General features: G+C 38.9%; 1 protein-coding gene and 1 long non-coding RNA gene across 2 annotated transcripts; both read right to left on the bottom strand.

Annotated features, from left to right (window-relative positions):
* Nucleotides 1-12,859: 12,859 nt before the first annotated feature.
* Nucleotides 12,860-18,242, bottom strand: LOC108709097. The gene is made up of 2 exons (XR_001934562.2): nucleotides 18,013-18,242; nucleotides 12,860-13,347 (listed from the first exon to the last, which is right to left on the bottom strand). It is a non-coding gene; the product is annotated as an uncharacterized LOC108709097 (long non-coding RNA).
* A 4,446-nt stretch (nucleotides 18,243-22,688) lies between these two features.
* On the bottom strand, nucleotides 22,689-29,153 carry LOC121400508. Its single transcript, XM_041583718.1, has 3 exons — nucleotides 28,920-29,153; nucleotides 22,915-28,740; nucleotides 22,689-22,735 (listed from the first exon to the last, which is right to left on the bottom strand). The coding sequence occupies exon 2, from the start codon at nucleotides 28,458-28,460 to the stop codon at nucleotides 25,038-25,040; it is 3,423 nt and encodes a 1,140-aa protein (XP_041439652.1). The 5' UTR covers nucleotides 28,461-28,740; nucleotides 28,920-29,153; the 3' UTR covers nucleotides 22,689-22,735; nucleotides 22,915-25,037.
* Between the last annotated feature and the right edge of the window lie 37,913 nt (nucleotides 29,154-67,066).

Genomic DNA, 67,066 nt, shown 5'->3' with positions numbered 1-67,066 from the left:
AGATCTTTACCTCAGGGTTTGCTGCAGTCACTTCCTATTCCCGAGAAACCTTGGACTCATATATCCATGGATTTCATTGTGGAATTACCTCCATCTAAGGGTCATACGGTCATCTGGGTAGTAGTGGATCGTTTTAGTAAAATGTCCCATTTTATCCCTCTCCCTACCCTTCCATCTGCCAAGACCCTTGCTGAACTTTTCATTGTCCATATTTTCAAGTTTCACGGGGCTCCTCTTAATATTGTGTCTGATAGGGGGGTTCAATTTGTGTCCAAATTCTGGCGGGCCTTTTGTTCATTAATGGGTACTGATTTGTCTTTCTCTTCCGCATACCATCCTCAGACTAACGGTCAGACTGAGAGGACAAATCAGACCCTGGAACAGTATCTGAGATGTTACGTCTCCTGCAATCAGTCACTTTGGGTTAATTTTCTTCCGTGGGCCGAATTTGCCTATAATAATGCCATTCACTCCTCCACTGGCAGGTCTCCTTTTTTCACTGTTTTTGGTCTCCATCCCAGGGTTTTTTCGTTTTCTGATTCTTGTGACCTTCCTGCCGTCAATTCTATTACTCAGGACTTTTCTAAGGTTTGGCAGGAGGTTCAGAAGTCTTTATCTTCTGCAGTAGCTGCTCAGAAGAGGGCTTCTGATAAACAGCGAAGAGAGTCTCCCGAATATCAGGTTGGTGATCAAGTTTGGCTGTCCTCTAAGAATATTTCTTTGAAAGTCCCTTCGGCCAAACTGGGTCCCAAATTTGTTGGTCCATTTTCTGTATCTAAGATTATTAACCCTTGTACCTTCAGGTTAAATCTTCCTCCCGAACTCAAGATTTTTAATTCCTTTCATGTCTCCCTTTTAAAACCTGCTAGAGTGGTACGTCAGACTTCTCCTCCTCCTCCTGTTTCTGTTGAGGGGCAATCTGAATATTTAGTTCACAAGTTGGTTGATTCTCGTATCTCTAGAGGTAAACTTCAATATCTGGTTCACTGGAAGGGTTATGGTCCCGAGGAAAGGTCTTGGGTTCCTGCCTCGGATGTAAGGGCTGATCGCTTGGTGAGGCAGTTCCACTCTAGGTTTCCCAACAAGTCTAGGGGTCCAGTGGCCCCCTCTGGAGGGGGGGGTAATGTAACAAACTTACCTGTGGGACGGCAGGGACGCCTGCCGCCCCCACGGCGGGGACGCCCGTCACGCCGAGCGGCAGCCGCCGCTTCTAGGCCTCAGGCGCCGGCTCCTTAGGGAGTGCGCGGCGCGCATGCGCCGGTCTTAAAGGCGCAGGCGCGTTCGCGCAGGCGCGCTGACGTCATGGCGCAGACGCGCTGGCGTCATTGCGACGCATGCAATGGCGCCAAAATTTAAAATAAAAAGGCAATGCACAGTGTCTGCATTGCCCAACGTAGGTTCTAGTTTTTCAGTTCCTGGGTGCGATTCTGTTTGATTTCTCCTGACCTTCCGGATAGTCCTGACTCCTGTAATTGATCTCTGCCTGCCCTGACCCTTTGGCTTTCCTCTGACTACGCTTTCTGGATCCCGATTTTGTACTTCGCCCAAGACTGTTACTGACCCGGCCTGTGACCTCGACTACTCTACTTCTTACCGATTCCGTACCTTGTTTCCGATTGGTTTTGACTTGGCCTGTTTCTGGACTTTGATATACATTTACGTAAGGTTCCCTTGCTCGCTCAGAGTTGTAGTCCTCTTAGTCCCCTCACTTTAAGACCTGGCGGCATCCGAGTAGCGGAGGGCTCATCCCGAAGTGAAAGGCGGCGGTTTGAGGCTGAAGCGTGAGCCGAGCCCGGGACATTGGGGTTAACTCTGGGTTGTGGGATACCGAACGTGACAGATGGACTTTGTCTTTTTTCAACCTGATTTAACTATGTAACTATGTAAAAGGCCATTCTAAAAAACTACTCATTTGAATGTATTCCATGCCTGCTATAACCAAGTAACTACATAGCTTTGCATTCCCCCAGCTGTTTGCTTGTGTATTGTGAATGACGCAAAATCTAGAGGCATGCCTAGAATGCCCATGTGAAACCAGTGTCCCACTTCTCCTGTTTCCAGTGGCTTCATAGAGGGATAGGTGCAACTCTTTTGATAGTGGTCAAAGTGCTGATCTTCAGGGTTCAAATCAATGAACTATAGAAAAGGTATGGTGCAACCTTGATGAAAACATGGGCTCAGCTTCTACAGTTATAACTAGGGATGTAGCGAACCGCCGATAATGTGTTCGCGAACGCCGTTCGCGAACACCGGCAAAAAATGCGAACAGTTCGCGAACAGTTTGCGAACTTCGAACATCCGAAAATCGTTCGATTCGAACGATCGGAGGATTTTAGCGTTCGATTTTAGCGATCGAATGATCGAATGGTCGAACGATTTTGACGCGAACGCCTATTGGCGAACGTCGCGCGACGTTCGCGAACTTGCGGCAGACGCGAACAGCCGATGTTCGCGCGAACAAGTTCGCCGCCGAACAGTCCGCGACATCCCTAGTTATAACTTTTGCTGTTTTGTAAATGAGCCCTGCTGTATTTTTAAACACTGAAATAAAATGTTTCTGTTTAAACAAGAAGGATAGGGGATGCACTTTTTGATTACAAAATTGCAGGGCATTGATAAAAAACAAAACTTTTTCATTTCAGCCTAACACATTGCCTTAAAAACTATAAATAACACATTTGCAGATAACTGCATTGACATTTGTAAAAAAAAACAAAACATATGTTTCTTTAGTTTTTGCAGGTAATAGCTATGACTACGAAGACTTCACATGGCAGGTAATGTGATGTTGTACAGGCTGAATATTATTCAATTTTCAGGGATTGCTAATTGTCCTTTGTTCCCTGTATTGTCCTTTATAAGTGTTAACCACTGAAGCTTTCCCACGTCGCAGACCTTTGTTTATATTTATCTCTTCCACTGTACTAAATAAATCAGTAGATTGCCTTATCTTACTGCACAGTTATAAATAATTAAATGGCTGGGCCTTCCCAAAAGCGATCCTCTGACATGACAGGGAGTATGGCAGATCTTTATGCTACCAATGGGAACTTATTGTAACTTTTTTTTAACAAGACAAAGCACATTGCATTCATTGTTTTTTTTAGTTGTTTTTTCAAATCTTCTGTTTTAGGCTTGCACAATAAAATATAGCTTCCTCTTGTAGACTAGAATGTACAGGTATGGGATACCTTATCTGAAAACCCCAGCTCAAAAACATTCTGGATAAAAGGTACCATAGCCAGGGCTGAATTTCAGCACATGGCGCCCAGAAGATGGCGTCCTCTGTCACCCCTTCCTCTCGGATTACAGGTCCCATACCTGTATGTATATTTATTAACAGGGGCCTGTTTTAAAAAACAGCGACAAAATTCACTGCATCGCTACATAAAAAACGCCATACTCATCAAGTATTGTACTAACTAGCGGCAGGACCGTTTTTGTGGCAGGCGCAGCATAATGCAATGCTGCCCCCCTTGCCCACTTGTCTGTCCTATGCTGGGCCCGGGCCGGGATGAGGCCTCAATACTAGTGCGGAGAGTGCAATTGTGCTCTCTCGCACTAGTAAATCCAAATTTGTCTCTGAAAGGTACCAGTATCTGCTTTTTGTTGCCCTGGGTAACCTATCTGCTGCCTGAAGCAAGTTTTCTCATTGGTGCAGCGCCCCTAATTTGCGGTGACCATGTACCTCCACATATAAATCTGGTGTAACTGTAAGCAGCCGCTTGAAAATAAATGCTATGGTAAATACAGCAATCATCCGTCATAGCTTTTTACATGTTTTTCTGTTGAGCGACTTCTGACTTTATATGCCACTTGAATTTTCCCTATTGAAGTGGAGTAGAATAATGGCATCAAATCCGGTGTTCGGATGGCATATAAGCGTTGATACATTCACTGTTTATTTTACACAACATTTTACATCATTTTTTCAGTGAGATTCCTTTTACACAGCAAAATAAATAATCCCCTTGGTCAGTGACATCAAGAGTTCACTGTCATCACACAAACCTACCCGATAATCTTATATTTTATATGTCTTATATCCTAATGGCAGGCAAAGAAGTGAATGTTGCAAGGTACATGATTTTCAATCACACTAGAAGACTGCAATAAATTAGCCCTGGTTGATTCTGCTTCACATACTAAATATATCTCACCTAGATTTGTCTGCTTTAGGTGACAAGATACTTTGTACGGAATTTGGAAAAGGTCCAGAATGAAAACAAACACCAGAAAACTCTGTTTAACCACAACCTGGGTGACATTTTATTGGTAAATTAAATTAAAATACACAGAACACAAAAACAAGGAAACAATCTCAGTACCATGGAAACTTGAGTGCAGTGTTTTACTTTTTCCATAAACCAGTTAGATTAGTTCTTTGAAAACTTAAAAGTTATACATAATAAAAAATGAAAAAATATAAATATATAAAATGGAAAGCGGCTTTGAATTAAATTTTGTTTGCACAGTAATATCTACGCCCCCTTCATTCTGGTAATGGCCGGTAAAATCTGGCAACCCTACCAAATAAATATTATCAATATAACAATAACAAATAATAAATAAAGCATAACTGATTACAAATGTATTTACAGGTTGCAGTACATATAAAAGATCTGTTATCGGGAAACCCATTAGGAAGTAAGCTCTCAACTATGGGAAGCCCATATACCATAGAGTCCATTTTAAAGTTCAAAATGATTTACCTTTTTCTCTGTAATAATAAAACAGTACCTTATAATTGATCCAAACTAAAATATAATTAATCCATGTTAGAGGCAGCATAATCTCATTGGGTTTCATTAAAGTTTTAATGATTTTTTTTGTAGATGTAAGGTGGGGTGATCCAACAGACCCCTTATCTGGAAAACCCCAGGCCCCAAGCATTTTGGATAACAGGTTCTGTACCTGTACTAACATTGATATACTAAATTATATTTGTCAAGAAGTTCATAAATACAATCTCTATTATTTAATAGTTTAAATAGTTTAATAGTATAAAAATTTACTACCTGGAGGAGAGAAGCACATTTCACTCAGTTGTAAGAAGATTTTAATGTGAGCAGGAATGTGCTCTCTCTTTAGAACAGATCTGGGTAAGATAGTTTCTCTCTTCAATACCAGATCTCTCTTCAGCTCCCTCTGGTGGCAGTTCCACTATAGCACTCGATCTGTATCATCATTCACATATTACATGAGCTCCCATGCCGCCCTATTTTAACAATTTCGGCAGTGTCATACTGTGGCTACTAAAGCAAATAAAGTTGTGTTGCATAAAAAAGGACATTAACTCAAGGGATGAAAACATAATTATGCCTCTTTATAGGTCCCTGGTAAGGCCTCATCTGGAGTATGCAGTGCAGTTTTGGACTCCAGTCCTTAAGAGGGATATAAATGAGCTGGAGAGAGTTCAGAGACTTGCAACTAAATTGGTTAGAGGGATGGAAGACTTAAATTATGAGGGTAGACTGTCATGGTTGGGGTTGTTTTCTCTGGAAAAAAGGCGCTTGCAAGGGGACATAATTACACTTTACAAGTACATTAGAGGACATTATAGACAAATAGCAGGGGACCTTTTTACTCATAAAGTGGATCACCGTACCAGAGGCCACCCCTTTAGACTAGAAGAAAAGAACTTTCATTTGAAGCAACGTAGGGGGTTCTTCACAGTCAGGACAGTGAGGTTGTGGAATGCACCGCCGGATGATGTTGTGATGGCTGATTCTGTTAATGCCTTTAAGAATGGCTTGGATGATTTTTTGGACAGACATAATATCAAAGGCTATTGTGATACAAAGCTCTATAGTTAGTATAGATATGGGTATATAGAATCTAATTAAAAGTAGAGAGGGGTGTGTGTATGGATGCTGGGTTTTCATATGGAGGGGATGAACTTGATGGACTTTGTCTTTTTTCAACCAATTTTACTATGTAACTATGTAACTATTAACTTGTGTACATTCACTCCGTTTGGTTCCACACTTCCGTTTCAGTGGTCTGACACTGGAGCATGCCCAGAATACTAATACCGGTATGTTTGAAATTCTACTGTGGATGCGCTGGTTCCAAGGAACACACCATAATCCGGACCTTTCACAATGTGGTCTGTTGTTAGTTACCCGTGTGTGCCTAAAGACTACACACTGCAACAGGATGCCGGCAAAACTAACAACAGACCGCATTGTGAAAGGTCTGGATTATGGCACTATATATTTTATTATTAAAGAGGATTTTACACTATTCTTAGTGCATTTATACAGAGCTTTTGGAGCATTGGAGAGAAAAGAGCAGGCTGTCTGTGATGGTAAGAACCCTAAAGGTGAAGGAGCACTCCCCTCATAGAGTGTGTGACCACCCAAAGTTGCATAGTTGTTAGCTAAAAATACTACACTATATTAGTCAATTTGTCCCTTTTTGTCTACCCTCAAGCTGTTTTTGAGCGCTGGCCCATTTAGATTTATATTGCCTGACTGTTACATCCAAAGGAGAATGGATATTGGGTACTGGCAGAGGAAGTGGACCACAAGATCAACTTCATTTTTTTTTTTTAAACCAAGGAGAATGTTAGATGAACCACTGCTGGTGGGATAACATAAAGCTATAGGGAAAGTCAAAATATTAAACTATATTCCACAGGTCCTACTTCAGACCAGAGGAAAAGAAGCATTTATACCTCTGCATTTATTCATTTCTTCAATAATATAAACCAACGATGACACAAAGCTGGAAGAAGGGATGTGTAATCAATACACATGATCAAGTTACTACGTGAGTGTGTGTGGTCTTTTAAATGCCTGTTGCTCCATGAATTTGCTTTCATGTTCACTTTAGTGTCTGACCTGTTCTTCCTAAAAGGACAAGTAGGGAAATAAGAGATGAGGAACCTGGAAATGGATCCCAAAAAACAGATAGGGCTCCCTGCATATTTTAAACATGCATGCCACAGTAGACATAGGTATTCCCTCACAAACTAAGGTCATCTATTTAACAAATGGAATACAACATATCAGCACAGACTAATTAGTAAGGCATTTTAACTAGATATTTAAGGGTTTGATAAAACAGCAATAGAGCATAGAACAATGGGAAGCAAATGTTGTAAAAAGTGTTGCATATTCATTCACTTTCCATCTTACATGTATTCTAATAATGAATTTTTCTTCAGTCTACTAAGACTAAGAACAAAACACAGTTTAACAGTGCCTTGCCAGATTCTGCCCATATTATAAACCTATAATATACAAGAGCCATGAATATCTTTAGGGATGCACCAAATCCACTATTTTGGATTCGGCCGAACCTCCGAATCGTTCACAAAAGATTCGACTGAATACCGAACCGAATCTGGATCCTAATTTGCATATGCAAATTTTTTTGCTGCTGGCAAAACGGGCGAATTCACGCCTGCCGAAAAAATTCGCCCATTACTAGTTACAAAGTAACAACTTCACAGTTTACAGACAGCATGCCGGAACTTCATAACCCACAATGCATTGCACTGTGATGTTCCTTTCCTTATTGAAATCATGTGTGCAGGGAATTGTGGGGTTTGGAGGATGCAGGCTGAGGACAGCTGGCTGTTGATACAAAGTAACAGTAATCAGTCAGCTCAGCAAAGTAGTCAGAGAGATCAGCAGGAGAGCAGGGGGCTAGGCTTAGGGAACTGTCAGAAACTGTCATTAAAAATCATGAAAAGTCTGCATATTTTTTAATTGATGTATATTGCAAAGTTACTTGAAATTATATTTACTTTTCAAAAAGCTTAAGTTATGTTTTTGTGGAGTTCCTCTTTAAAGACAAACTGTTAGCTGGCAATTTTTCTCTTTCTCATTGTTATATCTAACCTGAGCAGGGATGGACAACTAATATTGGGTATAATAATAGATTAATTTTAAATTTTCTGATTCACATAAGTCATGTGTCATTCTTGGAAGATGCGTTCAGACATTTACATGGTAACATACCTGCATTACTCATTTCAAGCACAGAATGAATTATTACCATTGTTTGTGTTTTATTTTAAAAACCCAAGGTGGAAGTGACAATGGTTTCGTTAGTTATATTTTGCACATTTAACTTTAAAATAAAGCATCTTAGAGAAGGAATTTGTCCAAAGAAAACTGAAAGAGCAAGATACAATAATTCACCTTATAATACCTTCCAGTTATATGACTTTGTGAAGAAATTGAACCTTTTTAAACAGAAATATCCTTACAAATTAAAATGAACATTATAATAAAATGTTTGCATATCAATGTTGCATACAAAAGTCACATATGGCACATTCCATCCGAGTTTTTCAAACAATGATGTCAGACTCATCTTCGAAAGATCTTATAACACAATGTAGTCATTATCCATGGACGTACTGTGCTGCCCTGTTCACTACTAGATATAGCCTGTTACAAGCTGGAATTTCACACCCTGTTAGATAAATAGTGAATCTAGCTATACATTTGTAAGCCAACCCAAGTTAAAGCTTTAAGCCTTGCTCTGAAGAAATAAAATTGAAGTAATCAGGCAGATGTCAAACCACAGTCTTGAATTCAATAATGAACAAGGTGGAATAACCCATAGATAACTCCTAGGGAATAGATTACTTTAAGTGGACAGATGGCAGTTTACTGCCAGGTAGGGTCCAGACTTCACTTTATATCCAAAATAATAACAGGTGAGGATTAGGGTTTCAGGTTATTATCCAGTAATGTAAATGTTCCATCCGTAATCAATAGTCAATATTAGCAATTTATTCTTGTGAAATCAGAACAAAATCAAAATCTAACCAACACTAATAAAGTTTAATAGTAACAAGGCTGGTAAAAAAAGTAAGTATCTAAACTTGCCCCATGTGCCATTGGTCTCATTTGTTTAAACACAGATTAAAGAGAATAAGCAGCAGGTCAGGGACAATATGTTAAACACAGTCCATAATCTGCAAAATGCAGACTGAATAACCGATCCATTTGTCTGATTTCATACCTCTATACATTATTCTTTAATATAATATAGTTCAAATATAACAGTTAAAAAAAAAAAATATATATATATATATATATATATTTTATTGAGGAGATTGGAGGTAGGTTGGCTTTATCAATATTTAAAAAAAATAAATAAATAAATATATATATATATATATATATATATATATATATATATATATATATATATATATATATATGCTAATATTTTATTGAGGAGATTGGAGGTAGGTTGGCTTTATCAATATTTTAAAATAATATTGTACATTTTCTCATTTTTCTTTTATTTGTTGTGTGAGGTTGTAGGAAGTTACCTGAATTTACCTATAATTTTCCATCCTGACTATAATTTTCTGTATGATCCCCACACATCAACTTAGTAACCAATAAATTTGCGTGCCTCTTACTAAATGTAATTTAATTCAAAAGCACATTGTATTTGTGATATTTTTCCTACTTGTGCAGATGGTTTGATAAAGGTGCTCTGCTTGCTGATTAATGGGCTTTTGGTTCTAGAAACACAGGAATATATGCAATGATATATTGGGTGATGTGTCTTTTTTATTTTTTCTGTATTTTTGCCTGTTTGTGCACTGTTATTGCTTTAGTAGGAGTGCTGCAACATACAGAATATACTGTATAGCTGTTACAACTGGTGTTTGTAATTGAACTCTTGTATCTCTAAATGGGGCTCGTCTAGTGATCTGGTTTAATGATTAGGGCTGAACATACTTTTTACCTGTGCACACACTGTATAGTATATAATACAATCCAGCTATAGTCAGGTGATCCCACTGGTGTCAAATAAAAGGGCAACCATGTTTGGGAGCTTTAACCTTAAAAGCAGCAAGTAAGTTGCAGGTAAAACTTAGTCCCTGTGTAAAATGTATAATGAGTGTAGGACTGGCCATACCAGGGTACCAGGGATGACTTTGACGTAGTTGGTCAGCTTAAATATATTGCAATGTTAAATATCTATGGTATTTGCTATTTCTTGTACTAAACAGGGAATAAAATGAAATTTAAAGTAGAGTAACATTCTACATCCTGTTTTTTATGAGCAAAGTAAAAATAAATTACCAGTCCATTGAGAGGCCCTCTGTATAAACAATTCCCTCCATTCCCCCAGATACAGCTTTTGTTAGGCTTTGAAATAAGTAGTCTATTATACAGATGGCTGGGATGCTTACTTATGGCATGTGCCTATTTTATCTGACTCTAGGTGCAGGTGCAACCAGACTCAGGACACAAGATCTTTATAAAAGAGCACTAAGGGTATGCTTTTGCACTGTGTATTGGATAGGAATTGCATTTCAAGAAGCTGTATCATGTGTAAGAGCTGAAATATGAAGATGAGAGCAGGAATGAAGATATTTAAACATAAAAATGGGAGAGGCTACTGTACCTTAGGAACAAAGTCATTGGGGCATTTTTCTAGTTCATTATTGCAAGTTACTACTGTATAGCAGGCAGCTTCTGATTGTGAGAGCTGTATATATTCAAAGTTGTGAATTGGTCAATTTGTTCCTATAGCATGCAGGTAAGAACTAGGGTCTCTCCAGGGACTTCTCTAGGTCACTTCTAAATAACTTTGCCACTGCCAATGCTCCCACCCCATCGAATTATCTCCCCTAACTATATCTAAATATATAGCCTTAAAGAATGCAGGACAAATTGATAAATTATCACTTTTAGCCAAGAAAACATGAAATGCAGGCTGCAGGGTCACAACACAGAAATAAATAAAATAAATAATACATTTACCTGGAAATAAAGAGCAAAGAGATATTAGTTGATAATTCATTGTTAAACTCCACTACATGAGCAAATCACTTATGAACAAATATCTCCACACTCTCATCGTAAAAATAGACCTCTGCTAAAATATTTAAGTATAGGAAACTCTGCTGAACAGACCTCATTGTAACATCTTGTACATCAGTCAGCCTTAGATATGATCTACTGTTTACCAAGGAAAGTACAGTCAAGACTCCCTGTTCCTAGCTGACCTGCCAAAGAGTCAAGGGGTGCTGGAGGAATTGCTCCTGCCCACCCCCTTAAAGGAGAACTAACCCACTCTATAAAATTTTACCCCCCCCCGGGGCCCCTTTCTTTCTTCTTCCCAATCACATCAGTGCCTGTTCCTAAAGGTACACTGGCTTCTTATACCCAGTACTATGAGTGTAGACTATGAGTGTAGACCAAAATGAACATGTGGTCCAGGTGTACATGCCCAGATAAACAGCTTGAGAATTGACTATTGGTTGACACAAGCTGGAGATCATGTCAGTCGAAAAAAAAGTTTTATTTATGGCAAAGACTCCCCCAATATATGTTTTGATATATTTTGGATGTCCTTGCCCTGAATAAAACTTTTTTACTTCACTTTTTTGACTGGTATGGTCCAAAGTCTGCCAGCTAAGAGTTGTATTTTTATGAAGTTCCCTGTCTGCAACCCCCACTAATAGCATGAGCAGGAGGTGCAAGAACACAATCCACTTTCATTGCATGTGATTAGAAACATACAGAAGGGTTTTTTTCTGCATTAAAAGGCTGAACCATTAATGGTTGCTGATCATTGCAGAGTTTTCATCTGAATAGTTGATATGTACAGTAAGTTACCATCTTTCATTGGCAAACACCCTTTGATTGAACACATTTAGCATCAATCAAGGAAACATTTTGTCTAAAAATTATTGTCTAAAAATATTGTATTAAAATCCAGACAGTTTTGAACTATACTCCAATGCGATAAAAAAAACAGACTGTCCTGTTTAAAACCAGTCAGGAAGCAACCATAGTTGTTATAATACATATTCATTAAAGAGGGGGGGTTGATTATGTCGAAAACAGAACAAATAGGAGAATACATTTATATGTGTAAGTTGTTGAATAAGGGTCTAGTTCTGGTGTGGCCTAACACCTTACATTTGGTTGTACATAGAATAGAGGTGAAATAGATGTAAAATAAATGATCTGTCTAAAGAAAACTTAAAAAACATTGTTGGGGTTAAGTCAAAAAATGAAAAGTACACACAGTCCTTCCCTGAGGACTTTTGTAATTTACATTCAGTTTTTGGGGCAGGGGGGGGGGGTTGTGGTTTCTGAGCTATTATCCACAGTAAGAGTGTCAGCTACCCTAGAATGACCCTAAAGGTTGTACAGTGAGGTAGGGTTGCCTACATTCTCACTTTGAAATAGTGGCAGTCTAAATAGTCTGTAGATTCTGGCATTTGTCAGAGGGCTGCTGTAAAATGGCAGAAAATAATTTATTGGGCTTGTAGGTGCTGCCACTGCCTAATTTGAATTCAGTCCAGACCTGAACTACTAATATCTCTGAAATCACTAAAAATAGAAAACAAATGCAGAAATTGCTAAAGTACTCAGTGGAGCAGTTTGAGAAAATTTCCATAAATTAGTTTTTTAGAATAAGATCCCCTTTAAAGGAGAAACAAACCCTTAATAAAAAAAAGCCCTACCCCCCAACACTACATAGACCCCCCTCCCTCCTCCCACACAGCCTAGCTGCCCCTCCGGGCAAATGCCCCTAACTCTTTACTTACCCCTCCGTGCAGATTCTGTCCAGCGGAGTTCACAGCAGCCATCTTCTTCTCTTCGGTAATCTTCGGAATGAGACAGGCAAAGAGGCGCAGTTGGAGCAATTTTCAGCTTTGCGACAACTGCGCATGGTGGTCTCATTGCGAAGATTACCGAAGTGGCTGAAGATGGCTGCTGTGAACTCTGCTGGACAGAATCTGCATGGAGGGGTAAGTAAAGAGTTTGGGGCATTTGCCCGGGGGGGGGGCAACTAGCCTGGGGGTAGGAGGGAGGGGGGTCTATGTAGGGTACGGGGGCAGGGTTTTTTTTTTATTAAGGGTTTGTTTCTCCTTTAATCATTTGTTAAAATAATTTTGGACTGTCTGGTATCACGTTCAATTTAAAGCTTATTGTATACAGAATTTTGGTTCTTGCACCAGTCTGCAAACTACAATAGTTGAGGGGCTAAAGCTCAAAACTACGTGACATGTTTTGTGAATTAATATTTAGTCTTTGCGAGTTCATCATATCTTACAAACTGAGAGAACATTAAAAGTGACATCTAGTGGTGCACTGTAACAGCTGCCTAATGAATGGCAAAATCAGCAAGAATTAAATGGTTCCTGTCCCAAAATAGCTACAGTTTTATTACATACTGTTTGTTAATGAATTCTAATTAAATTTATACATAGGTTGAAAATGAACAGATGGGGTCACAGTGAGAAGCCAAGTGACTCTGCGCATGGCTCCATTCCTTTTGCCGAGTTTCTTTCTGTTCTATGCCTCCTCTGCTGTCATCCTCGTCAAATCAAATCGTTCTTTTCTGTGGCAAAAAAGAGAATTGTTTGTGACTGTGAGGCTCGAATATTTAAAAGTAAATTCACAGAGTGTAAGTCTGCAGATAGAAGGCATTATTTATCAATCCTATGGCACAAGTGCTGGGGTCCTAATTGGCCTAAGCATAAGCATCCAGCACAAGAGACAAACTTCAGGACTGTGAGCTTAATGCAGCCAGTACATAGTGTCGAACTGTGGCACCAAGAGCCCACCAAAAACCTCATAACAAAGGCCCACCTAGTATCATGGATCCCTAAAACCATTTCTTTTTGCTGAGTGAAACTAGTATCCCCATGTTTTAGAGATTCATTGTTCAAATGTAACTGATTAATATTAACAAGATGGCAGTGTTATTTGCCTTCTACATGCCAGTTTATATAGGTATATTGGAACCATCTTATTTATAGAGATATCACAGTAGTGTGGAAGTATCCAAAAACACAAATTCGAGGCTAATTCTGTGTGGGCAACTGTGCTCTCCTTTGTGTTCTGTGTGTTGCATTATTGCTAGCAGACAGTGGGGCTCATTTATTAACGCAGCGCAGCGCTAAAAAGAGCGCAGTGGCCAGACATTTGCCCAGCGCATGCGAGTATTTAATAATGTAGCGCACGATACCTTAACAGTTACGATTTGTGCGCTAATGTAGACACAAGACAGGTGCGACGTGTGAAACTGCGTATCAGCTGTCGCAGTGCTTATAATAAATTGTGCGCACAGGAAGATACCGCAAAGGTAAGGATTAGTTGTGCTCATGTATGAATGCGCTGCTTTAATTAGTTGCGTCACATATTGCGCATATTGCGTTCACTTAGACGCATCTGCATTTGTTTCTGTGCTAATATTTGTTTGGTTGCAAAGGTGTTTAGCCTACCTGATACCCTTAAAGGAACCTTGGTCAATATAAACATGTTGGGTGGAAGGCGTGGTTAATATGCACTTTACAAGGGTTGTTCATCTTGAATATACTAGCGCAGCTGGGCAGGAATGCGCATTTTGAAGAGCGTTACTATTACGCCACGAAGAGGCAGGCGTAAAAATTGTGGTGCTGTTGCCCGGGTGCAGTTTTGCACATATACAGACGCAAATCTGCGACGGCCGCAGTGCAAGCGCATTGTAGCCACGCCCACAGCCACGCCCCTAACAACCACGGCATCGTTTGCGACATAAATGCCCTATCTTTTGCGCAATGCGCATAAACAAAACCATCGCAAAAGCTCTGTGTTATGCGCAATATCACGCAAATATATTAGCGATCACGCTTGTGATGGCGCAGACAACCTTTTGCGTCCACTTATGCGCTGCGCTGCTTTAATAAATGAGCCCCAGTGTGCTGGTAAAATCTCTCTGCGATTGTGCTATTTGGTTGTTTTAGGGAATCTATTAGCTTGTGCTTAATTTCCCTGACCCCATCACAGACTCATAAACTCTTTCCTATTTTTTTCACTACTGGGAATAAAAAAAAAAACAAGCAGGAAAAGGTAGAAAAGAATTAATGCTCTGTGTTCAAGGAAGAGAATATGGTCCACTAAGGGTAAAATTGTTCACACAGAGCATTTCCATTCCATTGATTATTGTAATACACTCCCCTTAAGTGCAGGTCAGGGTGCAAAGTGCAAAAAATATATTGCACTTTGCATCCTACTACACTTTTCATGAATGAGGCCTAGTGTTCCTTGGCAGATTTTTCTATATTGCTATCTGCTGTCTATTCTTGTTTAAAATATGTACATGATAAAAACAACTTTCTTATAATATAAATAAAGTAGCTATAAGGATCGCAGAACACTAACAATAATCTTAATATATATCACGTGACATAATTTAATTCCAATGCATAATAGTAGTAAAAAGTGAACAGTACAATGTGGTTGGCTCCGGAGTGATAAACACAACTGAGAAAATCTGCCCCAGTTAAAATAACCCATTGCAACCAATTAAATCTTTGCTCTTAATGTTCTGCCTTTAGATGACAGAACATGCCATGTTTTCCTTCAAGATTGACATATGTCCAGTAGTGCTAAATGAGCCTGTAACTGTCATGGCCATGTAGTTTTGATACTTACACATAATTAAAACATTTACTGCTGTAGGCTACATTTAATGTATTTCAGCATTTGAAACATTTTATAAAATCCTTATATTTCTAAAAAAAAGTAGGTATAGGTTTCATGGGATTATTAAAGGAGCTAATAATAACTACTCATACTCAATTGTGGCATAGTTGGGCTTCATGCTGGGAGCCCTTAGCTCACAACTAGGTTAAAGACATATAGAAACTGCAAGATTATTATTTCACTGTTTATAACAGGTGCAGGGCCGCTCCTGCCATGAGGCAAGGTGAAAACCTTGCCTCAGGTGGCATAGACTGGCCAGTTACAAGGGGTGGCAAGAAGCCGCCTCTTGTAACTTTAAGAGCCGAATTTTCAGGTTTTAACCGGGAAACTTGGCTCCGCTCGGCTAGTGCACTAAATGCACTAGTGATGCTGCCCCCCTTTGACCCTCTCCGACGCTGATTTTTAAGCAAAAAGCATCAGAGGGGGGCGGCATCTGGGGTGCTGCCTCAGGAAGCAGCAGCCCCAAAATCGACCCTGAACAGATGACATTGTGCGAGGGCAGGCCTCATGTGGGGGCTGCTGAAAATCAAGAGGAAATTAAATGCTAAAGATTTGTGTAAAAGTGAATCAGTAAAAGCTGGTAGCCACAAGGATGGGTGTGTATGTAAATGATGAGTGATGAGTGGTTTGTAATTATAGTATACTGTAGCTAAAGGGTAATGCCATATCTTAGTCGCTAGATGGCAGCAACTCCTAAAGTTGGCGCTAGGCTAGGAATAACCTGAAACATTTCTAGCATAGAGGAGATCCTAGGTCCTGGAATTTCTATAATGGATTGATAACAAATAAAAAAACAAATACAAAAAGTATTGTAGAAGTAATACTGTTAGATTAGTATTCATGGGCAATAAATTAGAACGTTACAGATAGACAGAGATCAATTGTAGAGATAATACAATGAATTGACGCCCATTTGAAAGCTGCAAAGAGTCAGAAGAAAAAGGCAAATGACTATAAAACTATAAAAAAATCAATAATGAAAACCAATTGAAAAGTTGCTTAGAATTGGCCGTTCTATAAAATAATAAAAGTTACCATAAAGCTGAACCACCCCTTTAATGTATAGAGATAATACAGCGGTTTCATTTAAAGATAACAAATATTATATATACAGTAGATATAATATATATATATATATATAAATATATATGTAATGTATTTAATATGCTCAAATTTGCATCCATTTTAGCGCAATTGCAGCCTTTTTTTTTTTTGCTTGAACATTCAGGATTTGGAAACTCTTATTTGAGTGTGAGTTTTAGAGAAAAAAACTTGAATTGTGAAAACCTCTTAAAGGTGGTGTCAGTCTCCATTTCTGTGCTGTGCCGTGGCTATGGTCTTCAAAACCTAAAGGTCACAATAGATTTATATATATATACACAAAAGCTATGAATAACTCCTCGGTAACTTATAATATCCTTATATTTTACAAGAGGGGTATTTTATTCACTATATAATCTACAGTCTTGTCATTTCCCTATGGGACCAGACTGTAAATTATATCCTTATAAACGTCACATTCTGATGTCAGAATGCGCCGTTTATAACAGGGGTCCCAGGCTGCGCATCCGAATTTGATGCAGCGCGTCCGGAATTAGACGCCGTCTCCAGAATTTCGGCCTGCGGCCTCGTGCTCTTATATGGTCACATAACTCCTCGGTGACTTATAATGTCTTTATAAATTACAGTAGGGGGTACATTATCCACTATATATATGTTCTTTTGGTCTTTATTGATTATGGTATAAATATAATGTAGATATGAAATGCACAGTTAATGTATGCATTAATTGACTGATTTTTGGAAAGTTTAAGGCCCATTGCATTAGAATTTCCAGAGGTTCTCTCAGGGAGGCAGATTCTTACAGCAAGAAATAGAAATACAATGTCTATGGCAGGTACTGCTTCCAGTAGGTGGCGCTTCATTAGTAATTCCTTCAGAATATATCATTTTCAATATTTGTTTGATACTTAAGGTGCTGATTTATCAAGGGTCGAAGTGAATTAGAGGGAATTTTCGGAGTAAAAAAATTCGAAATTCAAAGTAATTTTTTTGAATACTTCGATTATCGAATAGGATACTACGACTTCGAATTTACTTTGTCTCTAAGTAAAAATCGTTCGAATATTGGACCATTCGATAATCGAAGTACTGTCTCTTTAAAAAAACTTCGACTTCAATACTTAGCCAAATTAAACCTGCCGAAGTGCTATGTTAGCCTATGAAGACCTTTAGAGGTCGAAGGAAAATTCGATTTTTTTGATCGATCGAAGGATTTTTATTCGACCACAGGATTGCCAAATTTTCGAATTCGATATTCGAAGTTTTTTAATTCGATGGTCGAATTTCGAAGTTTTTTGTACTTCGAAATTCGACCCTTGATAAATCTGCCCCTTATTGCTAAATATAGTATACAGAGTTGTTGAGATAATTTTTGAAGGATGTAAACACTGATGCAATAAAATACAACACAATGCACGGTTGACTACATTTTTATACTGATTGATGGATTTCATTTTGCTTAAAACATCCTTACACTTTATCTGATTCTGTAAGCCTGACAGTGATTCCTCTTTTGAACAGATTTCTGTGGGGTTTTCTTGCCTTCCCTCCTATGCTCATTTCTTCTGTTGAACTTACTGATCTGCCAAATTCCAACTCATCATTTTGTCATTCACCACCTGCCTCAGATATCATCTTAGTCCTGAAAAAGAAATAAATTAAGATAATGCTCCATGTGACAGCCCACACTTCTACGTGATACTGATTGTGTGTAGTCACAGAGAGATTGACAGAAAAGGTGGTGGGTAATCTACAAAATGTACAAAACTGGGTCATCATGATGCTTAGTGTGGGTCACCATGATTCCTTATTATATGGTAAAAGATCCCTATCACTTAGAAGAGACAGAAATCCCAAGACAATTAATGACAGGCCAACTTGCAATGTAAATAAGCCACACACATATGTTTTTTTTACTTGGGGTTTAAATGAATATTTCACAAGACATTAGAAGGCATTAGAATAAATGTGTTCAAGAAGGAACTACAAATTGTTAGAGCTTCTTAAACAGACTTGATAATAAGGTCATCTACCAATAACTGTGTGGTCCAAAAGGATTTAATCTTTTATACTAGACTGGTGGGTCCAAAGGACTTTCTTTCCAGTTCTAAGATTGAAGTAACAGTAACGCCAAAAATGAAAATGTTTTAAAGGATTTACAAAATAATATATTGTTGTTCTGCAATAGTAGAACTGGTGTGTTTGCTATAGAAACACTACTATAGATTATATAAACAAGCTCTCCCATGTCTGATTTGAGCTCATTTATTAATAAAAAACTTGATTTAATCAGATTGCGGTACAACTCGATAAAATCAGCGAAAACTCAAATTGCACAAATTTTTCGGCTTTTTTCCTTAATTGTTTTTGCCCGAAAACCTGAAAAAGTCAGATTTTCTGGTGAATTTTCACTTCAATTTGAGATAAGCGCCTCTCCCATTGACTTATACAGGACACTGACAGTTCTGAGATGGCAGAGTTTTCTAGTGAAAAAACTTGCATTTTGTCGAGTTTTTAATATTCATTAATATTCATTCAATATAGCCCCCTATATTTTCATTACTTTAAAATACTTAAATTTTTTGGTATTACTGTTCCTTTAAAACTGGTTTGTCTGAAGAATCACTTTAAAATCTTATTGAGTTTGTATTTATCTGTAACTCTAATGGTAATCATAGTAGGTAAGGTTGAAAAAATAATTATGTGGTTCTTGTCTAAGTTAAACCTACCTAACTGCTAGTTCATCTAGAGAAAGGCAAAAAAAACATGATGATTTCCATTTTTGCCTCAGTGGGAAAAAAATCTTTACTGTCAATCGGACCATTCCCTGGATCAACTTGTACTCACGAGTTAATTTCAGTATTTTCACTTCCAAAAAATGGTATCCAATACAGCATCGAATGTTTCTGCAAGTACAGTCACTTCAGGTTGAGAATTACAGAACTTCACAGCTCTTGGTGTAAAAAAATCCTTTTCACATTTTAATATGGAACCTCCTCTATTCTAATTTGAATGGATGACCTTGCTTCCATTGGAAAGATCTACTAGTGAAAAGACAAGAGAGAGTTTATTGTATGGTCCCTTTTATATTTATACATAGTTATGGAATCCCGCCTTAAGCTCCCTTCAAATAATTCAAAAAGCCAAAGCAGATTGCCATTCTATAACATACTAAAAGTTAGTTCAAACCCATTTGAAAGGGTTGTTCACTTTTGAGTTAACTTTTAGTATGACAGAGTGATATTCTGAGTCAACTTGCAATTGGATTTCATTTTTTATTATTTGAATTTTTTTAGTTATTTAGCTTTTTATTCATCGGCTCTCTGGTTTGCCGTTTCAGCAATCTGGTTATTAGGGTTCAAAATACTCTAGCAACTATGCACTGATATGAATAAGATATTGGAATATGAATAGGAGAGTAGTCATGGGCATTAAAGTCAATGAGCGCCTAGAATTGTCGGCGGCGTTGGAATTGTCGGCTGCGTCAAATATATTTTGAATTTAGCTGGCGAATTTGCGCCTGCCGAATAATTTCTCCCATCACTAGAGGCCAGAACACAAAATGAGTAATAAATATTATCAATGACATTACAATGTCGCCCGATGTTGCCTCACAGAACGAAGCACTCATAGTGCCATCCCGCTGACGATTTAGACTCTAGCTGGCGGTAAGGCAGTTTGGGGAGATTAGTCGCCCGAAGAAGAGGTGATTTGTCACCAGGCGACTAAATCGAACCTAATCTCCATGTGTGTCTCTGCCCGAAAGGCGAACCTCTGCTTTAATATCTTTTTAAGTCCCTCTCCAGAAGTAAGTCTATATCTATTTTAATATGACAATACAGGTATGGGATCCGTTATCCAGAAACCCATTATCCAGAAAGTTTCGAATTACAGAAAGGCTGTCTTCCATAGACTCCATTTTATCCAAATAATCCATATTTTTAAAAATTATTCCCTTTTTTCTCTGTAATAATAAAACAGTACCTTGTACTTGATCCCAACTAAGATATAATTAATCCTTAGTGGAAGCAAAACCAGCCTATTGGGTTTGTTTATTATTTACACCATTTTCTAGTGGACTTAAGGTATTAAGATCCAAATTACAGAAAAATCCTATCCGGACAGCCCCAGGTACCGAGCATTCTGGATAACAGGTCCCATACGTGTACTTTTCTGAAATTGAGTAAGAATTGACAGCGTTCATAAAAAAGGCTACTTGCAATTTAGTGTACCTAAGCCCAGCCTGCTTTGATGACTTTCTGCCAGACTAGGCATGGTGGTAGTTCCAGGGCTTCACTAATAGGTTTTGTCCATAACTGCTACTGCTATCTGAAAAAAAAATTGGATTTGGAAAAAGTTTGTCTTTAAGCAGTCCTTGTTAAATGATATCATATTTAAAATCAACCATATATATATATATATATATATATATATATATATATATATATATATATATATATATATATATATATATATATATATGTAGCACACCCTTGAGTGAGACTAATATATATGGGTAACTCCAGCACACTCAGTGACACCCCATTGAACGGACCACAATAATGATAAACAGTGATATCCCTTTTCTTTATTAAGCGTAACAAATAATCAGCAGGGATCCGACTATGATTTAAAATATTAAAGCAAGATATATATGTATAACAATACACCAACCAACAATGACACCATTTAAATTGCTAATACAAAGTATGCAGAAAATATATGTGCTAAATGTTGTAACTTAATTTCCCTGTCACAGTCCCAGATGATTTGTGCACGTTGAGGCCCTTATTGAGTTTAGCTTATTGGCCAATAGCACTGATCCTTTCCTCTGTCGGTTAGCAGTATAACTCTATAAACTTAGTGAAGAAACACTTTCCTCCCAGGTGAGAAATGACTTGGCAGAGTGTATAGTTCAGCAACAGATGGATTAGCTCCTATTGTTTGATAATACAAAGTTCCCCAATAGTGTGTGGTGTTGCAGGTTAATCACAGTCTGTGCTCCAAACTCTGTATCACCTTTAGTAACAGACCTCAGATGGGATGCAGGCAGCTCTGTTCTCTAGCAGCTGAAATCACCTGGGCCTCTTTGCAGCATGTCAGCCTAGGACTCTCCCACCAACCGCAGGCCGTTTCCCCCTGCTCCCTTTCTGGCTAGCACTGATAGCTCTTTTACAGGTGCTAGTCTAGGACTGGGATAGCAGGGTCAGCTTCTCCCAGTAGCAGCTTCCCCTGGGGCAGGATCCCTGCAGATGTCTCTCCCCTCTGGCAGCTCTCCCACGCAGAGCAGGTACAGCAGGTAGGCAGCAGTCAGCAGTTTTTCCCTCTCAGGCACACACTTCTCTCCCTTTTTTATAGTCCAGCAGTGTGGTCCTCAAAACATTTTGCGCCCTTTCTTATCATTGGTGGATTAAAGCCCCAGCCAGGTCCTCAGCTCTGAGGCATGCTGGGATATGTAGTCCTGTAGACTGTCTATGCAGCACTTGTTCATGTTTCTTGCTTTAGATAGGGGTGTTACACATATATAATATTAACCAGATCTATTTCATTCAAGAAGAGTCTTGTATGGTTTACCTAATTTGTAAAGACAGATAGGCACTTTTGACAGAGACAGCCCTTGTGAAAATCTAACTGTACACATCGAAAATGGACAGGGGACAACCCTACTTAGCACTCATAGGCACTGTTCCTTGCTCTCCAATTTGGCACAAGGTGCAGCTTACAGCTCAGCTTGTTTTTATTTCCATTCCATGTTTACAAATAACTAGAAAAAACAGCAACAGATCAGATTAGACTTTTATTAGGCTTTTTTATTAGGCTTTTATTGATGCATACCCAGATATAGCAATCAGGAGAGCTCTGGACCCCAAGAATGTCCAGTGTCCAGACTGGGGTATCCAGTCTCGGTTCCTCCAAATGCTGCCACCCTCCACCCCCTGCTGCTTACTACTTACCTTACTTTCCTCTTGCAGCACCAATCAGTTTGATACTCTGTAATAGTATTCCAAATGTGCTGGTGCCTTCAACCATTTGAATACTAATGTGCTGTATTGCATCAGCTATGCGTGATGTTGTCTACTGTTCTGTCCTGCTCACTGTCTGAAGTAAGATTGACAGGCAGATAACCCTTCTTCAAAGCACCACACTGTGTAAGTTGTTAACTTGTTTAATGGGTATTTAAAGATGAAAGGGTAAAACTGAAATACATACAAATAAAGAGGTATAAGTGGCTGGACTGGTGAAACAATATACATACAGTACACATGCATATACATTACACAGATGTAATAAATCTGCTACCAAACAGAAACAAACTTCTCTATCTAAGCTGAGTAAAAGCTGAGTATATTAAGCAAATAGAACTGTATACACTCACCAACAATGCTGCATAGGGCCTGTTTAGCATGGAGAAAGCTGAGAGCACATGAGATGAACTGCACAGGCTGGAAACACCTACTTCCTGTGACCTGGAGTTACGACATCAGAGGTCAATAACTAACTTTATTAAACAAATAACTAACACCAGGAAATAGCTACAAGTGTCCAGTAGATGGAGCTGAAGGACTGCTCATACCTGTAATCAAATGAAAAGACATATAACTGTCCTAACAGTACACTCCCCGCCTGGTGTCTGTAAGATCACCACAATAATTCTAGTCCAATCAGGGAGCAGGGTCTTCAGACTGAAGAAGAAGGATGAGCTCTGTCACTGGTCTGAAGAATAATGTAGAACTCCCATCTCTGGCAATCTTTATTTCCACTTTGCGAACTTTGCCATCTTTATCAGGGAAAGTCTTTGTTACACGACCCATAGGCCATTCATTCCTCTTGGTATGTTGATCTTTTAGAAGGACAAGATCTCCTGCGTTGATGTTAGGTCTATCTGATTGCCCTTTCCTTCTTACCTGCAGGGTAGATAGATACTGTTTGCGCCACCGGTCCCAGAAGACCTTGGCTAGGCTTTGAACCTGTCTCCATTGTCTTTTATAGAGATCTTTACCATCAAAGTTCCCAGAAGGTACAGGATGAGATGCAAACTTCTGAGTCAACAGTGTAGCTGGAGTGAGTATTTGTGGGTCCTCAGGATCTGATGAGACTGGGGTCAGAGGCCTTGAATTCACTATTGCAGTCACTTCTGCCATTAGAGTAATGAGAACCTCATGAGAGAGTTTTGAAGGTAACTGTAGAAGCATGGAGTCTAATATTCTTCTTGCAACTCCTATCATTCTTTCCCACACACCTCCCATGTGGGAGGCATGAGGAGGATTAAAGATCCAACACACCTCTTGTTTGGAAAGGAAACTTTCTATCTCTTCATAGTTAAGGTTGGAAGAGATTCCAAGTTCACGGTATGCTCCAACGAAGTTGGTACCACGATCAGATCTGATCGTTTTGACTTGACCACGTATAGCAAAAAGCCTTCTGAAAGAATTTATAAAGCTTGAAGTGTCCATGGATTCTATCACTTCAATATGAATGGCTCTGATATTTAGACAAGTAAAAAGAACTGCCCATCTTTTGCTGTCGGCAGAGCCTCCTCGTGTACGTCTTGAGCAGACTGTCCATGGCCCAAATACATCAAGGCCAATGTGAGTGAATGGTGGATCTGTTCTCAGTCTATCAGGTGGCAAATCTGCCATTTTTTGTGTTTCACAAGTATTTCTGAGTTTCTTGCATATGACACATTTAAAGATGAGACTACTCACACATCTCTTTCCTCCTGTTATCCAGTATCCTGCTGAGCGGACGGCTCCTTCTGTAATGTGGCGCCCTTGGTGTTGCGACTGGATGTGATAGTGACGAACAATGAGGGTAGCAATGTAGTGATGACCAGGCACAATAATTGGATTCTTTTCTTCTGGTCCTAGGTCTGCATTTCTCAAGCGACCACCTACTCTCAGTAGTCCATTTTCATCTATGAAAGGGTCCAATGCTCTGAGAGGACTATCATTTGGCATGCCTTCCTTTTCTAAAATGCTCTGTATTTCTTTTGCAAAAGTCTCTTTTTGAACATTCTGTATGATGACTGTTCTAGCTTTCTTAAAGTCATGCACCAAGTTTAGTTCTTTGCAAAGGTGCCAGCCCTTACAATGATCAAGTTGGCTGTCTCTTTTTTGTTTGAACAGATGCGCTACATGAATGAGGCGTGCTAATGCTCTCGTCAAAGTATTCCAGCTAGAGAACCTGCAAAAACGTTCAGACCCTAGTTCTTTACCTTTGGATGTTGTACTCAAGGTTGTAACTTGTGGACGAATCTCTGTATCTTGAGCCGGATCCACTAATGTAAAGGTTTCAGTCTCTAGTTTCAAGTGGTGAGAATGACTCAAGAAGGGTGGACCTGTGAACCACATAGTATCTTTCAGGTGTGCTGCTGATACAGATCTTGTGGCCAGATCAGCTGGATTGCTCTCTGTTGACACATAGTGCCATTGTTCAGGGAGAGAGGATCTTCTTATTCGCTGAACTCTGTTGCTAACAAAGACATAAAATCTTCTTTTCTCATTGCAAATGTAGCCTAAAACTATTCTGCTGTCTGTGAAGTAGCTGACAGTCTATATTGGTGTCAATTTCTTTTGTTATGAATGCAGCTATATCCACTGCGAGGACTGCTGCACAGAGTTCGAGTCGTGGGACTGTAAGTTCTGGACATGGGGCTAACTTAGCTTTTCCTAGCACAAAACCTATGTGGACCTGACTTTCAGAATCTATCACCTTTAAGTAGGCCACTGCTGCAATTGCTTGCGTGGAAGCATCTGAAAACACACAAAGTTCTTTGTATTTAGCATTAGAACAAGAAACAGATACATAGGGTCTAGTTACCTGTATGTGCTTCAACTGGTGAAGGGACTCTTTCCAATCTTCCCATGACAGTCTCTTACCTTCAGGCAGGGGTGCATCCCAATCTTGAGTCTCAGAGGTGAGATCACGAAGAAGTACTTTCCCTTGAATGGTTACTGGTGCAGCTATCTCTGCGTGGCCATTTTGGATTACCTTTCCCATAAATGCAAAGAAATGCTGTCTCATCTCAGGTTTTACTTTAAGAGACCTCTGTAGGGACCTGAAACGTTGCAAGACTTGTTCTTTGTTATTTGGTAGCTGCTTTCTTTCTGGTTTGAAGGGTAGAGGAGCTACCCAGCTACTGTCTTCTGCTCTGTAGAAACCCTCCTTCATCGTTTTCATAAAGGCAAGATCTTCCAGAGAAGGAGCAATCGTCTCATCTTCTGTAGTTCTCTGAAAGATACTGTGGCTTACATGATCCTCAAACTCTTTGCAAGAGGATTTGTACGTAGACACTGAGGATTGCATAGTTACACATACATTCATGTCATAGTTTTCCCTCACATTGTAGAAGTATGGACAAGGTGGAAAGAGGGATCTGCAGCTCTCTTCTGAGGTTCTGGTGTAAAGACAGTGTACTAAGTCTGGTCTATGGACTCCTTTCAGGCATACATTGCCCACTATGACCCATCCTGTGTCTAATCTGTGTGCATAGGGAGCGTTATGTGGTCCGTTGATCTGTTGCCTCACTTTATGGACCCTAATTATGTCTCTTCCTAACAGCATAAGAATAGATGCTGATGGATCAAGCTTCGGTATCTCACTAGCAAGTGACTTTAGATGTTTGTGATGAAGAGCCACCTCTGGGGTTGGGATCTCCGTCCTGTCATTTGGTATCTCATTACATTCAATGAGTGTGGGTAATGGGATTGTGACTTTGCCATCAAGAGACTGTAGTTCAAACCCTTGCGCTCTTCTTCCTGAAGTGTTAATCACCCCTGCACAGGTTCTGAGAGAATATGGAAACTGCTGGCCTTTTGAACCGAAGATTTCAAAGAACTCTGACCTGACCAGGGACCTATTACTTTGGTCATCTAGAATAGCATAAAGTTTGATTGCCCTGTCCTTTTGTCCGGTAGGATAGACACTGACTAAGCAGATTTTAGAGCATGATCTGTCTCGAAGATCTCCTCCACACACTTCAGTACATGTTGCAGTTACTGTAGCCTCTGCACTGTTGTCCTTTCCCTCCCCGCCATGATCACTCCTTTCTAGAGACCTGACTGACCATGGTGCAGGACCAGGATGAAGAGCGGACACATGTCTGTCACTGTTGCACTCTGTACAGCTAACTGATTTGTCACAGTCTTTCGCAAGGTGTGCATTTGAGGCACAGCAACGGTAACAAATATTGTTTTGTTTTAAGAAAGTCTTTCTCTCATCAAGGGGCTTACCTCTGAAGCCTCGGCATTTGTACAGAGGATGAGGTTTGTGATGAATCGGACATCCTTTAGTTAAGTCCATGGTCTTGGCATCAGTAAAAGCTAAAGAGTTTCCTGTAGCTTGAGATACTTCAGTCTTGTGCACCCTGATGGAACTTCTCTGAGGGGTGTTCTTGTAGCGGTATTTCTCTGGCTTGTTGTCACCAAAGGTCTGGAACGTCTGAGCAAACCCTGGGTCATTGTACATCTTTGCCTGTTGAGAGATAAATTGCACGAAATAAGAGAATGGTGGGAATAGTACATTATGTATTTCCTTGTACTTGGTCCCATGTGATGCCCATTTCCTTTTTAGAGAATCTGGCAGCTTTTTTACAAGGTCTTCTATTCCTCTAGCGGAATCAAGATTATCTAGTCCTAGAAAGCAACCTTCATTTTTTGCTGCCAACAGTTCTATTACCAGATCACTGAATTCTCTAAGTTTCTTGCTGCAATCTCTTTCAAAGATATTCCCAAAGTTGTCAAAACTGTCCCACAGGGATTTTTCTATCTTCTCTGGAGCTCCATAATCTTCGTTCAACCTTTGCCATGACATCTGTAGTCCTTTACAAGAATCATTGACATATACTGCCCGAATGCCTTTCACTTGTCTGCTGGACTCTGGACCTAGCCACTTCACTAGGAGATCTGTTTCTTCTTTGTATGAAAGGTGTAGATCCTCTATAGCATTTTTGAATGACGCCTTCCAAGCCCTGTAGTTTTCTGGCTTCTCATCAAACTGAACAAGGCCTGATGTTATCATTTCTCTGCGTGCCATAAATCTCACTAAGTCTGACATCTGCTGATTGCCAGTAAGTTGGTCTGAATCAGGCTTAATAGGAAGCGCTGGCTTCACATCTGGTGTGTACTGGTATGCTCCCTCTGGAGAATGACCACCTCTATCAGGAACCACTGGTTGTGTAACAGGAGGATAGCTGTATTTATTAGTAACAGGTAAAGTCCTCTGAATGTCATTATAGTCTCTGGCTGCAGGAGTTTTCACATCAACAGGATACAATTGTTTGAAATCCTTTTGTTCTTGTAACAGAGCACCATCTGGTGGTGGGGTAGAGGTAACTACGGGCACATTGTAGTCACATTGCAAAGGAATGTTCTGGAGAGGTTTACTATGATTTTGCTCAAATGATGGGATAACATCACTGTCTCTGTATTTACTAAGCTTTTCTAGGCTTGGCATTGATGGACTGTACTCCTGTGAATGTTTCAGCACATATTCTTTAGTACGTTGCATAGCAGTTTCTGGTTTTACATCAGGCTGCATAGTGAATTTCTGACTTGCTTGTTCTGTAGTGTCGAGAACTGCATCTAATGCATCTGCCTTGGCATTCGCAATTGCCACCGTCTTACGTAAATTAAGAATCTCTATTGAAGCTTCTAAGCGTGCCATTTGAAGCTTTGCCTCCACTTCTAACCTTGCCTTCTCTGCCTCTTTCTCAGCTGCCAGACGAGCCTTGTCTGCCTCCATCATAGCCTCTAAGCGTGTCTTCTCTAATTTTAGCTCAGTTTCCTTCCCAGTAAATGTGAGTTGAGCTAGTGCAGCGGCAGCTTCTGCACGGAAAAGCGCAGCGTCAGACACCTGGGAGCGGTTTGAGAGTCTGGATGAATGTGACACCCTAGATCTGGTCTTGATTGATCGTTCGGACATTTTGCCGTCTAATCTTGATAAGAGTTAGCACGTGGTACTATGTTAACTGAAGCTGTACTGTATCTCTGTGGTATTTGCTAATCCACTCTGCGTGTGGGCCTCTTGATACCAGCTGTTGTTTTACTGTGCTGTATTGCATCAGCTATGCGTGATGTTGTCTACTGTTCTGTCCTGCTCACTGTCTGAAGTAAGATTGACAGGCAGATAACCCTTCTTCAAAGCACCACACTGTGTAAGTTGTTAACTTGTTTAATGGGTATTTAAAGATGAAAGGGTAAAACTGAAATACATACAAATAAAGAGGTATAAGTGGCTGGACTGGTGAAACAATATACATACAGTACACATGCATATACATTACACAGATGTAATAAATCTGCTACCAAACAGAAACAAACTTCTCTATCTAAGCTGAGTAAAAGCTGAGTATATTAAGCAAATAGAACTGTATACACTCACCAACAATGCTGCATAGGGCCTGTTTAGCATGGAGAAAGCTGAGAGCACATGAGATGAACTGCACAGGCTGGAAACACCTACTTCCTGTGACCTGGAGTTACGACATCAGAGGTCAATAACTAACTTTATTAAACAAATAACTAACACCAGGAAATAGCTACAAGTGTCCAGTAGATGGAGCTGAAGGACTGCTCATACCTGTAATCAAATGAAAAGACATATAACTGTCCTAACAGTACAACTAAATTAAATTAATGTTTGACCTTTCTGTTAATTCCACTGATAGATTTGTGTCTTACATCTTCAAGAGAAAATTAGAAAATTAGATCCTTATTATATTTTTCATTTTTGTTGAGAAGCAGACTCTTTCGCTTGCATTTTCCACAGCGTCAAAGAAATCATTCAAAACCAATTATTTCAACTAATATTAGATCATGAATGTTAAGCCATTAGAATGATGGTGTTACCTTGCCCTGTAAATCTCATGCCACATTCACAAGATTGCATCAGTACCTGGCCATTTTTAGATAATAGGAATGAATTTACAGCAGTTCAAGCCCACGCTTAATACAGGGACCTGTTACCTAGAATGCTCGGGACCTGGGGGTTATCTGGATAACTAATATTTCCGTAACTGGATCTACATACCTGGGATTATTTGGATAAAATAGATTCTTCTATAATTTGGATCTTTCTGGATAACGGGTTTCCAGATAACAGATCCCATACCTGTATTAATGCATAAGAGAGCATTTACTGTGAAATACGCAGAAATGCAAAATGACTTAGGGTACAACTACATGAGCATCTTCAAATCGATTCCGTCAGATCCGAGGCAGTACGCCAAAACGCAGGAGCGTGGGGTGGACACACAGAAGTCCACACACATCCGACAGTCATTTCACGTCGGATGAACAATGTGAAACCATCTGACATTGCTATAGCTTACCTTATTTTCCGTCGCATCCAACTTGACACCTGCGTTTTGACGCTGCACGCTGTGTCTGCATCCGACAGTCGTGTCACGTCGGATCAATGCTGCGACTTCATCCAACATTTCTATCTATTACCTTATTTCCGTTACATGCGAATTGTCTGGCTTTTTGTCGCAGCGCTTCAGATCTCGCCAAAAACGCTCATGTAGTCCTACCCTTAGACCCCAAAGAACAAAAAGGGATAAGCAAACTTACATTTACACTTACACTTGAAATTACATTTTCAAATCACTTCAAATCACTTTTAAACTATTGACCATTGTTATTTATTATATTTTGGAAACTTGCTTGGAATCATATTTTCTTTGATAATGTGAAAAAAGCATTTCTGGGTCGAGGATCTGTTTAGAAATTCAGGGCGTGAGCGTTAGCCCAGAAGTAAACTGTATTGTCTTATCTATATCACCATCATGATTTTGTTAACATGTTATACACAATATTATCTGTTTCTACCTATCTGATTCTGTATGTTGTGTAATGTTCAGCCACCAGAGTGTTATATTTTCACCTGCAGCCTTGCACTGAAAGGGGAAGGCGGCATTAGTATAGCAAAGTGTATGAATGCTGCAGTGGAAATGTGAGATGCTCTTGTTGCTATGCATTTTTAGTCTGCATAGATTCATCTTTCCAATGGCATGTCGTGTATTTATCCAATGGGATTGCTCCTCGCCAGTGCTGCCAACTGCTTGTGTTGCTATTGAAATTAGGTCTGATCAGTAACCATTTGGTGGGACAGAAACCCCCTTGTTTTTCTTTCATTTCTGCCTAGTCCATTCTAAACTGACGCAATATTTCATAAATTATTCTTATTTCAATAACAACGTGGAGACAATGAAACAAGCAGGCAATTATAATAAATTATCACCTTGTTTGGACTGACTCTTGCAGCTATGGGTATTTGCAGGCTATTTTATATTTTTCACATTTTCCAACAGTGACATTTAAAAAACATACTCTCATAAACTGCCACCTGTTTACATGTTGCTGTGCCTGGCTTCAATGTTTTCATATATACGCATAAAATGAGTAAAATCAGCATAGCATTCATAAACGCAACTTTTCCTGTATGCTTAACATTGCTCAGTGGTACTATCAGTACACCCAAGGGCAGGGTCGGACTGGGGTGCCTGGGGCCCGCTGGGACTCCTGTCCAGGGCATCTCTCCCGACCACCTACTGTGACGCAGCATATGTGCAAAAGGAACCGTAAAAGGAGCCACTCGTATGCGATAAAGGCACCACACGCACGCGGGAATTGTGCCACGCGCATTCAAGAAAGGCGCCACAAGTTGTTTTATTTTTGTAGGGCCAGGAGATCAGGATAGGGAGTCTGGCCCCTGAGGGCCATGCGCATGTGCGAACGGCCAATGAGGGTTTTTTCCCGGTGTCCCGCCAGGCCAGTCTGACCCTGCCCAAGGGCTCATTCACTACAGAAAACTACAAAAATAAATGGCATACTCTGCAGCATTTACTTGCATCTTGTACAAATATGTTGGTTCCATCCACTATGGTATATAGGTCAGACTGGGCAGGCAAGACACTGTGAAAAACCCTGTGGGCCTTGGCCCTCGTGGGCCTCATCAACCTGCCCTCCTCCCCGGGTTGAGGCTGGGGGTTGTGGCCAGGGTTGCCACCTTTTCTGGAAAAAAAATACCAGCCTTCCTATATTTTTATGTTTTTTCTCTATCATTGGCCAGGTGGCAACCCTAGTTGTGGCTGAGGCAGAGGGGCTCATATGGAGCAGGGTTGAGATGCTGATGGCATAATGGGTGCAAATTGAAGTGTACACAGAGGAGGTACAAGGTACATACACAACTGACTTTTACCTAATATATTTACTGTATTATGTGCATTATCTGAACTAAAACCCACACTGTCACAATCAAAACTCAGCTGCAACGTTACCAACAAGGCCACAAACAAGTCTGCTGGAAATCCAAGACATAAGGCTGCATGGCTAGTAACATAGACAATTGCACGTGAAGTGCACCTTCTATGCTGCAGTTGATTAAAGTAGAACTAATGCTAATAACTAAAGAAGTAGGCTAAATATAATTGTATATTATGTTTTGAGATTCTGTACCAGATCAAGACAACTACAGCCCTTTAGCAGTAAAGATCTGTGTCTCCAAAGATGCCCCAGTAGCTCCCCATGTTCTTTTCTGCTGATTCACTTCACATGCTCTGTGCTGCTGTCACTTACTGAGCTTACTGACTCAAAATATACAGTACACATATAATATATATATTACAATATAAAGCTGATTAGTAATTATTGTAGATAATTACTACATAGCAGCACAGAAACCAACTAGAATCTGAATTTAATAATCAGCCCTGCAGCATTAACTTATATTACAAATAAACCTAATTGTCTGCTTGTAGATTTGCAATGACCCCTAAACTTAGCTTCTCAACAGCTGCTCAGAGCCCAATGAGCATGTGAGTGTCACAGGCACTTTCCAAGATGGTGACCCCCTGTGACAAGTTTGAAGTCCTGGATGATTGCTGCTATTGACAAGCTGAAACTTTAGTTTGGTGCAATAAATTCAGTAAAATATGGCATTTATAGCGATAAATTTTTAGGGTTTAGTCTCCTGCTTTACTAATAATTATAATAAATTAAATATCTGTACACCAGTACCCATGCTACAGTATATAAAATCATAGTCATCCCTGGTATACATCAGCTAAAAGTGTGAAAAGCAAGGTCAACAGGTGTCAAAACATTTTATAAAACAGGGAAATTAAGTTCTATCAGTTTACATTTTAAATTCTGGATGTAGATTAAAAATGATTGTAAAAAATAACCATTATGGGATACCACAACACTATTGTTTCAATTATAAATAGGATTTGGATAAATAGATTAAAAATTTAACATAGTAAAGCTGTTTGATCGTGGATAAACAAAACTGGGTGCTTGGGAATGGATTATTCACTACTCGGAGGGTTTTTTGTTTTGGAACTAATTCAATTATTACATTATTCAGTTTGTTCACTAATGATTTGGTTGAAGAGCATTCTAAACAAAATATCTGTGTATGTCAATGAAAAAAACTATGCAGAACAATTAAATCCTGGTTAACAAAAAATCACAGTGCCTTGTCCCAAAGAGCTCTTAACTTCCAAAAGGTAGCGCTACTTGCCCAAATACCTCTCCTGATGGACAGAGGTAGTTGCTCCCATGTAGCAGGTACATGGACAACACCTGTCCTCACATAGGGGGCACAGACTGCAGCCTTTCCAAACCTACCCTCAGAAAGACTCACCATTGCAACATTCTATTTCGGCTCAATCACTGCCTTCCAGGACAAGTACTGTAAATACTTTTTGAAAATCCCATAGAAATGAATGGAGAGTGGTGGAATTTCACTCAATGGACTTTTAGCCATCTCTTACTTCACTCTTTGATAAATAAACCCCCTAGACCTAGAGTGTTCTGGTAGGGGATCTTCATCTGCCATTTAATGTCTCATTCATGGCGCCCTATACCTTGACTTTAACTATGCCCATGCCCAGGCTCAAAGCAGACATCCATCGTGTTCCTAAGGTGGAAGGAAAAGAGGAAGTGGCACTCCTTTCCCAGCACTATATCAAAGTGAGGCAGGAAGTGGTCACCCTACCTGCTAGCCAATAGCATCCATATGCAAACAAACTTACTTAGATACATTCCCTTCTGCCCAGCAACTAGGTCATAGGGGCTATCAGCCCAATGAGTCTCTACAGTTGTTTTTAATTATTTGCCTTTTTCTTCTTCTGAATCTTTCCAGCTTTTAAATGAGGGTCACTGACCCCATCTAGAAAACAAATGCTCTGTAAAGCTTCACATGTATTGCTACTTTTTTATTACTCATCTTTCAATTCAGGCCTCTCCTATTCATATTCCAGTCTCTTATTCAAATCAATGCATGTTTGTTTGGGTAATAGGGACCCAACCTAGCAACCAAATTACTGAAATTGCAAACTGGAGAGCTGAGCAAGAAGCTAAGAAACCAGAAATAATAACAAATAAATACAAACTGCACATTGTATCACTTTCTATATCATACTAAAAGTTAACTAAAAGTTGAATAACCTCTTTAAAGGGGAAATTAGAACATAATAAATACAGGGCTTCTGCAATTAATTCTTAGTAAAAAATTGATTCAGGGACACTAGATGGCAGTGTACTGCATACTATGTCAGAAAGCAATTCGATGTTTTGAGTATAGCAAGATAAAAAGCTAGGTTAGCGGCCTAGTAATAGTAAACCTATTTTAAATCACATTGCAGTGCTGTCCACAATTTCATTATTTATTGGTTCAGTGCATCAGGGCATTGAAGGACTTTCCACCTAAAGCGTTTTATCATATTATTTTCCTAAATGTACCATTTGTTTCACATCTACACATTGACAATCCCTTATGTCTTATAATACCTTACATTTTTGGGCATTATTATACGTAAAGCCCCTGCTGCTGCCCTCTTGCTCTGTCTGCAAAACAATTCTGATTTTTTTTTTTTTAAAAAAATGTCTCTTGGAAATGCCAATTTGTTAGGCACCCCCAGTAAATGTAATAACTTCTCTTGCACCAGCCCAGGGTTCTTCCTATTTACGCACTGTGCCGCCATTCTACCCTCTCTTCCTGCAGATCCCTTGCAACCTACTAGACTTGCACATTGTCAGTAAAGTTAAAAAATGTACTGTATTGTGGCGGCAGCAGCCCCCTCACACCCTGAGGTTACCTCTCTTGAGTTGGTGCTAGTTGCACTTTACTATATATAGGTAAATAAAACTTATGTCATGTCAAATGTAGTGTCTTCTTGATGTAACTGCTAACCTCTTCAGTTCATATAGAACTTCTTGGCACAGTGAAGATCCATTAAGTACTGAAAGATGAACAAAGCAATTTGATCTCTAGCCAAGAAACACTGCAGTAGAAGATAAAAAAACATTGAAGGGAATATATATGCTACTTAAAGTTTTCCCTAGTCAGATAACAAAGCCAAGTTGATACAGATAACTGAATTACCTGTATAGAATTAGTAAACAACCTACGCCATGAAGGCTGGTGTTTTACAGTGAACAAAGTAACCCAAAATAACAAGGAGCTTCTCCTTGTTAAATCTTTCAGTAGTACAAAAAATGAACACTAACAGGCTAAAATATGCCTAATAAAAATACAGTAAGGTGCATCATGTATGGAAATGATCCATTAATCAGGAATTGGTCATTCTTGTACAGGCTGAATAACAAAATCAAAGCTTTTACAGGTTGATATAGGTTAGTGTGTTGGGTTAAATTTGCACAGTGACAGTGAATACCCCAGTGCATCATAACATCATACCAAACACCACCAGCACTGTACACTATAGGGTCAATTTATTATGCTGTCTAAAAAAAAATTGCCCTAAAAGTAATCAAAATGTGTTTATTTTACACCATGCAAATGCCAGATTTGCCATCATTATTTTACACTGCTTCAGACCTTTGTAAGCAAGTTCTGGCGGAAGTTGCTCAAAGACAAAGCGGGTAAAAAAATAACGCCATTTTTACTCCATTGGCAACTACTTATTCCGCCATTTTATACACCACATAATAAATCTGCCCCTTAATATGCTAAATAAATATGTGGTCAAACCGTCCCTACAGAGAAATAAAAATGTGTTGCCTGAAAACAATGTGATTGATTTAACAAACAAAAGAAGCATTAAAAAAAGGACCTTACCTACATTGAGGATATTGGAATTATTTAAGCAGACTTCGGCCTAAGGCATTGGTAACACCATGGTGCGCAAAGAAATGGTTCACCCATAATTATAAGAAACACTATTAGAATACAGCATCTCTTTACTGCTTATAGAAGTAATTTGTTAGAGTTTAATAACTTTATATGCCGTAGATCATAAAAATCTGTATCGTGGAGGGTGTGTGTGAAAGCCAATTAGGGTGAGATTTGGAGTGAATGGTATTAGATACACGTGAAAGCACAGCTTGAAAGTCAGTTAGGGTTAGCTTTGTGGGGAATATGTATTTGTTGTATCCTATTGTGCTAGATATTCTTGAAACACTGATATGGCATATTTTACTATATCTACCCTCATTTTCTTAGCTAAGGGTGGTCCTGGTCAAAGGTTGCACCTTTAAGTAGGGCTTGAACTTGAAATAATTGACACTCAGTGCCAATGAAATAGATGGCATTTATCTGGCATGTGTTACATTTACACAAGGAGTATTACTCTGCAATGAAATTGCAAAGTAACAGCTTTGGACTGCAGAGTAATTCCTAATTTTAAGTCCTAAAAACAAAAATGAAATGATGTGTTCAATTGTCAGGCTTCTTGGAACTGACAATGCACACTTAAAGGTGATCATGTTGGAAAAATACAATTTCATTATAACAGAAATTTTTCAGCAGTTCAGTCTGTGTCTCAGAAGTCATGTAGATAAATAGATCAACTAATATTTCCACTTCCACCAAGACATTGTTGAAATTTCCTCTCTGTTTCGTGCAGTCTTCTATCTGCCAAAGTGAGAGAAGAATCCTTCTAAACTTTACTACCTGCCAATAAGCTGTCCATTGTTTTTGTAATGGCTTGTACTAATAGGCTTGTACTAATAGCCTTGTACTAATCTTCAATTACTTTTTACTACTTCACTGACATAACCATTAATTTCCTTATATCTTAGCGGCAAACCTTTTGAACCCTTGTGACAAGCAAATAGCAACAGTGACAGAAACTGTGACAAAGTAGTAATTGTTACTATTTGTCTGTCTGTGTGTGTATATATATATATATATATATATATATATATATATATATATATATATATATATATATATATATATATATATATACATACAGGTATGGGGTATATATATATATACTGTATACACACACACATACACACACATAAAAATATATATACCAATATAGTAAATATCTAGAGCTAGCTAGCAGTAATTATTGACTTAAATAGTTGATTTAAATTGAACTATTTCATATAAGCCCTGTAAATAAATTGTTTAATACAGAAGTCTAATACTTAATAGGTATAATTGGGTTACTGAAACCAGCAGAGTCAAGAGTTAAAGGGGAACTAATGTCTAAAATAGAATAACACTGCAAATGCTGTATTTTGTATACTAAACATAAACATGAACTTACTGCCCCAGAAGCCTAATAAAACAAATGATTTATGCTTTCAAAGTTGGCAGCAGGGGGCTGTCATCTTGTAACTATGTTAAACTTCTTTGCAAGACCAAGACCATGCACATGCTCAGTGTGGTCTGGGCTGCTGTTGGGAGATTAAGCTTAAGGATCGTCATAAATTATCAAAACAGCACAAGTCAAATAATTTCTGCCATAGAAATCGATACAGCAAGACTGATTAATAATCAGAATATGCAGACCAGTGTCGGGCTGAGAATTAAAATAGGCCCCGGCATTTCAGGTACACAGAGGCCCAATCAGCCCACATAGAGGCCCAAAAAGCCTCCACCAGCCCACTAAATACTGAGTTTCTTTCGGACCTAATAGCAGCGCCTCTGCCATTTGCCAGAACCCATAGATTGCCAGTCCGGGCCAGATGCAGACTGCACTGGGTCTGCGAATATGAATCTACATGGTCACCGGCTGCTCTACAGGGAAATAAATAAAGCTGATCAAGTTCTAAGAAGTAAGGTGGCCCCCCCCTGCCATTTAAAATTATGATTGTTTCACTGCAGAGTAGTTAGGAACTGTCTGAAGTTTCCTATCTGGAGCAGTCACAGCAAGTAAAACAAAGGGGGAATTTCACTGCATACAGTCAGGTTTCTTATAAAAATGGTACACAATTTTTAATTAAAGTATATTAGCGATAGATTTATTTTTCATTAATGAAAGTAAAAATAGGATTTTATTTTTTTTCCTTTACATCCCCTTAAAAGGCAGTAGAACACACAATGAAAACATCTTTAGAAATAGCTTATTTACAACATATGCATCATATCAGTGGCATAACTACCAATGAAGCAATCCCCACAGCTGCTCCCTTGGTCGTCACTGATAGCATTGGGCAAAGTGTTTGTCGGGGGTCGCGGGTGACCTGCAATTTTGCTCCCGTCGTGGCTCATCCACAATTTGGACAAATACTGTGATGCTGAGCAATGGGGGCAGGGATGCAACAGCCATGAGGGAAGGTGAAAATCTGGCTTCAGGTATTAGTGTATTAGAGCACAATTGAGCTCTCTTCACTAGTGATGCCCCCCCCCCGACCGCATCAGACGGAAGATGGTAAGACCAGGGGGAGGGGGAAGGCAGCATCACTGGACCAGTCACAGAGAGCCTTAGGGGTCCAATTCGCTCCTGAATGGGGGTACACAGAAACAGATTGATTAGAACACAAACTTTATTTTTTATTTGCTCTTTCATTTGAACATTATTTATTTACAGGTTTCCTTGTCCTTTCAGATATAAACTTTTTTGCTACAATCATTTCACAAAAGACACGCAGAAAGTATTGACATCAGTGATAGACTTTATATTGTACAGACTTGTCGATGAAGTTAGAAGTAGAGTAAAGTATTTTTCTGCCGTTCTCCCGCTAATAATATTAATTTAATAATAATTTTTTTTCAAACTCATCATTGCCAAAGTATGTTAACATTAGATTTGAAAACTTAGTGCATCGCTCAATCTCAGCTTTATAAATACGTGCAAAGCTATAGGAGACAATGGAGGCTGTTTTGCTCTCATAGGGACCCTTTAAGTAAAGCTATAGCAGCAGAATAGTAAAATTGAAAACACAAAACCAGAGGGAAAGTGTTTCAGAGAAACAAAACAGATACACTAAAATCCCCCAAACAATGTGTATCTCTATTGATTGCATTGACTAGGATCAGTAAAGTAGGAATTTGCCTTTTTTTTAGATCACCATGCATGTGCATATGCCCCAGCTCTTCTAATTAGAACACTGGAATAATTTTGGTCATGGTGCAAGGTGCAGAGCTTTGGGTGCAAGAAGCTCGACACTCCCTAGCCTGTGTCTGAATGATGTGCAAGCTAGGGATTATATCAGAAGATGTCCACATGCCACCCACCCTCTATAAATGCAGTTCCAGATAACCCAGTCTGATTTATTAAGAGGCAGGTGCAGTTCTAGGAATCCAAAGAGGAAAAAGCTACATCTTAATGTGTACCATGAAACCTGAAGGCATAGTGCCCACTATTTTGCACCTTGTCCTTGTCTGTAAAATAGCTTGCAAGACAATCTATTTTACAAAACGTGAACATAAATAATTAACTGAGCAGCTAAACTGCACCAATGCAGTTACCCCTAGCAACCTGTCTAATAACTGCTAGCAGTTACTAATTGCTAATTAGTTTCTACTAGTAACTGCAACGGCGCAAATTAGTACCAGCTAAAGCAAACATATAATTCTGCTTATTGTTTTAATGCCAGATTCATCTTTGTGTTTTTGCTGCTTATGTATACTGCCCTACCTGAGACAGCGCTTCTCTATTCTAAGACATAAGGTACAACTTAATTCCAGAAAACATGTTGAATAATAAAGTCTCTCTGTGCGTTTGTAACTGTCTGTGTGTATCTTTCTGTCGACCTTTTGTCTACCATACTCTTTCTCTGTAGCTGTTAGTCTCTCCCTGTACATGTCTTTTTCTGTATTAGCATGGGATTTACTCTCTTTATTATTGCTTGAGACCAGATATCAGAGATTTTGAATAACAGGTTCCTGCATAATAGATTTCATACATGTACATAATTTTTTTACATAACTTTTTACATTTGTTTTGTCTGAGCCAATCACTAAACTAGAATTCAAGCCCATTTAAAAATGAATGAGTTGGCTAATGACTAAATACAGCAAATTGTTTGAACACAATAGAAAAATGAGTCAATCAGATATGTGGTTTGAATGCACCAGAGGCTGGTCTGGCAAATAGTAACTTTGTCACTTCCACCCAAATGTCATTTGGGTCTTTTTTGGGGGGTTGTTTAAAAAAATTATATACTAAATAAGGTTTTTCAGGACACCTTACGTTTTCTAAATAAGCCTACATTTTTGTTTAATTATGCTTCTCTATAATATCATGATTGACACTGATAAATATACTTTAGATTAAAAAGTCAAAATGTCCCTAAAAGTAATCTGACCCCAGAACTATCATATTGCAAAGTTTTGCTTACACTGCCTCAAATCTTGTATATAAAGTCCACATGCCTTTAAAGAACTAAGCTACAACAACTTGGATATAAATAAATATCGAATCACGCAGAGATCGTCCGTGAAGTCCTACCCTACAGAGTATCCCCCATCTGAGAGCTGCAAAGGGACAGAAGGGAATGGAAAATAATGTAGACACTATAAAAAATATATATAAATTAAGATCAACTGAAAAGTTACTAAAAATGTGTCCATTCTATGGCATATTAAAAGTGAATTTAAAGTTGAATTATCTGTTTAAATATAATTGTCATAAACATCATATGTGTCCTCCTATTTCATTGATTAGATCATTGATTTATAATGTATAGCACTATTTTATTCATGAAATAACCATGACCATTTTGTGCCCATGCGTTAGCATAAGTTAAGCATCCATTTTTGTTTCAAGGACATTTATGCAGCCAATTTGTAAATGCTTGCACAGCAAAGTCAATGACCCTTCCTGACCTTTTCCAAAGATTTGGATAAGTAAAAATCTAATAACATCAGTTCTTTTGCAACTGATTTATTAGACACAGTTCCAGTTCAGAGCAACCTTCAAACCATTTCTTGTTTCACTGCTCAATCACTGGGAAATTGAAAAATCAATAGCCAAATTTTGAGGAAGGTCGTTTAAAAATGTAAGATATCCTAGGCAGGTGTTATAGTTTTGAAGGCTAAATAGAAGGTCTTGGTCTAAATGAGTAAACGATGCATTGCAATGAAAACTGGATTCAGTTGTTACATATTTATAGTCCCATTACTGATTATTCCTGAATACAAAAAAGAATAGTAATAGGCAAAATTAAATGAGGAGGAAAGGAATGATGTAACAAGTTCTATGTCGGCTTATAAAGAACACTCAATTCTGTATGGAGATATAAAGTCTAAAGTACCTTTTTTAACTAAATAAACAGTATATATCTCTGTTTAATAACCTAGATATTTAGCCATGACTTTTCAAATCAAGATAGAAAGACACATAGCTTAAGTGAGAGAGAGAATTACAATATATATATATATATATATATATATATATATATATATATATATATATATAGATATAGATATATATATATATATATATATAGATATATATATATAGACTGATAAAATATTATACAGATATATGTTACAGAAACATGCTAAACAATGTTAGCCATGTACTTTATATGACTTGGTCTATAAATTGTGAATAATGAATTATTGCAATAATTAGAAAAGAATACATATACAAAGGATACTTTGACGATGTAAATATAAACTGAAATAGAGAAAAAGAGTGAAAGAGTGTGTAACAAATTGTACCAGAAAATGAGTCCAACCCTGTTGGACTTAATCTCTAACCCAGCAATGTGGGACAATGTAACATATATGGGGGCAATGCCCTGTCGTGCAACCCTTCTGGAAAGATGTTTTTACAATGATAAAAAGTATATAGCACTGTGATTTACCTTTGCAACCTTAAGTGGCACTACTACAATTATATCTGCTGGGCATCACATGAATGATAAAAAAAAAATCCTACAGGTTTTACATGGCTGACTCTCTCATCACAAAGTCCAAAACTCCTACCATCCAACAACTCACTAACCAATGTATGGACCCATAGGGTTAATGTGCCCCTATGGCTTTACTTCCCTATCCTTTTCCCTAGTTACTGGGCAAAAACTCATGTATCTAGTTTAAGTATTTGCATATTCAGGTTATTGGCCAAGAGAGGTGATGGTCACTTTCTGCCACACTTCCATTTAGTGTTTGGAAAGGGTGGATCTTCCTCTTTGGCTGCTGGTGTCCTGATCGACTGGTTGTTCACATTGAGCCTGGGTGCAACAAGGCCCAGTAAATTGTTAGCCCTAGAGGGACCTGGTCCTCTACTGTCTAAGTAGGGGAGCAGGGAACCCTGTGAATGAGGTTAGCTAAACAGGGTTAGTTCTGTCATAGACTCTCTAGAAGAGTAAGGTAGAGAGGACAGATAGTTAAAGCAGCTGGAGCGCCATCGAGGATTGTAGCAGGGATGTCTTTAGTGAAGGTGCCACAATGGATAGGGTGTCAGGATTAGAATTGTTCTCCCTGACCACTCCACTGGGTGGGAGCCAGACCACTTTGAGGTATACCTGCCGAAGGAATTGATGTACTACTTGACTACCCTGCCTGATGGGACTCATTGTTATCTTTTTGGTTGATCACAAGAATCTCCTGTCGCCCATTATTTCTATTTGGTGTAGCATAGTAGTGTGAGAGTTGTAGTTATACTACTCCACCTGTGAAATCTTTATGTAGAGAAGGCCCTAGCCTGAAGCGTTTTGAGTTGCATGTAACCCATGCTCCAACAAATAGCTGGACATTAACCCTAGTCAGATTAGCATTACACCAACAAAATTTTAGAGGCATGTATGGCACCTTTAACAAAACCAGTCATCTACCCATTTACTTGCTTTAAATGAATTGTTCAGTGTAAAAATAAAAATAGATAGGCTATGCAAAATAAAAAATATTTCTAATATAGTTAGTTAGCCAAAAATGTAATGTATAAAGGCTGGAGTGACTGGATGTCTAACATAATAGCCAGAACACTACTTCCTGCTTTTCAGCTCTCTTGGTTTACACTGACTGGTTACCCTGGTTACCAGGCAGCAACCAATCAGAGACTTGAGGGGGGGTCCCATGGGTCATATCTGTTGCTTTTGAATCTGAGCTGAATGCTGAGGATCAATTGCAAACTAATTGAACAGTTATGTACCATGTGGCCCCCCCCTTCAAGTCGCTGACTAGCTCAGAGTTATAGAGCCAGTTGGACAGCCCTGTTGTAAATAAATGGCTGATACAGCAACGTTTTACAGTACCGTATATACTCGAGTATAAGCCGAGTTTTTCAGCCCCCAAAATATGCTGAAAAACTCGGCTTATACTCGGGTCAAGCGCAAAAACGGTCGCCGGCGTCTAAGAATAGTCGCCGGCGTCCAAGAATAGTCGCCAGCGCCCAAGAATTGTCGCCGGCGTCCAAGAATAGTCGCCGGCGTCCAAGAATAGTTGCCGGCGTCCAAGAATAGTCTCCAAGAATATTCGCCGGCGTCCAAGAATGGTCGCCGGGAGACGCCGGCACCTCCAATGGGAGCAGAAACCCTCAATTTTTTGATTGAAACTTACCAGAAGCTGCTGCATTTCTCACCCTCGGCTTATACTCAAGTCAATAAGCTTTCCCAGTTTTTGGAGGTAAAATTAGGTACCTCGGCTTATACTCGGGCGGCTTATACTCGAGTATATACGGTATTTATAACCTACTTTTCAGCTTATAGGGATCTTAACCACATGTGTCACCACAGATGGGGAGCCTGAACTGAAAAAGTCAGAAAAACACTGGATTAGCGATACCATTAAAGATCTAATATGTCACATTTTGTAGAAATAAAATCATTGTTGGACTGGGGAGCTGCTGCCTGAGGGTCCCCCATGGCCCTACAGCAGCCAGAAAGCCCCTATGGCCCCCTGCCCGAGCTGCAAACCCCATTGGCGTGTACCTTTTTTTTCTTGTGGCCATGCCTAGGGCAATGTAGTGGCATGCAGGGTGTGGGGCTAGGCTTGAGGGGCCCACAAGGCCTGTCCGAATAATATAGGTCTGTCCGAATAATATAGCAGGCTCTCTTAATGTAATTTTTAATCTGGAAAGAAACAGATGACATGGGGAGGCCCATTTACTAAGGGTCAAATTAACCCTCGATATTCGACCATCGAAGTAGAATCCTTCGACTTCGAATATCGAAGTCGAAGGATTTACCGCAAATGCTTCGATCGAAAGATCGAAGGAAAAATCGTTCGATCAAAGATTAAATCCTTTGAATTGAACGATTTGAAGGATTTATCTTTGATCAAAAAAAGCAAGGAAAGCTTATGGGGACCTTCCCCATAGGCTAACATTGGTGCTCGGTAGCAAAGTAGGTAGTTGAAGTGTACTTCGACTATCGAATAGTCGAACGATTTTTAGTTCGAATCATTCGTTTCGAAGTCGTAGTTGATGGTCGAGGTAGCCAAAAAAAACTTCGAAATTCGAAGCATTTTTTATTCTAATCCTTCACTCGAGCTTAGTAAATGTGCCCCTTACTGTACATTCTTTTAGAAACTCCAACAATAAAATGTGGTCCTTTGGATCTTTAGAAGCATCACCATTTATTATGAATGACCAAGCAAGAATGACTTGCTAATATAATCCACATCTGGATAACACATTCTTACAATATAGCAATTATCAGAGTAATAAAAGCAAGAAAGATGAGCTAGGCAATGGGAATAATTGCATTCCAGTTTTAAAAATAAATTATATAGCAAAAGCATGAATGTACAAACTTTTAAAATTTAGCAGCACATTTTATTTTCAGGATATTTGCACCACAGTGAACTTTCCCTTCATGGCACACATAGAATGGAACTTAGGCTAATATTTCCTGCCCCCCTCCCTTCTGAAATCTCCAGTAAGTATTTAAATGACAAGCTCCTTGCATTAAGCATTTCTCATAGACAAAGCTTATCAGCCCTAAGTAGGAAATAAAATAATTTTAGCAGACAATCAATAAGATCTTTTCACGAAAGATGATTTCCTTTTAAGGGCTACTGATGAGGTTACGTAGCTTTCATGGGCGTTTCATGAACGAAGGGAAAGAATCAATTACATATTTGTACTTCAGATCACCTAGTTGTTTGGAGACGTTCAAGCAATTCAATGTAATGTATGTAAATCAGAGAATTGTTTAGTCTTGTAGAAGGTGTATTTAGTAGGGATGCACCGAATCCAGGATTCGGTTCGGGATTCGGCCAGGATTCTGCCTTTTTCAGCAGTATTCGGATTCGGTCGAATCCTTCTGTCCAGCCGAACCGAATCCTAGAACGCATATGCAAATTATGATTCGGATCGTTATTCGGCTGAATCCTTTGTGAAGGAATCTGGGGTTCGGCCATATCCAAAATAGTCTTTAGCAAGCATATAGCATATTTAGTTGGTAGCAAGGACTAACGGATCAATATAATGAAATGAGTATTGGGAACACGTGTCCCATCTTTTAGCTATACCAGTGGTTCTTAAAAGGACATTATACACGTACTGTATTTTCAACATGAGCTAAAAGAATAGTGCATGTGCTAAACACACTTGTTGCCTATTGTTTAAACAAGAAATAGCTATGGTTTCTGTTATTTCTGGCAATAAGCAAGAATATGAAGCCAATTTCACTTCCTGTCACTTCCTGATCCTGAAGTACTTTTAAAAAAAGCTAATAAAACTGTCAGTCCACTGAAAAGCCCCTGATAATGAGATGTTAACTATCCCCCACACTAATGCTTTGCCTGGAGGTAGGTGGCATATAGCACTTTTAATTCTCATTTCAGGGCAGGGAATAGAGAAGTAAAAAAAGAAAGTGTTTAAAAGGAAGGTCATCAATAACCCCCAGCCCTGGTGTTCAGATAACGTACTTTATGCTCTTTGATGATTAAACATTATTAGTTAATGCTATAATACTATTGGGTTTATTATAAGCTTACATTTTTTTTTAGACATAGGGTCCCATTTATTAAGAAATTAATAAAAAAATAACATTTCCACGAATCACGAAAAATTTGTGGTTTTCCTATATTTCGAAGGCAAAACTTTGTCAAGTTAACGTTGTCAAGGTTCTATAGACATTATTGGGAGGTGCGCTGATCATATTGGACCATTTTTAAACCAATTTAAAACATTTTCCTGCTACAAATTGTCCATAAAACTCACATTTTTAGAGGTTTTCATGGTATTCATATTGGGGGTTTTTTTTTTTTTGGATCATTCCGTGCTTTTTTTCATTTATACTTTTTATACTTTTTTTTTAGAGGTTTTCATGGTATTCATATTGGGGTTTTTTTTTTTTTTTGGATCATTCCGTGCTTTTTTTCATTTATACTTTTTATAATCAGAACTTTAAATAAATTCAATGACATTTGTGGTTTCAGAGTTTGTGAGTTTAGTTTTTGTTTCAAAAATCACTAAAACCACTGAAATCTGACCTGTAATAAAAAAGCCTCTTGAATCACATTATGGTGATTCAAATTATGGAAAGACCTCGTATCCATAAACCACCAATGTCCCACACATTCTTGATAATGGGTCTAATACTGTGCCTGTTTTATACAATTTTGATTCCAGTATGACTTTAACACCGCTTTCCCTCTTTTTCTGACAAAGGGCCAGATTCAATTCAGTGAGAAAGTTAACTCATGGTTTATCACGTGAAAACTCAGTTGAAGTCTATGGGGAAAAAATTGGAACTGATTTCGGTAAAAAAGAAGAGAGAGAATTTTTTTCCGAAATCAGTTCCAGTTTTTCCCCCATAGACTTCAACAGAGTTTTCAAGTGATAAACAGTGAGATATGTTTTTATGAATTGAATTGCATCTCAAATTGAATCTCGACCATGAGCTTTCCTGTGATAAACCGTTTTCTCACTTAACTGAATCTGGTCCAAAATGAGAGAACACATCTATATTTTATTTTCTCTGTACCTAACTATAACATTTTGATTTGACTTGATTTAACTCAATAATGAAATATTGATTTATACTAAATTGTCAATTACTTTGGCATTACCCCAAATATGGTGGAATCTTTTGAATCTTTAAAAGTATGCATTTCAAATAGTGCCAGGTTAAATGTAATAAGAAAATGCATCTCTTGATTCGTTTCCAGATCTTCACATACATTTTTTACGTGATACACTACAATATATGGTTTTCTCACTAAATTAAATCTGCCCCTTTGGCCGAAACTGGCAAATTAGTAAAGATTACTGTCACCAAGTATCAAATTATAAATGGCCGTGGTTTTTGTGCTGTTGAATATAAAAAATATATTAGATTTAGTAGCACTGGGTAACAACATGTGCATTCAGTTTGGGCTTAACAAACAGCTGCAAGTGAGTATATCCTTGAAATACAGAATGAAAACAAATCCATTAGCATTCTCTAGCAATTTTTCAGGAACTATATAGATAATAGTCTGAGGTAAAGCACATATTGGTGTTCTTGGAATCATTTACTGAGGAACAAAAGATAGCAAAGGAACATCATCAGAAGCGTGCAAGACTAATGACAGGCTTGACATAGAGGTAATGGAAGAGTCTATTAAGAGAGGATGAAGAATTTCTTCTTCATTGAGTGATCCCATAAAACTCTATAAGGACATAATGCAGCAACGATTTTCTTTATTAATTCATCTTAATGTAAAGTATTGACTGGAAAGTATATGTCTGAATATGAATGGCTAGACACTGTATGCTTAACTATGAATGGTTGGTTCCATGCCTATATTCACAAAAGCAATTCCTGTGTAGAAAGTAACACAGATAGGGGCAGATTTACTAAAGGGCGAAATGGCTAACTCTAGTGACTTTTGGGCAGAAATAACATCTGCTGGGAGATCGCCAATTCACTAACAGACGCAGATGACAATTCGCAAGCGAAAGAGTCCTTTGCTAGTATTCGTTCGCACTCTATGGCCAGGCGACTTTATGCTCAGGTGAATGGTTGTTGCTCCACAAATTCACTAAAGTGCGGATTTTACTGAACGTTACATCTTTTGCCAGAGTTGACTTCGCCACCTCAGAGCAGACGAACTGCTAAAATGAAGCTTCATTCTCCTCAATCTTATGTCACTTACATCATATCTTGTTTGCCGAAAATGCATTAAAGTTGAAAAAACGCTGGCGACTTTTTTTCCTTTTTTTTTAAGAGGGATTGCCTGCAAACGTCCTAAATTGAACTTTTTTGGATTAATATTTTTACCCAGACATTTGAGGGCCATGAAACATTCATTTTACAGTGGGCTCATGTCTCGGGCATTATATGATCTCTTTTGTCTTTATTAAGGTTCCTTGGACATTTGTAATAAAAAGTGGTAATTGGAAGCATTTGCACCAACATGTCTAATAAAGACGTCCATATAACTTTAACGTACCCGCCCTATTCAAACAGACCTAAGCGTAAGATTACTAGAAAGTGAAATTTATGCTGATCTTGGAAGTTGGATGGTCCTGGTGGTGCCATTACTCTGTTGAGATGAACCATATTACAGATTAAAGTGTGGGAGGATATCACCAAAATATAACATTTACTGTAAGATCACTAGAGACTTTTCGATCGGACACTAGCAAATCTTCACTATGAAATGCTCGCACCGAAGAAGTAGCGCTAGCGAAAAGTCACCAGCATTCGGCACCCAGGACGCAACTTTGCATTTTAGTGAATTAGCGTAGTGGTAATGAATTTGTGCCTGGCAAAGTTGTGTCAGGTGTGCGAAGCAGTCGCTGGCGATAATTCTCCCTTTAGTAAATCTGCCCCTTACCCTTTATAGTCTTTGTTTCTTTTTTTTATTTGATTACTCAACACTAGTGATGAGCGAATTCTGCCAAAAAATTCCAGAAACGCAATGAAGGGCCATCAAAAATTTTTGTATGAGCAAAACATTTTTAAGCAAGCGACAATTTTTTCTCACTCCAAATGCATTAAAGTCAATAGGCGTTTTTCTTTTGTGACCTTTTTTGTCTTAGTGACATGTTGTCCAAATGCATTAAAGTCAATGGGTGTTTTTACTTATGTTGACTTTTTTCTCAAAAACTTTGTTCATCACTACTCAACAAACTCAATGATGAGCAATTTTTTTTTTTGCCAGGCATGGATTTGCGGCGAATTTCTGCATTTGGCCATCTAACAATTTTTTTTGCAAAACTGCAGCAAAAAATCTGCTACAGAAAATCTCACTGCAACAAAAAACATGTGTGACCTGTGTAAAATTTGAGTCCTGTACAAAATTTGCACTTCCAATTATTTAAGGACAAAAAGATATAGAAAACAATGTGGTTAAGACTAATGTGGTTGTTAAAAACACTTCAATGCCTTTGATGAATGAAGACCAAAAAGCTGCAGAGGTTACAGTAATGTATCTTGGTTTAAGGGAGAAGGCAGAGTAGGTGGGTAATACACCTTTAATGATTTAAAGGAACAGTAACACCAAAAACTGAAAATGTACTATCGCTTTGCACTGGTAAAACTGGAGTGATTGCTTCAGAAAGACTTTTATAGCTTATATAAACAAGCTGCTGTGTAACCTGGGGGCCACCATTCAAACTGGAAAAAAGGCGAAGGCACAGGTTACATAGAAGATAACAGATAAAACACCATAGTATTCTACAGGGCTTATCTGTTATGTGCTAAGAAACTGTGCCTTTTCCCCCTTTTTCCAGCTTGAATGGTTGCCCCCATGGCTACACAGCAGTTTATTTATATAAACCATAGTAGTCTCTCTAAAGCAAATACACAGCTTTTACCAGTGCATGCTAACAGTTTATTATGGGGCAGATTTATCAAGGGTCGAATTTCGAATAAAAAAACTTTGGAATTAGAATAAAAAAAAGACCAATTGAAATTTATTTAAAAAAAACTGAAGCTTTTTTTTTCTGCGAACAGGCCGTTTTCGCTCGAATTCGAATTTTTACGTATTGAAGTAACATTGTAATCGATCATATTCGATTTGAAGTTTTTTCTAAAAAAAAATTTGACCCACCAATTGACTCCAAATAGGTTCTAGGAGGTCCCCTATAGGCTAAAACAGCAATTCAACTTCAAAATAGATTGCTGTATTCCTCAAAGAAGAAATATGGGAATGGAATATAGTGTAGTATTTCTTTAATTAAATGCACACCCAGTGCTTTTTGTGAATAAAATAGATCAGTGTACATTATATTGAAAACCTTCACCATTAATATAGCGTGTGCTTCATACCATCATATCATTAGAGCAAACACAGAGAGGAGAGTTATTTGAAAGGGTTAATACCCACACTTTAAATCCCAATCGCTGTAGTAGTCTATTATACTCACAAACGTTAAAACAAATTGCGTGTGTTTCTCAGAATTTTTTTTAAATATTGTGTTCGCCAGCTCCCAGCAAAAGTCTTCCCTTAATGGACAAGAGTATCATGTGCAAAAACATATTATTCTAGACTTCAATAAACAATAAATTTGCATTCACAAATGTTTCTCTGTACAATAGCATTAAAACCAAATGAAGGGAAGTTCCCGTGGTAGTCGCAAGGTTCTTGGCGTCTTTCCAGTTTTACCGCGCGTTCCCACTTTTCTTTGGTTCACTTCCGCATTCCTCACCACTCGACGCGTTTTGCCTGTGCGGCTTCCTCCAGGACTCATTTGGTATACTTTATACCCTCTTTTTTTTTTACAGGTTTTAGATGGCGAATGGGCCGAAAAAGTCGAATAGAATTTGGACTATTCCCTAGTCGAAGTACAGAAAAAATAGCTCAAAATTTTCACTTGACGCTTAATAAATCTGCCCCTAAATGTCAATTACTTTAAAATACTTTAATTTTTTGTGTTACTGTAAATTAACAATTTATAATTTGTTCTAAAATGATTTGATCCAGTGTGGAAAATTTTTGTCCATAATACAGATCAGGGAGTCAGGAATGGGATGAGTATTAGTGCACCACCCTGTTGCTGAGCAGTCAAACACATTCTGATAAACTGGCATCCTATCAACTTTGATAAACATGTTACTAGACCAACTAATACCCTTTGCTGTTTGACCCCAGACAGGGATCCCCAACCTTTACAACCCGTGAGCAACATTCAGAAGTAAAAGGAGTTGGGGAGCAACAGTAGCATGAAAGTACCAAATAAGGACTGTGATTGGCCATTTAGTAGCCCCTATGTGGATTGTCAACCTACATTGAGGCTCTGTTTGGCAGTGCACCTGGTTTTAAGGCAATAAAACTCACCTCCAAGCCTGGAATTCAAAAATAAGCACCTGCTTTGAGGCCCCTGGGAGCAACATCCAAGGGGTTGGAGAGCAACATGTTGCTCACGAGCTACTGGTTGGGGATCACTGCCCCAGAGGATACATCTTAATCCAAATAAATGTACGGTACTGGGGCAATACAATATTTGTCTAAGGTACTACGTACAGAATTAATCTGATACTCTGTAACCCATAAGCACAAACTATAGTGGTAAAATATCATTCTTTTTTCATAAATAGGTTTTATTAATTTCCAATCATTGTTTTGGAGACATTAATGTGCGTATTCAACCAAAAGCTTCTTTCCTGTTAAAAGAATCAATAAAGAAAAAAAATTAGGAGAACTAAAAACAAATATGGTTAGAAATCCGGTAATTTACTTACTGGACCAGCCTAAAGTTTCAGACTCTAATAGTAATGACCCAGGCCTTTAATATTGTGCACAGGGGGCTTCCATCTTGTGGTCGCCATCTTGGATTATATTTGTAGCGTCAGTGGCACAAACATGCTCAGTGTGTTTGAGCAGCTGTTGAAAAGCTGCTCAAACAGAAAATGAGGTTTGCCTGTCATAGAAGCTGGTGCTACAGGACTGATTATACAATTGTGATGCAAGTTGCACTGGTTTCTGAGCTGCTATGTAAAGTGAATCTAAATTAATAACTAATCAACCATATATTCTAATTATATTGTGAGTTTGTCCCTAAGCAGTGGCTTAACTACTAAACAGCAGACTCTGTGATCATGGGGGGGGGGGGCTGGAGGAAAGAGGGGCTCGGACCATGGGGTCTGCTGTATAGTATTTCCCTCTCCTGCCCCTTCTGCCATCTAATTTTACCACCCACAACTGCAAAAAAAAAAAAGAAGTCATGTAGGCAGCAGGCAGAAGTTTGGGAGGGTGGGACTGAAAAAGAATTACACAAGCTGTGCCCATGTCCTCCACAGTTTTTTCTTGAAGGGGACCCTGCCCATGGAAGTCATTCCACTGTCTCTCATCTCAGGTAAGCGTTTTTTTTAACCACGCCCATTGTTGTGGCCACATCCCCTAATTTCCATGTTCATTTTACAAAGTTTGGCAGGTTATTACAGTTTTGCTAATGAAGATGAATTGCCCTTTAAAGGACAAGGAAAGTTAAACTAAAGAAGTAGGCTAGAAATGTTGTACATTAGGTTTTTGTCTTCTGTACCAACCGAAGGCAACCACAGCCCTTTAACAGTAAAGATCTGTGCCTCCAAAGATGCCCCAGTAGCTGCCATCTTCTTTTCTGCTGATTCACTGCACATGCTCTGTGCTGCTATCACTTACTGAGCTTAGGGACCCACTCACAATATACAGTACACATATAATAAAAATGGCACAATATAAGGCTGATTAGTAATTACTAAAGATAATTACTACATGGCAGCACAGAAACCAGTGCAACTAGCATCAGAATTTAATATTCCGCCCAATAGCATCAGCTTTTATTACAGACTAACCTCATTTTCTGCTGAAAAATTTGCAACAACCCCTAAGCTTAGCTTCTCAACAGCTGTTCAGAGCCCACTGAGCATGTGAGCGTCGCAGACTCTTTCCAAGATGGTGACCCCCTGTGACAAGTTTGAAGTCCTGGATCATTGCTGCTATTGACAAGCTGAAACTTTAGGCTGGTGCAATAAGTTCAGTATATAAAACATGGCATTTTTAGCCCTATTCATTTTTAGGGTTTAGTTCTCCTTTAAGCTGTGAGTCTAACTTTTCCCAAGGGACCTGTTATCTTATATTGTTACAATTACTTATTTGCTTATCTTGAAATTGTTACAAACGTATCTTATCTGCTGCTGTGGCTGTTCTGGGCTCTCCGCCAATAGCTAATTAAGTTACAAACTTTGTTTCTTTTTTTTGGCTGTTCAGTGAAGAGAAAAACAGGCATTTCCAGTACAAACGAAGCACTGTGGGTTGAGCTGTCAAGAGGGACTGTTCCCTCTAAATACGGGACAGTTGGGAGGTATGACAACAGAAGAGAAAATGTGCAGTGAATCAGCAGAAAAGAAGATGGGGATAAAAATCATTTCCTTTTTTTATGCAATAAGAGAACAGTACTTGGTACCTGATCCCAACTAAGATATAAATAATCTTATTGGAGACAAAACAGTCTAATTCATGTTTAAATGATTTTTTTATTAGGCTTAAATTATGACAAATTACAGAAAGATGCCTTATCCAGAAAACCCCAGGTACCAAGCATTCTGAATAACAGGTCCCATATCCTAATAGGATGCTGACATTTATGGGCCAATATACCAGAAGTGGAATAAATTGAGTGAAATATATATATATATATATATATATATATATATATATATATATATATATATATATATAGTCAAATACAAGAGTCCTCTGCACTCAACCCATTATCAATATATTTAAGACAGAGACATTTTGTGCATACTGCTACTAAAAAATGCCTTACCCTTTAAACAAAACAGGGATTGTTTGTCCATATATTGCAATATATTTAAGCTGGCCAACTACGTCAAAGTCATCCCATATCTGGCCAGTCCTACGCTTAATTTTCATCTGATTCATTAAGAATTCTATTGCTTCATTACACATTTTACAAAGGGACTAGGTTTTACCTGCAACTTACTTGCTGCTTTCAAAGTAGACCTCCATACTTGGCTGCCCTTTTATTAGACACCAGTGGGATCACCTGACTATAGCTGGGAAGGGTGGGAACTACAACATGGAGCTGGTCATTGCTCCTGTATAACTATAACAAACAAGGAAAAGTTGTGCTCACCACTAATGTTTAAAACCATTAGGCGGGGGTGCAATGAGGTTGTGACCACAAAATACATATAGACAAATACAAGAGTAGTCTGCACTCAACCCATTATCAATATATTTAAGACAGAGACATTTTGTGCATACTGCTACTGAAAAATGCCTTACCCTTTAAACAAAAAAGGGATTGTTTGATGTAGTTGGCCAGCTTAAATATATTGCAATATATGGAGAAACAATCCCTGTTTTGTTTAAAGGGTAAGGCATTTTTCAGTAGCAGTATGCACAAAATGTCTTTGTCTGTGCAGAGGACTCTTGTATTTGTCTATATGTATTTTGTATTATATATATATAAATCCTGGAACTTAATGGATAACAAAATAAACTTGGCCACTGCCAGAAGAACTTCAGGTGGTTGAGAGTTACAACACAAAAAAGTGCTGTGCAATGCTCCTCCTTGGAGAGATCTGCAGTAAATGGATACCATGCTATGCCACAGCCACAAAATCAATAACAAATAAGAATACAAGGATGCTGCAGTCTAAAAGAAATAAAACAGAGAAATAAGCAAGATCCTGCTAACAAGCAAACAAATAGCCTGAAGCAACTTGATATGTGTATTTTGCATTTATAGAGAGCCAAGGAAGAACTGAATGTACTGTATATGTATGCAAGGCATGCACCAGAAGGTATTGAATGAATGGAAAGAAATTATGAAAGTTTCTGTGTTTCTTTCATGGGGACATCAGTATCATTAACACATATTGGTTAATTACTAAAAGTAAATGGACCAAAGCAGAATTATTATCATTTTCTTATAAATTTGTCCAGCCAAAATAGAAATATGAAGTACAGCAACATTTCACTGTTATTTTAAATAAATGTAGCTTTAGCGTACATGAACTTAGTTCAGAAAAAAACAGAGAAGGTTTTTAAGAAACCTTTGCATGTGCATCTCCACATTCATATTTATATACTGTATATGTATTTCCCTGACACAAGTAACAAAAAGGAACTGAAACGTTGGATTCAATAAACCTTCATTTCATTCATCTATTTTTCTTCTTGGAATCTCCGTGGTGTGCTGTCAATCTGGCTGATACAATGTAGGGTATCATAGAAAGACGAAAATATTATATATATAGAAACTGCCAATTCCAACTCCACAGAAAACTGAAACCCGTCAAATGTAAGAGACAGGTCTGGAACTAGGAGTAGGCAGAGGAGGCACCTGCCTAGAATGCAATGATGTGGGGACACTAGGCAGGTGCCTGTTCAAGATTTCTCTGCCTACCCCTAGTCCAGATTCGCTCCTGACTTGCCTCCCTCCTCTCTCACTCTCCCCTTACTACCTCCCTCTCCTCTGCTCTTCCTCCCTTGCCTTCTGTTGCCCTCCCCCTCCATTAAAGCGCATGCAGGGTTAGCTGACCGGGTTGCCTAGACTCACTATATGTTAATGTTAATTCTCCATTTTCATGGGATCTGCCAAATCTCTCACTTCTTTGTTGCAATTTGTATGCCTTACTTGATGTATACTACAAAAAAAACAACACATGCCACATTAAAAAACTGTACCAGCACTGGCTAGCATTGGTAACTATGCAACAGAGGACCCGGGTGCAGGATGTACATTGGCTCCCTCCCTCACAAATTGTGTGCAGGTGTGCTCCCAGAGTGCATGGCAATAATAATAAATTCCAGAACCAAATAAACTTTGTTCGTAAACACCACCTAAAATGGTCTGCATGCAATGGTATCACTATGGTGTGTCAGGTCCCCCTTCAAAAAATCTTTGGAGGGGCCCAGCACACTGAGATCCCCAACCTTTCTCCCACTCCCCTTCCTGCATCCTCCCACTACCCACCTACTCCCCGCTCCACGCACCCACCTACTCACCACCACTGTCTGCCTACTCCCTGTCCCATAATAGAGATTCCCCGTCACCTGTGCTCCCTACCACCCTGCAAGTAAGAGAGTAGATGGGGAGTGGGGTTATTTTTTTCAGCTATAGAGAATGCAGACTCCCCCCCATGATCCCCCCACGACCATGAGACTGTTTCTCTATAGTTATGCATGGAAGGTTATAGATCAGAACTGTCTATGGGTAACCCTATAACAATTACTTCTTTCCTTCTTACCTTTCCCCCCCATAACCTACCCCCCTTTTTTCTTTCCCTTTTCTTCTTTTCTCTTCTTTACCACTCCCCAATATTTTCTAAGGCCTAATTATGAACATTGTAAATTTGATATTTATACTTCTGATGTGTTCTAACTGTATGATAATTCAAGTGAAAATCTGAAACAATTTAAATTAAAAAAATAGTTGTTATATCTGCTATCTTTGCGGTAGTTGCTATTACATTCTTGAGCATAGGGAGAATATTAATAAAAGTACAAAATGTTAAATAAATTTTTAGCAAGCTAATAGGAACATAGTATTTTGTGTGCATAAAACAGTTGCAACTGGTATAGGGTGCAGAACAAAGCAAAACAACATTGTACAGAAGGGAGCCTTTAAGATATACAATTATTTAAGAATATCATTGCATTCAGCAGGTACAGGGAACGAAGCACTTGGGAGCCTTATACTGTATGGGTGTGTTGTTGAACCTTGAAATACCACTTGCATATAAAAATATTGTGCGTCATCCATATAAAAAATAGTGTGTGTGTGGAGGTGGGGGTGAAATAAATTAATTGATGGGACAGTTATAATCCCCTAACTCCCTGCACAGAAGGGATTCTGCACGAATATTTTAAGATAATTAGCGCCATTTCCAGAGTCCCAGCTTATAATAAATGAAAATAATGATCAGCATCAAGTAATCAAGATACCTATTTACCCTGAACAGACGGCTTCTGTAATTGGGATGCTAAAGGAAACCTTTCTGATCAGCAGAAATTGCAAGGCAGATTGTAACAGTACTTTAAAGCTTCTGCATTATTCACTGAATAACTCACTGCAGGAGACATAATTAAACACTCAAGAGGGTATCATTAATAACTAAGGAACACAGACTCTATACAAATCACTATATCTACAAAAGGGCAGGGTTCATTAAAATTCCTCTTTGGAATAAGACAAGTACTCAGATGTGTGGCTTTCATGTATGCTTACAATTTATAGGGGATTATTTATTAATGCACAAATATTTTTGCGGCTTCCGTTTTGACCCTGAAAACCTGAAAAAGTTGCGGAAAAAAAAGACAAATTTTTTTTCGTGATTTATGATGCCCGAAACTGTTCCAAGTCCAAATTGAAAATTTGCCATCTAAAACATGCAAATTAATGTGAACATCAATGGCAGATGGGGAGTGGCGATTGTCAGCTAACAAAATGGACGCATAATCTAAGTGCTCCTGCAAACCGAGGTAGTCTCTCAAACAGCATGACAGCAGCAAACGAGAGGGATAAAAAAGTCTAACAGGTAGAAAAACCCAAAGAAGGAACATAAACGGGTTACCGCATTCTTCACCCAGCCGACCCGCTCCCCTGCACAGAATTCACCCTCCGCCATCTTGGATCAGCAGCGCAAACAGCCCAGCAGCTAAGAGAAATGCTAACGGAGCTAAAAACAACATTCCAGGGCGACATCCGGCAGCTGGCAACAGATATCAGGGGAGATGTTCATTGGGGAACGCACGGCGCATATGGAGGAAAATATGGGGGAATTTGCAGAGGCTCACAATGATCTCACGGACAACTGCACCAAGGCACTAACAGAACTGGATTCATTATGTGATCTGGAAGATAGATCGCGCAGAAACAATCTGCGTGGCATTCCAGAATCAGTTCAGCTCGCAGAACTTGAGCCATACCTCTCAGAATTGCTGAAAGTAATAATGCCAGACAAACACGCCCTGGAATTCACTATAGACCGCATACACAGAATAGCCAAGCAAAGACAGCGCCAGACAAAGCCCCCAGAGATGTCATAGCGCGAAGGAAAAGCTACTTACATCAGCCAAGAAAAAGGAGAACTGGCCTGCTCAATTTTAACACATTGAGATCTACACAGACCTCTCCAGAGCCACGCACCTCAAACGCAAAACTTTCCAGGATGGATGATCCATGGTATTCCATATCGCTGGGATATCCGTTGAAGCTCATAAGACTGCGCAATGACACCCCAGCTACACTCACATCACTGGAAGAGGCCAAAAGGGCATTGGCAAGATGGAATATACCCACTAAACCAGTGGAACAGAGGAGTAACCCGAGACACTCCCCAAAACCTACGCCTAACAAAGTCTCCAACCTGTGGAACACTCCAGAAGGCTAAACCAAGTCATGGTAACATTCCTGTCACCCAAACACTATGATTCTACAAAGTTGTATAGCTAAAGTATCTTAGCTACCACATTGGTTCATATTCCCATTCCTTCCAGCATGGATAACGGCTAATGGGAGCACCCAGTGAACATCACGTCGCTTCTACCTCACTTTATCCACCCCCCCAGACTCCTACGAGATGAATCCAGCAGTCACTTTCTGTAGTCTCTCACATGGAAACCACAAGAAACTGTAACAAGTTATACAGGCAATATTATGTTTTCTACTGTTACTTAATTATGTTGTTCTATTTGATTTGTTTTAAACAGCTGTTGTGTCAGATATTTACCTATACCAACAAAGCAACCTCCTTGATACTCAAAATGGTATGCTTTTACTTCCTTAATGCTAGGGGGCTGAATTCCCCCCACAAGTGAAACCAGGCATTACACAATGCATTTAAGGCAAAAGCAGATGTACTTTTTTTTACCAAGAAACTCACTTTAAACTTAACCCACCAAAGTTTTTTAGTAAAAAGTATCCACAAAGCTTCCATGCTTATTCTCCAAATAAAACAAAAGGAGTTTCAATTCTAATAAGATCCAGAGTGCCGTTGCAATGCAAGTGTCTAAGGTAATTGCCAACCCCTCAAGACGTTATACTGTATATTAATGCACTGTACCTTAGGTAATACAGATTTTACCCTCATTAACCTATACCTCCCTAAACAAAACCAACCCCAATATCTAAATGGAACACTACAGAAATTAATGCAACATAAGAAATGTAGATGTATAATAGCTTGCTGTAACGCTGTAGTAGACCCTGTCCTAGATGTTCACAGTACTAAGATAGCCTCTAGACCTCCCAAAATAATCCCCCAAACACGGAAAATTTAGAGATATTTTGCATCTTCATGCCTTAATAGATGTATGGAGGGCAAAACACCAAAGAGAGGGATAATACACCTACTTTTCCCCCAGACATACTCAAGAATAGATCTAATTCTAGCAGACCCCCAAACTACAGCCCAAATTTCTAAAACGTAGATTGGCCTTAGAACAGGGTCAGATCATGTGCCAGTTTGTATAGAACTTTGGCCCTCACACAATAAACAGGGACTTGGAGTATGGAGACTCTCATATAAAAAACAGAGACATAACAAGCACTGACAGATAAAATCAAACAATATTTCCTGGAATATTAACTACCCACATTTGACCCTCAAACCCTCTGGCTTGCACATAAAGTGCTCATTCGGGGTGATTAAGATTTAGCCAAAAATCTTAAAAAACAGGGTCATCAACCATCAACCAGAAACAAGCCAAGGTGAGAATGACTTATATTTCAACCCCCACTGCTAAATTGACTGTTAAATTCTGGGCAGTGAATTCTAAACTGCCCAGATAGTAACAATCCCCGAGCCAGGGAAAGCCCCAGATATATGCCAGAATTACCGCCCCATAGCACTCCTAAATACAGGCTTGAAAATCTATGCAAAAATGTTGGCCAATAGACTGAATACCCTACTCCCAACATTTATAAATATTGATCAAGTGGGATTCAAACGGCCAACAGTTCTCCTCTCTCAAGATGGGAGAAGGCGTTTGACAGGGTCAACTGGGTTTATATGAATGAAACATTAAAACACTTTGCTCTAAGCTCCATGTTTATAAAGGCAATTAAACTTTTCTATTCAGCCCCATCAACCAAAATGAGCGCTTCGGGGGCCCCATCAGACGCCTTCCAGATCAACTTTAGCCTCTGATATTTGCCTTGATGATAGTCCCTTGCCCAGCTAATCAGATTTAATCTAGACATCAGGGGTCTTCCAACATCTGCAGTTACACAGAAAATTCGATTGTTTGTGGATAACATATTATAAACTTTGACTAATCCAGTACTCTCAATACCAAACTTACTGAAACAATTGTCATTATTTTGTGAAAGTTCATGGTATAAAATAAATACGGCCAAGACTCAGGAACTACAAATAAACATTTCACAAACATCTTTGGATGCCCTTAAACACATTCCCATTTGAGTGGAGGGGTTAAACTCCCAAAGGACCCTGAGTGTATAAACCGATTAAACAAGCAACCTCTCCTACATAAAATCACCCAGAATTGTACAATGTGGCGAAAACAATATATATCATGGTTGGGTCGCATTGTAGCGATAAAGATGAACTTGTTGCCCCAGATGTTATATCTATTCAGAACTCTGCAAATCTCACTGCCACCTCATTTTTTCAAATCAATACAACAAACACTTAACAGCTTTGGCAGGATTAAAACCCAAGAGTGATATTGCAAATAGCACAATACTCCAGAGCATCAGGGGGCCTGGGTATACCAAACATAAGGACATACCATAGATCAGTGGTGTTGGAAACTGACCTTACGATAGAGAATATGAGTTGACTTGGAAACCAGATATGCTGATCACCACCAACTTACACAATACTTTTGGCTGAACCAAAAAAAAAATAGACCCACCACTAAAAACTTGCTTCCCACCACCAGATTTACCTTATATACCTGGAACTAGCCACCAAGTACAAATTTGGCACATTCCCCTCTCCGCTATTCCCGTTCTCCGCACCCCCCCATTTCTGTACATCACAGTGGATTGAAAAGGGGATCACGCAAATTACGGATCTATATTTTGCTAACACTTTGGAAAAGTTCAACAAAAAAATACAATCTTGGGCCATCAGATTACTACAACTACCTTCAAATCATACACTGGCTTCGCTCCCAGAACAAGAATACAAAAATATCGGACAGAAAACATACATGGAACATCTTGGTAAACAAGCTTGGAATGTCTCATCTCAGACTGTTATAAACTACTAATAAATTGCCATACATGTATAAGTGGGAGCAAGACCTGCAAAAGACCTTCACTAAACAACAATGCCAAACGTCACTGACAGCACCACAAGGAGCAACCAATTGTACGAACCACAGGGAAGCCTACATTAAACTGACCCACAGGTGGCATCTGAAACCACAACGGCTATCAAAAATTATACTACCTGTTGTCATGGATGTGGCTCCCAGGGCAATTTGCTCCACATGTGAACAACCCCTTTAAATCCACAAATTTGGGGCATGTTTAATGTTTATTTTTTGTAATCATAATCATCATGAATAAGAATTGCCTAAGTGCGGGGTATAATCAGTTATGTCACACAGATCCAGCATAGGGCATACACTTGACATTGTTGCCAATGGCTGGAGATATCTATATTATTTCCTATTTTGTATATCAGATGCAAACAGAGTGGTACCTCAATTCACAAAGATGAAGAGATAGTTGGGGGGGGAGCTATTTCTCTGGTCCTTCAGTACATAGCTTGGGGGTGTAAGTCTTTAAAAAGGGAACGCCGCAAATGTTCTGTCACTTTGTTCCCACTGATTGCATATTTGGTGTGCTGAAGGGCCTAAGGTGGAAGTAGGCCATAGTAGTTGTAGTAGTAATAGTTGTTGTTAAAGAGAAATATTTGTAATAGCTCACTGTAGGAGTGAGAGGCAGAATCAGAGTACCCCTCCTGTGTCGTCCACACATATAGGGGCTCAGGACTAGGATATTCATGGAGATTCCATCATTCTAGAAAGGGAAAAAAAAGAAAATAAATAGTAGATAGTAATCCACATGGAAAAGAGCACCACTGCTGTAAATAAGGCAATCTGACTATTCTGATTACTTGCTACTTGGCTAAACTTGCTTCGCTTGGCACTTATCACACTTCTCTTATGCCCCAACAATATCTGCTTGATTTCTTTTCCAGTGTCTATTAAAACAATATTTTTTCTCTTGCACATAGCATTAGATTATGTCCACCATACCATTAGCCTGCTATTTTTATTGTGTTATGCATTATTTAAGCCGGTCACTGCCAATATACTAAGAAATAACAAGCAAATGCTTTACAGTATGTTGAAGCTCCTGATCTAAAAAGAGAAGACAGGAAATAGTAAGGAGGCCGGGAGATTTTCTTTCCTGATAAGCTATATTGCAGGAGAGGGGAACTAGTTATTTGGAGTTATTTTTGAAAAGATGCAAGAAAAGACCATATGGCAGTGATTTATTTTTGAAGGGTGGTTGGGGAATCAATAGACAACCTTCTAGCCAACTCCTATCTGGTGTATGAGTTAGGTGGAGCCAAAATTAGGAGCGAGGGACCTTTGTAAATGACCCCTGTTATATTATATAGCAGGGGTCCCCAACCTTTATTACCCGTAAGTAACATTCAGATTTAAAAGGAATTGGGAGCATGAAAAATGTTCCTGGGGATGCAGAATAAGGGCTGTGATTAGCCATTTGGTAGTCCCTATATGGATTGGCAGCCTACAGGAGGCTCATTTTGGTGGTAAACCTGCTTTTTATGCAACCAAAACTTGCCTACAAGCCAGTAATTAGAAAATAAGCACCTGCTTTTAGGCCACGGGGAGCAACATCCAAGGGGTTGGAGAGCAACATGTTGCTCATGAGCTACTGGTTGGGGATTACTGTTATACAGGTATCAGACATGTTATCCAGAATGTGCAGTACCAGGGATCTTTCCATTATATAGATCTCCATACCTTAAGTCTACAAAAAAAACATACATTTAAACATGAAATAAACCTATTAGAATTGTTTTGCCTCCAATAAGGTTCCTTATGTGTTATTTGGGATAATAGTTGTTTTATTTATACAGAGAAAAAGGAAATACATTTATAAAAATTGTAATATTTTGATTAAAATGGAGTCTATGGGAGATGGCCTCCCCATAATTCAGAGTGTTCTAGATAACGTGTTTCCAGATAGCAGATCCAATACCTGTACTTTATAAGCATGTAAAAGGGCAATATTTCATTACAGTCAAAACCCTGATTTTCCTTTAATATAATGTGACAAAGTTACAAGTAAAGTGCTTTCCTTGTCCCTACAACTGTTTATTCTTAGATGGAGTGGTAACCGTTCTAATAAGACTTACAACTTGTGCAAGTGCAAAGTACAATATTGCATGCATTTAAATTATATTCACCAAGGTATGTGCATCTTTCCATGCTTGTGTCATGGTCAAAAAGCTGCTTATCTGCTTACACTTATCTGAATAAGATACAAGGTATAAACTACAAGGAGAACAGATTAAATATAGAATATATATCATACACCTTTATAAATATGGCCCAAGAGGCTTAATCAGAAAAGAGAAAAACTAACATTCTGTGACTTGTTTCACTGAAATATGAAGTATTGAAATAAAGAAGGTTGATATTTGGCCAATAAACAAGCTGTTTTGGTGTAAAAATGCTATATAGTGCTTGTTTCTTGTGATATCAATGCCTGTTTTAAGATATACAGTATATCCTTAAAAAGATGTGAAAATCCTTTTTTGCTTCCCGTCACCAGTCTTTACCAAAAGTAAAATGGGCTTTGTCTGCACACTTGCACTACCACCCAGCATAAAAATTAAGTATTTTTGTCCTACCAACAAACCAAATTGCATGAAACACTGTATACAGATGGAATGGATAGCGATATATTCATAAATCACAGCATCTGTGTTTTTATACAGTGTTGGACCACCATAAGAAGCCAACACATCACCTAAGCATGCTGGGAGGATAACTGTAGTAGACATAAGCTGCTGTAAAGCAGGTCACAATGTTCCTCCTCATACAAATGATGCTTTCAAACTGCCTCAGTAAAAGGCAAGTTATTTATTGACCTGTCATTGTAAATATTACTCACTGTAGATGTCCTTCCATTATTTATGATCACTCAGTTCTTCCACAATATAATGAAACCAATGGCTTTCCTGGAAATCCCAGAAGGCTTGAAATGCCTGATAAAATACAGGTGCACTAAAACAATATAAGCCATATTAATGGTCACAAGGTGCACTGCTAGAGTCAAAACTCCAATCATGAAAGGACCTGCCACTATATGCTCTCTAATATATATATATATATATATATATATATATATATATATATATATATATATACATATACATATATATATATATATATATATATACATACATATATATATATATATATGCACCACGGATGAATATTTCCATAATGCCTGCTTTGGTGAAAGGGGGCTCTGTATTTTGCACCAGCCGCAAACAGCATTATGGATATCACTCTGCTTGGCAAGATGGCAGTCATGTGATTTGTGGTAAATGAATGGCAGATTGAAACCTAGAACCTTTGAGTTGAAAAGCTTTGTTGTATTTCCTAGCCAGTCATTGAGGATGAGAGAATGGTTCATATAAAGTTTTGTTGCAGTTGGTCATATCCAAGGTTGAACTGGGCCGGTTGGACACTGGGAAAAAAAAGGTGGGCCCAGCCAACACAGTCCTGCTCCCCAAACTGTTCCTTGATCTCCCCTACTGGCCCTGATCATGTTGCATCAAGAAGAAAAAACAAGGGGTGCAGGGAGCCAGGGGGCTGGCAGAGGGGGGGGTGAAGGTTATAGTGGAGGGCCCGGGGGTGTGGGGGACAGTGGGCCAAAGACCCCCAGTTCAATGCAGGTTGTATTATGTCTGAACGTATAAAGAACTAACAAACTTTCTTCTTGATATATAAGATTAGGGTGCAAGGTCTTGAACAAATTATTAAATCAGAATCTATTTCTAATACTGTAAAATATGGTATTCCAAAACCCAGAACAAATGCCAAGGTCCTGGCTCACACTTCTGCCCATAACTGCCGCCTTTCACTTTGGGAGGAGCCCTCCGCTACTCGAATGCCACTAGGTCTTAATGTGAGAGAACCAAGGTGAAACTTCTTGGTAGACATGGCAACCATAACCTTGGGTTCCACCACAGTATTAACTGGGGTGCTGCCTGGAGGGACCAGAGCTTGAGTGGGAGCAACAAGTTACTGCTGAATAATGTCCAACCTTGCAGACAATGGCTGGAGACATTGGATGATCTGATCCTGCTTGGGTTCTTGTTCCCCAACAACCAATAAATGTAATGTGTGGTCATTATCAAACAGGCAGTACAGTACGGAATCAGGAGACAAAGGCGTAGTCAAAGTCACATGCGGCACAGAGTATAAAGGACATGCACAGCATCATGCATCAAGGCTGCTGCCTCCTAAGTAATATTGGACCCCTAGGCTTACCAGGAAATTTAGTATGAAATGACGTATAAGCCGATCAGCTGAACATCAGAGGAAAAGGGTCCAAGATCTCTCTTCAGGACTATAACCATTCCAGTATACCAAATATTGCAGTTTACCCCTGGAAAGGCAAGAATCCACTAATCACTGTACCAAATATTCAGGCTGACCAACAACAGAAATCATCCTTGAAGAAGAATTCTGACTAACAACTCTGGAAGGCTTTTGCAAGAAAACATGAAAAGAATTAGAAATGAGTTTTGGAGAAAGTTCTAATCGTACAGTACTGGGATTAATGATACAGGAAAATGAATTTAGGTCCTAGTTTGGCAGAAGGGACTTTTAAAGATAACCAGACCCTAACACCAACCTTATACTTGGGTGACACATTACAATGGTTAGCAGAGGCTTTCTTTTGGGCAGCTGCTGCAATAGATAATGAATTTTGAACCTTCTGCCAAATCTTAGAATAGTGATCATCCAAGCAGAAACATCTGAAGAATGACCAAAAAGAAAATGAAAAGGCCGTAGGATGGTAACCAAAGAGAGCAAAGAATGGAGACTCTCCAATGGATGAATGAGTAGCATTATTGAATGCAAACTCAGCCCACAGAAGAAAATCTGCCTATTGTGATTGATTGGAGACTTTGAGACGCTGAGATATTGGTCCAAAGATTGATTTGTCCTTTTCATCTGGCCGTTTGTCTATGGATGGTACAAAAAAAAGACAAATTGGTACCCATCAAACAGCAAAAGGCCTGCCAAAATCTTCACACAAATTGAACCACTCTATGAGAAACAATGTTCAATGACACCTCATGAAACGTAAATATATTGGATAGGAAGACATCAGCAAGAGACTTAGCAGAGGGGAGGGTGGGAAGGGGAGGTAATTCCACATGAAAATCCATTGAAATACAGTACATGGCCTTTTTTAAATAGAAAGTGACTGTAGGCAAAGGACTGAAAGGTTTAGGGTATTGACAAACTGGGCAAGAATCAATAAATTTCAAAATCAATCAATTTCAACCCAATATAACTATGTAACTATGATATTGATTTTGATAATTGATATTGATTTAATTGATCCAACATCCAATATTGGCCACCAGAGAGTAGGGGACAGAAGAAAACAGGTTTTACTGTGGCAGGATGTCCAGCTACCTTTAGAATCATAAGTTTTTAATAGAACTGCCTTACAAAGGTTTTTCTTTCCCCAGGCCTGTAGGTTATGATGAAACTGAAGCGGGTAAACAACAATGCCCATCTGGCCTATTTAGGATTCAAGCAGGATGTAGTTGTGTACCTAGATGACATCTTGATTAGTCTTCTAATCTAACAGATCATAGTGCCCATGTTCAGGAGATGTTACGTAGCTGAAGGCAAAATCAGCTTTATGCAAAAGTCAAAAAATGTGTCTTTGAAGTACCCTCCATACATTTTATAAGGTATATCATTTCTCAAAAGGAAATTATATGGGGCCTGCCAAGGACCATACCATTTTAGATTGGCCGCATCCCCTGTCTTTGCTAGCCATTCAAAGGTTCTTAGGGTTTGCCAAGAATTACAGGCAATTTATTAAGAACTTTTCTACACTGGTGGCTCCGAGATTACTGTCCATACCAAAAAGGGGGCAGATCCTAGTATTTGGCCTGTAGAGGCAGTAAAGGCCTTTGAATGATTGAAAAATTTCTTCCAAGTATTTGTAAATAATGTCTTCCGTGATCTTCTGGGTCGTCCCTCTACTGCACGGTAGAGGGACAGTAATCCTCGACATGCCATTTACCCTGCATGAGGTTATGGATAGCTGCATCAGCAGAGGCAGTACGGTCAGGATTGTTATAAATATTTGCCATAGCCTTGAAGAAGGCCTCAAGAGAGAGTGATGGGCTGAATCAGAAGGGGTAGGCTAAATACCCTTAGCTGAGTATCATCCTGGAGCAGGGTGATAACAAAATTTACCC

This window comes from Xenopus laevis, chromosome 2S (assembly GCF_017654675.1).
Source record: "Xenopus laevis strain J_2021 chromosome 2S, Xenopus_laevis_v10.1, whole genome shotgun sequence".
NCBI classification, from domain to species: Eukaryota; Metazoa; Chordata; class Amphibia; order Anura; family Pipidae; genus Xenopus; species Xenopus laevis.
The sequence above is the reverse complement of the archived record's forward strand: the minus strand, read 5'-3'. Positions and strand labels throughout refer to the sequence as shown.

Coding starts and splice junctions, on each gene's coding strand:
- LOC121400508 (XM_041583718.1), bottom strand. CDS start 28,460: ATGTCCGAACGATCAATCAAGACCAGATCTAGGGTGTCACATTCATCC.